The sequence below is a fragment of the Neofelis nebulosa genome, chromosome 13, assembly GCF_028018385.1.
Source record: "Neofelis nebulosa isolate mNeoNeb1 chromosome 13, mNeoNeb1.pri, whole genome shotgun sequence".
Classification (NCBI taxonomy): Eukaryota; Metazoa; Chordata; class Mammalia; order Carnivora; family Felidae; genus Neofelis; species Neofelis nebulosa.
Window position 1 is genome coordinate 15,260,211 of NC_080794.1, and position 72,089 is coordinate 15,332,299.

Genomic DNA, 72,089 nt, shown 5'->3' on the forward strand with positions numbered 1-72,089 from the left:
CTGACTCTTGATTTCGGCCCAGGTAATGATCTCATGGGTTCATGGGATCAAGCCCCAAGGTGGGATCTGTGCTAACAGTGCTGAATTTGCTTGGGATTCTCTGTCTCTCCCTTTCTCTGCCCCTCTCCCCACTCCTGAGTGCATGCTTCCTCCGTCTCTCTCTCAAAATAAATAAATAAACATTAAAAAAAATAAAGATTTTAGGGAATTTCTTCATTCAACGTGGGGCTTGAACCTACGACCCCAAGTCACATGCTCTATGGGCCAAACCAGCCAGGCAGATCTCTGATCAGTGCTACTCTTGAGAACGGGTGTCACCTGAAAGACTTGAACGTCTGGACAAGAACTCCAGGCCTGACACCTGTATAAGCACGATACCGCTGCAGTCACTCAAGTCCGAAGAAATAATACCTCAAAGCTGCAAAGGATCTGAGTTCCTAGGAAGAACACCTCCTATACATTTGGTCTCCTTAAAGTCTGTAATTCTCTCCGCAGCATTTTGGCAAAAGGTCTGATGAAATTGCTTGTTTATCCGTAAAAATAAGTTTGCAGAATCTGCTATGACAACAAGTGAGGATTTGATCAAACCAGCTCTTCTCTGTGTAGAAGCTTTGGAGCTTCTCCAGAGGGTTGACTCAAGCTCGTGCATCAATATGAAATGATTGCATAAATACATGGAAACATTAATAGTGGAAGGGCATGACTCCAGAGAATCTACTTTTTTCCTGGCATGCTGTTGAAGAAAGATGGCTCCAACAGGTGTCTGTGCCACAATGTCATCTTCCAGTAGGTGAAGAGAATGGAATGCAGACTCATTAACAGGGACATTAGAGGTATTTAATGTTAGCATTGAAATCCAAACAAGGAAATCTCCGACTGTCTGAAAGTGAACGTGGTCAGCCTCGCAGTGAGAAGGCATGGTAGCTAATTACACCTGTAGTGAAATGCATCACATGTCCATATTCATCTTTGGCAGTTTGGGGCATTAAAGAAGGAAATTTGAAGTAAAAAACAAAAAAAAAAAACAAATAAAATACAACACTATCACTTGAATTACAACTATTTCTTTTAAAAATCAGTGCTTTTTATACCCGTGGGATGTAGTTAAGCCTGGAAGTAATGGTGTGTGTGTGTGTGTGTGTGTGTGTGTGTGTGTGTGTGTGAAGGGTGCATTTTAAAAAAATTTATTTTTAATTTTTGACAGGGAGAGAACACGAGCAGGGAAGGGGCAGAGAGAGAGGGAGAGAGAGATTTTTCAAGCAGGCTCCAAACTGTCAGCACAGAGCCCGACGTGGGGCTCGAACCCATGAACCATGAGATCATGACCTGAGTTGAAGTCGGACGCTTAACCAGCTGAGCCACCCTGGCTCCCCAGGATGCGTTTGTTAATGGGACTTGTATGGAGGACACTGTGTACCTCTTATTCAAGTATTACACACAATTACAAGACATTCACGTATGCAATTTATATGGTATGAGAGTGCTTGGAATAAGTTTTAAGCTTTGTAGGAGTGTGATGAACAAGTTATTCACTTGATAGCTTATCTCAGTTGTCTGTGTGAAGATGATTTTTTCTGGCCATCTTCACCTGCAAATATTGCGCTAACTGAAGAAAACAGGTTTTCAGTACGACTATTTCCCTAAGTTGTCTCTGGAAACGGTGATGCCAGGAGTTCAAGCTGAAGGTGTTTCAATCCTGTGCCTGATGGGGGGTGACGTGCTGAGTTGGAGCCGTCCTGTCACACTAGGAGGGAACGTGAGGATACACGGAGACCCTGAGGAAAGCCGTCGCGTTTCTGCTACATACGAGCCACTGTGAGCACAAGCGTGGTCTCCCCTTGTCAAGATTGAAGGGCTCGGTGGATGGCACGGATGGGTAATAATGAGCGGAGATGAGGTGTTTTCATAATCAAATATCCTTTTTAAGTTACATAAAAATGTATTTATCTTGAGAGAGAGAGAGCAGGCAGGGGAGGAGCAGAGAGAGAGAGAGAGAGAGGGAGAGGGAAAGGGAGAGAGAGAGAGAGAGAGAGAGAGAGAGAGAGAGAGAGAGAGAGAATCGCAAGTAGGCCCCACGCCCTGACGTGGAACTCTGAGGCCATGACCTGAGCCCGAATCAAGCATCAGACTCTTAACCGACTGAGCCATCCAGGTACCTCACGATTTAGTTTATTCTTCAATACTTTTTTTCCATTCACACCCACACACGTGCTTGTGCATGGATTTATTATTTTTGTTGTAATTACCAAAGGTTTACAAAAATGGATCATAGATACAATGTTTACTTTTTGCTCTGGTCATTTAATGATTTGTGTTGTTGTTAAAACCTTCAGTTTATCTATTCCTATGCAGCCACAGGTCAGTCTTTTAAGGTATATGTATCATTAGGCTCATTACTTTCTGTCATCAGTTGGAGCTGTGTGCAGGGCATTCTTCATTTAAAAATTTTACCTTTCAAATCTGCACATTCTAGTTAGTACTTTACATTTTTTTAATGTTTATTTATTTTTGAGAGAGAGAGAGGGAGAGAGGGACACAGAGAATCTGAAGCAGGTTCCAGGCTCCAAGCTGTCAGCAGAGCCAGACGCAGGGCTCGAACTCACTAACCGTGAGATCATGACCTGCGCGAAAGTCGGACGCTTAACCGACTTGAGCCACCCAGGTGCCTCGATTTATTTGTACTTTAACTAGCATTGTATCCTTTCAAGTGGCCTTGATTTTTTTTTTTTTTTTTGGAACAGGGGTTTAAGTTATAACTCCAAGTATCCTGTGGGTCTGAGTGCAGCCTGGAGTCTTCCTCCTCAGGGAGATGGGTGTTAGCATCTAACCCCCTAACTGTTGCTCAACGCAGAATTCTTTCATGGCTGCAGAAAACCTTGCATTATACTCTAATTCTGGTACTTGAAGATTTTTGTTTGTTTCTTGTACATTCAGCTGTAACTTTTTAAAATAGAAAAAAGCACTGTTAATTTTTTTTCAACATATCCACGTCCCTATGAATTTTTTGAGAGAGCTTTTCAAACCGGCCTCGTTTATCAGATTATTGAGAATGGAGGACCACTTCTCATCCCTGATGACTGCACAAATCTCTGGACGTGTGTGCACAATTTATTGATTTACTCACTTGTTCACTTAGTGATGCGGATGTGTTAATTTTTACAGTTTTCCGGAAGTTCCACCGAGATGCCGTCGGCATTGCTTTGCCTCGGAGCCCAGCCTCCTGCCAGGCGTGGTGCCACAGGGGTCCCGTGTGCCTTGCGGCTGGCGGCTCGTCGAGTCTGCTCCGATGTGGTAAGTCAGCACTGGCTCTGAGCTCCTTTTTCCTCGCCGTCTGTTCCTTTAACGTCAGCTGCTCTTGATTTGCATTTTGGCATCTGGTTGTGTTGTTGGTGCCCGTTCGTCTGGCATTTTTGGTGGAATCGGGCCTTCCTGTGGTATCCCTTTTGCTCTCTTTTGTGTTAGTTTTGCCTTGCACCGTTTAAATGTGCTTGTCCTCCGAAGGATACAAGGGAGGATACAGCCATGGGTCCTATTCGCCTGTTCAGATTGGCCTCCCCGACTGGTGAGTTTTGTGTGTTTTGAACCAGCTCCGTCTGGGCAAACTGCCGAGTCATCGATAAAACCAGACAGGTTCTCCTTCCTTCTCGAGTTTTTGTCCTGAGGTCTTGGCTTTGGTGCAGAGAGCGTTCTGTGGTTTTATGCCTGCTAAGGAAAGCACATGGTCGGGTCTGTGTTCCGAGACGGCCTTCCAGAGCCCGGGGACCCGAGACACAGGCGCACGAGCATTGTCTTCCTGTCTGCGGCTGCCAGCTCTTATGGGGCCTTCGAAGGGCAAGTCCTGTCCTCTTCCGGGAAACCCCCTGCTTCTTGTATGCACAGTACCAGCCCTTGAACTTAGCTTTCTAAATGGCATGACTTCACTAAGGATGATTTGGGCCTTCGGTGGCCACTCTGGGAAACGTGTGACTTGAACACAATTGTTCACCTGACAAGTGCCTTTGAAAAGTAGAGGAGTAAGTTTTCTCAGGACCAATTGGGCAGCGGTTTTCACTGGTTTGCAGGGGCCTCCCAATGAAACCCTGAATCAGAAATTCTTTTAGTAAAAGATTCTTTGCCCAAAGCTAATGAGAAGTTAGCAAACTCGACTCGTTTCCTAATGAGTCCCCCTCTCCCCCCAACCTTGCCCTCCAGCCGCCCCGCTGTACCCAGCTCTCTCTTTCCTCCCAGCCTCTGCTCTCAGGCTTGCCCCTCAGGAGACCTTCCTCTCCCTTCCCCTGTCCAGATCCCGTATCTCTAACCAGCAACTCTCGTAAAACCCCCACATGGCAGTGCCTTTACACAGTCTTCACTCCCAAGAGCCAGCTGTACAGGCAACTGTAGAATCGAGCCCGTGGACTTGAGCTGAATGACAAGATGCATTTAAAGAGTTTTCTAGATGCAGAAAAGTCATAGAATTTAGCCAGACCAGGCAGTCTCACCGCCTTTCTTGCTTCCTCTTGCACAGCATTCTGGCACTTCCAAAACAAATGCACGTTTACTTTCTCATTTTCCCCTCGTACCGCTCGTGTCGTGTAGATGGACACTTGGGTCTACATTTGACGAATGGAGTCAGAGATTCAGATTAATGCCCGACCCCACAAGCAGTTAATATTAAAACTGGCCAACAAATATTACGAATTACAGCACTGTATAATCTCTCCCTGGCCGTGCTGAACACATAATCGTATTTTCAGATCTCTTCTTTCTTTCTCAGTTGTTGACAATGATATTGATTGTGTATCAGAAAACACATAGAAATGTACAAATTGGTTTAGTTTTGTAGCCTTGGGATTGCCGACCTTGGCTTCTCGTCTGCTGCTTTTGGTTTAATAGTAAACAATTATTACTCTTTCATTAATATGTTCAAAATGAAATTCTTCATATGATCAGATTTTTTCAGTTTTTTTCTTCTATTTTAAGTTGTGTGTAATACAATCATTGAGATTCAAAAAACCTTGATTATTTATACTTTGTAATTCTGCATCCTTCTTTATATATTGATTTATGTAACTGTTTCATTGAAATTACCTTCAGATGACCCTGTAAATTATAAAAATGTCAAACGTCTTCAAAAGCTAAGGAGTAACTATGGGCATTCTGTGAAAGGATTTAATAAAACCAACTTGTGCTAGCTAGTTCAATATTCTCCTTTTACAAATTTTCCCCAAATCCAGTCAGTAGTCATGGATGCTTATATAACACAGGTTAATATTTGGCTCCGTTGAATTTATACTCCCCTTAAACACAGGCTAATACCATGATTAATTGTACCAGGGACAAACTGTACATGCGTATTGGGGCTGGTGTGAAGAGGCTGCATGCTTTTGATTAAAATTATGTGATATTTTGGTACATTCATACGATCTGTGCATTTTTAAAAATAAATTTGAAAACTGCTCCAAACCAAAGTTATTACATAAAAAGAGCTGGGGCCTAAAGAATAAAAAGGGTGCAGAATATTCAGGTAAACTTTCGGAGGCAAGTGCCCAAGAAAGGAGTAAGTTTAGCAAATTCAACAACAGACATAAAAATTGATTTTCCTAGAAGGGTAAAGGTAACATCTCTATCCCTGGAAGTGTGAATCAGGTGATTACCAAGGACTCGGAATGTTTGATCACACTGCTCAGTCCTTGCGTGGCATTGCCATTCACCCAGCATGCGTCCTAGGATCCTTTGTCATGGTGCACGGGATTCTAGATTCTCAAGTTGAGTAGACTGTAAGTTACTAGTATTCAAAAGTTTGATGCCTCAATAGCTGTATTTGTCATGCTAGAAGGAACAGAGAGCTAATGCTTCAAAAACAGGATTGTTCACTGGAATGGTATTCCTCGATGGCATAATTCAAATTTTAGTAATTTGACAAGTTAATTGAGGAATAATTCAGACTTAACTCCTTAGCAAATTAATTTGGGATCCAATTTGTTACAGCGAAGTAAATCCTGAAAGAAATGCAGAAGTGTCTGATAAAACCATAAAAATGATGATAAATGGGGCTGTGTAGCAGTTTTGCATTTCCCGGCTATGTGGCGGGGAAAATCCAGTGGTCTGTTTTTATGCCTGGGTCTCACCATAGACATATACAAGAACATTGATTAAAAATAGAGCACTACATAAATGTTTGATTTAATACCCTGTAAACAATTCTCTTCTTTGTCTGAGGAATATTAAATTTCTTGTGTAATTTCCAGCAAGTCTCGGTGGTGCCTTTGGGAAATGTGTCACAAATAGAAATTAGCATTATGTGGAACAACTTATAGTCTCTTTGGAGTGGAGACCAGACACGGGGCTATATTGTGAGTTATAAGTTGAGGGGGATGGAGTCGTGGGGGTGGAATGACCCTGGGTCTCTAATCGGAACCGGTGGAGGAGAAGTGTCCACCAGCCAAGGACACCTGTGTAGGATTTGGAGAATGAGAAATAAATTTGTGTTCTGTTAAATCACTGGCTGTTCCTATTCTGCGTGTTGGGGTGGACAGGGTTGCCTTTAATAATAGAAACTCTTACACCTGACTTCACAGGACATTCCCTTCTGAGTCAGAAACTTGAGATTAGGAATTAATGAGGTCCTCATGAACGCTCGGTGTTGGTGGAAAATCTGGGATTCATAGCTGGGATTTTCTGCATATATATTTTTGGTATCTTTTTTCCTGTGCCAACTTGTCAAATATGTTACTTTTACTTTGTGTTTGGCTTAAAAGCTCCCTAGAGCCAGAGAGGCAGGATTGGAATAATGACAGGAACCCTTACCAACCCTCTACTTCCTTCAGGGTTCCAGTCCTTCCTTTGGAAGTGATAATGGCTCTCAGCATAAATTGTGAGGATTAAGATGAGCACAAGTCACAGCTTTCCTGGAGGACTTTAACACCATGCCCATACGTGGAAACATAACAGCAGTCCCTTCGGCTCTTGATATTGAGCTTCCTAAACTAAAAAATCCGGAACTTAGCCTTATTCCTATCTGGGAATATTTTCTCCTTTCTTTTGTTTTTAGTACCAGCCATTTATATAAATCATTAGTCTTGAAACTGGGCACAAAATTGCCTAGGGAGTTTTCTACTAAACATATGCACACAAAGTAATGTCCAAGTGAAAATAATATGTGGAAATCCAGAGAGTTAAAAATGAAAATTTGTATTTATCATAGCCTTTTCTGCCATGGGAATTCATGTTATCATATTGCTAATTATAGGAATATGTCATTATATATATATATATATACACACACACACACACACAGAATATAAATATATAGTAAACTATAGTAATATATATTATATATATACAATATATATATGTACATATATAATATACATATATATGTACATATATATACGTATACATATATATGTCCATACATATATAATATATGTATATATATTACTATATATGATAAATATATAGTAATATATACGTATAAATATACACACACAGAGAATATAAATATATAGTAATAAATGTACTGATAAATATAGTATATAAATTTATATACTGTGCATATATATAGTGTATATTGAGTTTTATTTGAAATTTTTTACTTGAAATATATATGAAAAATAAATGTATAATTTTGTTATTTGATAAGAAGCCTATAAAATTGTTAAGCACATGATCTTGTGGAAAAATAAAAAACTTCAGGAAGAATTTTCAATTTTATGCTGAAATTGTTTACAGTAAGAAAAGGTGCAGAGTGTTGATATTTTGAGCCGATTTTGTCATCAAGGTTATGGAGCCCACCTCCTGTTACGAATGATTTTGTGTCAGAAATACATCAAGAGAGAAGAAGCAGTGAAAAAAGGAGAGGATGGGTGAAAAGTGTGGCATGAGTTTGAGAAAAGTAAGGTAGCATATTCGGTGTGGTGTGTGTGACCACCGTGGCCACCCCACGGCCAGGGTCCACAGGTGCAGGGGGGAAGGTGTGCCCTTAGCCTTGTCTTCACATAGGCTGCGGACTCACGCGTGGACTCACACATATGGGGATGGAGAGTTGTGTGTTTGGGTTTGGACTGTAGAGGAGTCTTGTAGTAGATGATGCAGAAGCAATTCGTTTTAAGAGTCGGGACAAGAACTAGGTCATGTCTTGCTAAAAGGCGATCATATTATCTGGTGCCAAGTGTTCCTGACTACACTTGATCAACGAAGTGAAAAGCTGAGAAAGCAATTTAGGGTTTGGTTTTGTGTCAAGATGTCTTGTTGCAAGTATAGTTCTGCCACATTGTTCGTGTTGTTTTAATTTTCCTTATGTTGTTATGACCTCTCAATAAGTGTTGCGAGGTTATTCTAGTCATAGAACTTTTCCTTTAAGGACAGTCATAGGACCGGTGCTGGGGGTAGAAACGGGAGACAGAGCAGTGACCTCGCGTGTTGGGGTCCTTCTCCGTGTTGTGCACCTGTTACCTGTGTGCTGTGTGCTCATTACTGCGCCTGCCTGCCTGCACGGGAGGAAACTCAGGGCGAGGACACAGTAGAGGTCATTCTTGAGTGGTCATTTCGTGAATCGTCCCTGCATCTTGCCGCCCCACGGAAAGATAAACCCAAGTCAAAAGATGGAACATAGGTTGAAAATAAAATTAAGATTTCAGCCTTGGCCAGATCTCTGTGCACACGTTGCAAGACGGCTGGCAATCTGAGGTGCTCACCAATGTCTTTGTGTCTCTGTATATGTATCTTACACACAAGTACGTGCACGTATACATGTTCCACAACTATTTTTACAATATGTACAAAATATTGTTATGCCACGTGTATTATTTATTTTATGATATGCTGTAAAGATACCTGTATGCCTGCACTTCTATGCCACTCTATTTTTAAAAAAAAAATTGTAATGTTTATTTTTATTTTTGAGACAGACCGTGTGAGTGTGGGAGGGGCAGAGGGAGAGGGAGACACAGAATCCGAGGCAGACTCCAGGCTCTGAGCTGTCAGCACAGAGCCCGATGCGGGTCTCGAAACCCACGAACTGTGAGATCATGATGTGAGCCGAAGTCAGACGCTTAACTGACTGAGCCACCCAGGGGCCTCTATGCCATTCTGTTTTTACTGCCTCCATGGTATTTCGTATTTTAGATGTCCCTTTTTAGTGAGACTCTCAGTTGATTCTAGTGTTTCTATTTCAAACAATCCTGCAGTAACATTTGTGTGTATTGCTGGTATATACAATATGAGTATTTCTATTATTAAAAGTTTATTTATTTTGAGAGAGAGGGGGGGAGGGAATGAGAGACAGAATGAGAGTAGGAGGGGCAGAGAGAGAGGGAGAGAGAGTCCTAAGCAGGCTCCAAGCTGTGAGTGCAGAGCCCGACGTGAGACTCAGACCCATGAACTGTGAGATCATGACCTGAGCCAAAATCAAGACTCAGACACCTAACTGACTGAGCTACCCAGGTGCCTCACAATATGAATACTTCTACCCGATAAGACCCTACATACAGAATTGCTAGATCAAAGGTCATAAGTATTTTACATTTTGCAAAATCAATTAAGTTGCCTTCCAAACAGCTGAATTTATTTACATGTATAAATGGTTGTGAACGGTTATTTTATCAATCTTTGGAATTTATGCCGATCTGAGAGCTGAAATATATTCCATTCTTATTTTATGTTGTTGTTAATTTGAAGAAGCATAGTGCATATTTTAAAAGTAATCCTTTGAGTTTAACATTTTTAAACATTCTTTGATAATTTTACCAGTGCTCTTGGTTACCAAAGGGGAGGGAGGTTGAAGGGCAGGCAAAATGGGTGAAGAAGATTAAGAGGTACAGACTTGCATATGTAAAGTAAGTAAGTTTTGAGGTGTAATGTACGGCATGGGGAATGTCATCAAGAATACTGTAGCAACGTTGACGGAGACAGATGGTAACCAGGATTATTGCGGGATCGCTTCATAAAGTATAAAAATACCGAGTCACTGTGATATACACCTAAAACTAATAGCATATTGTATGTCCATTACACTTCAATAAAAGAATAATTCGGGGTGCTTGGGTGGCTCAGTCAGCTGAGTGTCCTTTCGGCTCGGGTGACGATCTCAAGGTTTGTGAGATCGAGCCCCACGACCGGCTCGAGGCTGACAGTGCAGAGCCAGCTGGGGATTCTCTCTCTCCCTCTCTCTCTGCCCCTCCCTGCCCACTTGCTCTCTTTCAAAAGAAATAAACAAGCTTAAAAAAAAAGAAAAATTTTACTAGTTTTTCTACCTTTTGAAATTTACTTTTGAGAGTCACCTGCAGCCTGTTTCTAAAGCACCTACGCCACTTACCGTCCTACCAGCCACGTATGATCATTTCCGTGTCATCCTCACCAACGTTTGTATTTGTCTTTTTTTCTCTTTTCATGATTGCTGTCCCAGTAGGTGTGAGGCAGCGTGCTGTGATTTCGACTGGCACTTTCCAGATGACTAATGATACTAGGTATCTTTTCATGTGCTTTTTGGTCACTCATACATCTTCTTTAGAGAAAGGTCTATGCAAATCATTTGCTGTATTTTAAAAACTAAGACTTTCCTTTTTTTTGAACAGTTTTAGGTTCACAGCAAAATTGAAGGGAAGATACAGAGATTTCCCATATGTTTCCTCCTCCTGTACTTTTGTAGTGTCGCCTCATTATCGACATCACCCTCTAGAGTGATACATTTGTCACGGTCAGTGAACCTCCAATGACACATCATAATTGCCCAAAGTCCATATTTTACATTAATGCCTGTCTATTTCTAGGCTCTTGGTGGTGTACATTTTGAGAAAGGTATCAGGACACGCAGCCATCATTATGGTATCGCCTGCGGTGTTTTCACTGTCCTAAAAATCTGCGGTGCTCTGTCAGTTCACCCCTCCCTCCCACCCTCCCTGGCAACCGCCGATCCCTTTTCCCATTTCCATAGTTTTGCCTTTTCCAGAATGTCATATACTTACATGCAGCTTTTTCAGGTTGACTTCTTCTACTTACTAGTACGCACATAAGTTTTCTCCGGGGATTTTAATGGTTTGACAGCTCCTTTTAAGTGCTGAATAATATTCCACTGTGTGGATGTACCACAGTTTATTCATTTGTTCACCTACCTGAGGACGGACATCTTGGTTGCTTCCAAATGTTGGCATTTATACATAAGCTCGTCTAAACATCTGTGTTCAGGTTTGTGTGTGGTCATAACTTTTCAACTCCTTTGTGTATATATCTAGGAATGCAATTGATGGCTTGTATGATAAAGAGTATGTGCGATTTTATACGAACCTGCCAGACTCTCATCCAGACTGGCTGTACCATTTTGCCTTCCCACCAACAATCATGAGAGTTCCTGTTGCTTCACATCCTTGTCAACATCTGGTGTTGTCAGTGTTCCAGAATTTGGTCTTTCTGGTAGGCATGTACTGCTGTTTCATTGTTGCATTTCCCTGATGTCATCCGATGTCAAGCATGTTTTCATATGTTTATTTTGCATGTGTAAATCTTTCTGGTGAGGTGCCTGTTAAGGTATTTGGTCCATATTTAAATCAGTTTGTGTTATTGTTGAGTTTTAAGAGTTCTTTGTGTATTTTAGATGTATCTTTTGCAAATATTTTCTGCTAGTCTGTGGCTTATCTTCTCATTCTCTTGACATTGTCTTTTGCAGATCAGAATTTTTTTTGAGATTATTTATGTTGAGAGAGGCAGAGATAGCTCAAATGGGAGAGGGGCAGAGAGAAAAAGAGAGAGTGAGAGAAAGAGAGAGAATCCCAAGCAGTCTCCACTCTACCTGTGCAGAGCCTGTTGTGGGGCTTGGACTCATGAAACCACAAGATCATGACCTGAGCCAAAAACCAAGAGCCGTATGCCTAACTGACTGAGCCACCCAGATGCCCCAGAGAATTTTAACGTTAGTGAAATCCAGCTTATCGATGATTTCTTTCATGCATTGTACCTTCGTGTATTGTCTAAAAAGTCATTGTCATATCCCAGTATGCCTGTTTTCCAATGTTCGAGGAGTTTTGCAGTTTTGCAACCTACATTTGGGTCTGTGATCCATCTTCAGTTAATTTTTGTGAATTGTATAGATTCTGTGTCTAGATTAAATTTTGCACAACTGGATGTCTAGTTCCTTTTGTTGAAGACTATTTTTGCCCTGTTTTATCAGCTTTATTCATTTGTCAAAGATCACTGCATGTGTGTGGGTCTATTTCTGGGCTCCCTGTTTTCTTCTGTTGATCTGTTCTTCTCTTCTTTTGCCGGGACCACACTGTCTTGATTACCGCCGCAAGTCTTAGAGCCGAGTAGTGTCAGTCCTCCAGTTTTGTTCTTCTCCCTCAATATTGAGTTGGTTCTGGGCTCTCTGCCTCTAGAAACAAACTTTAGAGTCGGTTTGTTGATATCCACGAAATAACTTGTTGAAATTTTGATTGGGATTTTGTTGAAGCTATTGATCAAATCGGGAAAACCTGACATCTTGACAGATTGAGTCTTATCTGTGAACCTGGAATATATCTCCATATATTTATTGCTTTCATTTCATTCATCAGTTTTGTGGTTTTCCTCATATATATCTTGTACATATTTTGTTAAATTTTTACCCTAGTATTTCATTTTTGGGGTGCTGATGTAATGATACTATGTTTTTAATTTTAAATTCTACTTTTTCAATTCTGGTATAGGAAAGTGATTGACTTTTGTGGGTTAAGCTTGTGTTCTCCAACTTGTTTTAATCACTTACTAACATTTGCTCGAGTTTCAATTGGCTACTTTTATTTTTGAGTTATAGTTTTATATATTCTGGATAAATGTCCTTTACAAGATACATGATTTACACATATTTTTCTCCCATTCTGTAGGTTGTCTTTTCACCTTCTTGATGGTGTCCTTGAAAGCACAGTGTGTGTGTGTGTGTGTGTGTGTGTGTGTGTGAACGTTCATATGTATTCCTTAGGATTTTTATATGCAAATTATGTCATCTGTGCAACTGCAAATATAGATAGTTTTACTTGTTTCTTTGCAGTGTGGATGCCTTTTAGTTGAGTCCTGTTATTTTATGTGTTCTGACAATTGCTGACCTTTTTTTGAAGTATTTTATCTTTTTATATTTGTTATGTTACTGATGGGTTGGGATATATGTCATTTTGCTAATTGCTTTATCTCTGTCATGACTTTTTTATTCCTCCACTTCTCAATTTAAGCTTTCTTTTTTCTTGAATAGATATCCTCTACTTTACCATTTTAATTCCTTTGTTTTTTTTTTCTTAAAATTTGCCCTATTTTTGAGTTACTTTCTTAGTGGTTACCTTAGGATTAAAATTAACATCTTAATTTAAAATATCTGGTTTCAGAAGAATACCAGTTGAATTTAAGTAGAATACTAAACCTTTGATCCAGTAATAGCTTGCTCTTGCTGTACTCTTTAGTGCTATTTTTATCATATAAATTACATCTTTATATATCATATGCCTGTCAACACTGTTTTATAATTTCTTTACCCAATTGTCTTTTAAAACTGATGTAAGAAGAATTACAAACAAAAATATATTTCTACTATTTCACTATTTATGTATCTATTTAACTAGATAGATGCTTTTTATTTTTTGTGTGGAACTAAGTTACTGTATGTTGTTTTTTACTAAAGGATTCCTTTTAGTATTTCTCATAGGGCAGGTCTGCTAGTGACAAAATTTTCTCTGTTTTTGTCTACCTGGAAATGTTTTAATTTATCCTTCATTTTTGAAGGATAGTCTTCCTAGGGATAGAATTCTAGATTGATAGTCTTTTTCTAGGAGTAATTTGACTATGTCATCCCACTCTTTTCTGGCTTCCATGGTCTTTAGCAAGAAGTTCATTGTTTTTCTTATTGAGAATTTCTTGTACATGATGAATCACTTTTCTCTTTTTGCTTGAGATTTTCTATTTTTCTTAGCTTTTAACTTTTTAACTAGGTTGTCCTGATGTGGGCATATTTGATGTTGCCTGGTTTAGGGTTCTTTATGATTCTTGCTTGTGTAGATTATCAACTTTGGAAAAGTTTCAATTATTTTTTCAAACGTTCTTTCTGCCCTGTCAGTCCTCTGCTTTTGGGACACCAGTGATGTGTATTTCATTATGTTTGATGGTGTCCATGATCACTGAGGCTCTGTTCATTTTTTCTTTCATTCTCTTTTTTCTCTAATTGGATATTAATTGAACTATCTTGAAGGTCATTATTTCTTCTGTCACTTTAAATCTGGTGTTGAACCTCCTAATGAGTTTTTTATTTTAGATACTATACTTTTTAGAATTTCTACCTTGTTTTCTTTTATAATTTTTATCTCTTTATATTTTCTTTTTAAAAATGTTTATTGGGGCACCTTGGTGAACGGCCAACTTCGTCTCAGTTCATGATCATGCGCTTCGTGGGTTTGAGCCTGCCTAGAGCTCTGTGCTGACAGCTCAGAGCCTGGAGCCTGCTTTGGATTATGTCTCTCTCTCTCTCTACCTGTCCCCCACTCACGCTGTCTCTTTGTCTCTCAAAAATGAATAAATGTTAAAACTTTTTTAACGTTTATTTATTTTGAGAGATAAGAGATGTTTATTTTTATCTCTCTTTGAGAGAGATTGAGAGTGTGTGTGTGTGCACAAGCAAGGGGGTGTATATAGAGAGGGATACAGAAAATCCCAAGCAGGCTCTGCACTGTCAGCGAAGAGCCTGAAGTGGGGTCAGTCTCACAAACCATGAGATCATGACCTGAGCCAAAACCAAGAGTTGGACGCTTAACCAACAGAGCCACCCAGATGCCTCATTTTTATTGATATTTTCTTTTTGGTAAGATGTCCTCATACTTTTCCTTAATAACTTGTACATGGTTTCTGTGTAACTTGAACATATTTATACTTCAAATCCATAGTTTAAATTGAAAGTCATTATCTGATAGGTCTTACATCTGGGCCTTTTCTTAGGAGTATGAATCATGTTTCCTTATTTTGGTTCTCATAATATTTTGTTGAAAACTGGAAAATTCAATATTAATATGTGTCACCTGTGAAAATCAGAAACTGACCCTCGGTTTGTTTTTACTTTCTTTGTTGTTGTTATTGTTGCTATTGTCAGTTTATTTAATTTTCTGAGTTAATTCTGTAAAGTGTATTCTTTGTTGTATGCAGCTACTGAAATATGATTGGTTTACATTGTCATCAAGTAGTGCTTAGACAGAGCTTTTCCAAATTGATTTGAATCAGTAAGTCTCCTGGCCTTTGTCAAGGGGCACATGTGTGTGGTTGGGGCACATGTTCCACGTTCTGGCTGGCAGCTTATGACTCTGTTTGTGCCCTCTCTGTCTACTTGTGCATGCCCTTCAGGTCTAACAGAAGTGAGGGGTAGTAGCCCTTTTAGGTATTTCTTCAGCATTCACATATTTATGCTCGTTGTATAATAGTTTTGATCCTAGGGATATGTCAGAGTTCATAGCACCTCATGAACCACACATTTCTTCTTTTTCTTTGAACTTTCTTGATCAACCATTCGTTCACCCCAACTGATATCACTACCTCAGGCAGTTGCAGTGTTAAACATTTACCACTGATTGTTTATGACCAGTGCTCTTGGATAGACTTATTTGCAGAGAGTGAGCTCTGATTCATTTCACATAAACATAATCCCTGAGAATAAAGCTGTTCAGGGACCTTCCACGTGTAAATTAGTGAGAGTTCCATGCAGAATAGGACATCTGGTGGGCTTTAATCCTTTTCTCCCCCATACATTGTTTGCTGGGATCCTTATTTTCACAGCTTTGACAGTTGTATGTCTGTTTCCTTTCAAAACTACCACAGATGTAGGGAGAGGGAGAAAGGAATAGTCTAGTTGAAATGCCATCATGTTAACTGTTCTTCATGGAATTATTGTTTTTCTTGCACAAATGCCTCTTTCATTGTTGTAAGCCTTTGGTTTCTTTTAAGAGTTATGAAGAAGTTGTTTTGGACACTTTTTTTTTTTTTTATCTTGATGTCTCATTCCTTTAATAGAGGAAGAAGAGATTTTTAAAAATACTCACTGTTCGGGAGGCGCTTCTTCCCTCACATACATTCTAATGTTTGGGTCATCTAGGTTTGAAGAAGTTTTCTGCTGAGACACTGGTTAATAGATGGCTTGAAAGGAATTTAACTTAGATACAGTGAGGTACCAACTGATGTCTTGAAATTTCGTGAATGGGCTGCCTTGGACAAGCTTCTGGTTAGTTTTCAGATCTACAGTACTTGAATTGACAAATGTTCAGTTGTACTAGAAGGTGAGAATGTGATTTTATTTATTTATAAGATGTAAGGAAACTGCTCATTTATTTAGTTCCAAAGTCCTTGATCTCTGGCTCCTAATATGAATAATGAATGAATAAATGCATTTAAAATAAGCAAGTGCATAGTACTCTTTTCATTTTTATTGCACTGACTTATGAATCATTAAATTAAAATGATGGATTTTTAAAAGTATACTGACTTTAGTAATTAGGTTTTACTTCTTGTATTTATTTCATTATTATATTTTCACTTGAAAATGGTAAAAATTCAAATCACTGTGTGAAGTAACCATATTAGAATTACAGCACTTTTGAGTTATTAAAGCTATAAAGCCCTTGGGGACATATGGTGAGATAGGGTAGTCATTACTGTGTGAACCGTTTCTTTATGAAATTCCTCAGTGTATGTTTAGAATGTAAGACCTCATCAGTTCAAAGAGAGTCTTATTTTAAATAATGACTTAGTATGTACTGGTTTTTCGCTCTCCGTTAGAACATTTGTTTATTTGTTATGAAAGTCAAGAAAATGTTTATCTCTGGGGAATGGTAGAACTACTCGAGCCTATATTTTATTCATAACCATGTCAGAACAGTAATCTCCAGGGTATTTGGAAAATTCCATATGATACCAGTAATAACCCATAGCATTTCACCAAATGAACAGATTCTTTCTGCATGCTGATTGAGAAGTGAGTTGTGATCAAACTTTTTCAACATTTGAGCTTCCCAGGAACGGTACCTGAACACCAGATCGTTAAATCACGCTGCGGTCTTTTCCTCTTCCTATAAATGAGGCCCCTTCTTCAGAAGCGACATTTTGCCTCTAACAGCCTCTACCGAGCTGTGTGACCTTGGGCAACTTGCAGAATCGTAGACTGTCAGGGTGAAAAGGAAGCTTAAAGGTTATGTTGCCCAGTTACTCACAGAATTTATAGATCTCTCTCTTCGGCACTCCCGCAGAGTAGTTGTTCGTTCTGCGTCTGTTTAAATATTTTCAGTCCCAGGGCCCTCAGTGTGGCTCACTGAGCTCGAGCTAGTGTCAGATAACTCTGAGCCCGAGGAATTTTGTCTTTGCTCCCCTTGTTCTTTTCAGCCGTCTTCCTTATGTTGGAAGCGGGGTAACAACAGCCGTCTGTTGCACAGAGTTATTGTAAGGATAACATGCGCGTAGAAGGTAGACTACACATAGTGAAGCTGAAATATGCCTGCAAAATACTTTTATTGCATTCAGTATAGCAAACTGTATTACTGTTCAAAATACTTGCTTTTATTCTCCGGGGAACACTCTGCTTTATCTCTGTTAATATTAATCTTGGCCAGGTGACTTACTTTGCCCACTGGGATAAGAATTTGGGCAACATGTCTCACTTTTGGGGAGAAACTTTGAGAGTCCGCACATGCTCTCCTCCCTCTTCTGTCCTGGTGACCAGAAATACTTCAGATGGAGTCTGTTTTGACTGACTGGACCCAAGAATGAAGACAGTAGGGAGCAGAGCTCCAGCCGACCCAAAATGCACCTGGTCTCTAATTCACTGAGAATTTTTTTGGTTGGTACCAAACGTAACCTTACCTGGCTTCTCTGACACCAACCTTTATCTTTCTTTCCGCGAAGTCTCGCTTTTCAGATTATATTCTTACAGACTTCTTACCGGTCTGGGGACAGGCTTCTTCCCTGCTGATCCCATGTGAACTTAAATATGAAGCAGGCGGGAGAGTACACTTTCCCAAGCTGTACGCATAAGATTTCAAAGGCATTCCTGATTCAAGTAGGTATTTATTGCATAAATTGAGAAGCATTTCTCCAAATAATGATCGTCGGTGACATCATTTCATGAAAATTCATTTGGACTTGTAGTCCGTTCACTCTAAGTGAAAGGAACAAATAAAGCAAACCTTCAGGTTTGTGTACGAAGCGGCATAATGTGGGGTCCCAGGCAGAACTTAGTGGGCAGAAGTCAGCACAGTGAAGTTCAATATTTCCTTATAGTCAGTTACAGACAGTTTGAAGTGAACATTCTCCTTAAATGAAGAGAAGGTCATTACAGTTCTCTAAATTCATATGTAAGGGGGTTGAACACAGCATGTCCTTTGGGGAAAAAATGAGGAACGATGCCATTATACCATCGTATGGCGCTTGTTAAACATGTGCTGTGTGACTGACCTTTACATGCTTTGGTTCTTTCCGTTTCAAAAGAAACCCTGAAGTCTATAATATTATTAACTTTATAAATTTTCTGGAATTTTTAAAAAATATTTTTTATGTTTACTTGTTTTTGAGAGCGAGAGAGAGCATGAGTAGGTCAGGGGCAGAGAGAAGGGGAGACACAGAATATGAAGCAGGCTCCAGGCTCTGAGCTATCAGCACAGAGCCCGATGTGGGACTCGAACTCACAAACCGCAAGATCATGACCTGAGCTGAAGTCGGACGATTAACAGACTGAGCCATCCAGGCGTCCCATTAACTGTATACATTTGAAATTTTAGCTTGGGGAGGCTGTGAAATTTGCCCAATGTGACACAGCAGGAGAGTGGTGGACCTGACTATCTGCCCATAGCTGTCTCAGTTCAGACCACAGAACTCAGCATTGAAACGTTCTATGGTTTTCTTTCTAAAATATAGAATTATGTTAGTGCAGTGAGTGGCACCCTGTGCTCAGGGGGCCTTGGTTACCTTCCCAGAGCTCCTCTTCGAGAGTGAAGGGTCAGTCTGACTCTCCTAAGATTTGCGTGTGTGTATTTGTATATAAACAACCCTAGAATTTTTCTTTCCTCCTACAGGCTTCATTAGGAAGAAGCTATCTTAGGTCAAGTCCTCTGTCTCTCTGTCTTCCCCACAAGCTGTGCTTACATGATTCCCCCCCCCCCCCATATCAGGATGGCCTTCATAGTTATGTTAATTTAGTTTTATTGAATAAAAGTATCATACCAAAATTTTTGTTTCTTTTGTCATTGGTCTCTTGCTAACATTATAAACAAGGTCTGTTATATAATAGGTGGTAGCAATATGTATTGAATAAATGTAGGAATAAATAACCTCTGAGGAACAATTCCATTTCTGGAGCTAATTCTATGTGGGACCTCTTGCCTATTTACATGTTCCAATAACAGTGTTAACAAAATGTTAGTTGGGCCATTTTGGCTTGTGCACTTGAATGGTCCCACTGTAACACATAAATATTGGCTATTCACTCAGATGTTATTTGTTTTTTTTTAAATAAATGTTTATTTTTGAGAGAGAGAGAGCACAAAAAGAGAAAGAGAGAGAGGGAGACACAGAGTCCGAAGCAGGCTTCAGGCTCTGAGGTGTCAGTACAGAGCCCGACATGGGGCTTGAACCCACAAATTCATGAGTTCATGACCTCAGCCGAAGTTGGATGTTCAACCGACTGAGCCACCCAGGTGCCCCATTTTGTTTTCTAAAGGGAGTATGGAGTTCATGCATTGAACATAAAATTTTGATAAAGAGAAAAGGAGTTCAGTACTGGAGAATGATGTCAATAAAATTTTTGAAATCAGAAATCACATGATGGCAAGTTTATAGACCGAATCATGGAAAGTATGTGTGAACACGCTGCCTGGGAACCCGTCTTCTCATACATCCCAGAAAGATCTAGGCTTGGTGTAAATTGATTCAAAGAGCAAAAATGAGAAGTGGGATTCCAAACGGTGTTAGTAAGTGGAACTCTGTGTGGAATGGCTGTGCATTCAACCACCTTCTCTCTTTTCTCTTGCTTTCCTTTGTCATGCAGCCTGATCTGTGTGTTACTTCAAAAACAACATAACGAGGACAAACAGAGACAAACTCAAAGTAACCAGGGTGTTTTTCGCTAAATAAATTTAAATAATTTATGGATGAGCTAGGGATGTTAGGGGGGGATGTTGGTACCCCAGAATCAAGAGCTTCTCCTGTGATGCCTGAGGTTGTAGGGGCAGACTTGTCAGCGGGATTTCAGATCCTGAGGCAGGCCTCCAGGTGGGCAAAGCCCTCCCATTGTACTTGGAAATTCCCTTTGGTGTTTGCAGTCAGGGAAGGGGTGCCACGCAGGGCGCCTCCTGCAACCCAGATACCTGCATCGTCTTTTCTGTTTGTGTCAGTTTTCAGCATGAAAACAATTTAAGGTCTTCAGGCAGATGAAAACGGCAGAAGTTAAGCAAAATAACTTACGTATAATGCAAGATAGAGAAGAGAAGAAAAATATTTCCTACCTTCAGAATTATTCAAGAAGATACTGCATTCCTAAAAAAGCATAATATGCTAAGAAAAAGGAGTAATCAAATAACACATAATGTCTGTTGACTGTTAAAAATACAGTTGCTAATGTATTGTGTTAAAAAGAAAACCACAGGTCCAAAGTGACATCGCTGAGTCTGAGTCCCCAAACTGGGGCTCAGCACCTGATCTAACTGTACTTTCCGCCTTTAGAAATGGAGTTTTACTGGCTCAGCCAGGATGGTTCTCATCAGCACCAACTCAGTAATCTGCCCCACGGGACCCCCTCCATCCCCCAAGAGAGGTGAGGTCATCTACAGGAAAGGCCTTGCTCTGCCCCCTAGGGGAAGTGACCTTGCCTGCAACAACCTTTTCTTTTTCTTTTTTTGCTGAGAACTTTCACCCATTCCCCTTCCTATAAAGACCTCCTGGTCCCTACAGCTCCTGGCAGCTCACCTCCACTTGCTACATGGATGTGGCCTGATTCGTGCATGAACCCCTTGATAAAACCAATCACGTCCCCCAAATTCACTTGGTTGAATTTGGTTTTTTAACAGTAACGTATGTTGAAATTTAAAGTTCAGGAAACTTGGCCAAATATGAATGTAAAACACAAAGAGTTGAAGGTCATGAGGAGAAGAGAGAAACTCAAGAGGTCTATCCTGGAAGTCTGACTCTACCAGTAGGAGATCCTGAAAGAGAGAACAAAGAAAATCAAAGGGAAGACGCCTTCAAATAAAAAAACAGAGCATTTCTTAGACCTCAGGAAGGGCATGAAACTGTATATCTAAAAGGGATTTTTTTTAACCCAGTTCTAGACTCAGTATGATAAACTTTTCAAACTCGAAGGAGCAAGAAAATAATTCTGAAAAACTTTGAAAAAAAAAAATCACCCAGGAAGAAAAGATAGGCCCCAGCATAGGATACCAGAATTTAGTGTTGAAAAGTTCTTCAGAGTTCTATCAGAAAATAATTTTAAGCCTCAAATTTTATATTTATAAAAATCTCAATCAAATGTGAAGATATAAATAAGGATTCAGCATGTGTAGCTCACACACATACTCTCTGAGGAAGTATCTGACGGTGAATTCCAGAAATGCACGGTAGAAAGCAATGAAGGGACGGACTGGATTTAGGAGGTAGTGGCCCTGACTCCGCTTTGGAGTAAATGGTAATTATCAGCTTCTAAAGGTTTAGAGTGCATAGCTTGTTAAGAGAGCAGAGCGTTTCATAGTTGATCAAAAGATTGGGAAAAAAGGAGATTTAAGGCAACAGGTACACTGAAAGTTGTAATAATGTCGAGAATTTGATAACAACATATTTTGGTTTTGTCAGCAAGTAAAAAAAAAATGAAAGGTCATTTGAGACACGGGAGGAGGGAATATGTACAGTCAAGTCATGATCCACGTGAAAAGTGAGATAAAACATGACACAATCAGCTGATGTTGTAGAAAATAAGATTCACTTGACTTTTTACCTTGGAACAGTTCCCTTCAAACAGGACAGCTGTCCTGAACATAGACCCTGAGAAAAAATCATGCAATGCTAGCAGACATTTTGACCAATATCTGCATAGATACGTTAATATAACTTGTTTATTGGTTTTAAAGTTTCAAATCAATATTTATTCAAAATGTGCAACATATATTTTTCTTTACAAAGAAATATGTATGTTGTCACCCTTAACACAAATAAAGGTAAAATTGATAGAAACTGGGGATCATATAGTAGCTTTTGAAGAAAGGAATAAAAATATGATCTTATATAATGAACAAGCCTAAGCTAGGTAGCAAAAGAACATTTTAAGCATATTCTTTTAATTTTCCTAGGTTGGCCTATAAAGGAATTAACACTAATTTAAAATCTAGAGGAGATTCAAGGTTGCGTAGTAGGTAGAACTGTATACAAGTATTCATCTTTGAGGGGTTCCTCTGGTGCTTCTCATTCTAAAAACTTGACCTCTTTACTGTTTGATTGTTTGAATTGCCAGTTGAATATATAACTCAGTTTCAAAGTTAGCATTTGTGTTAAGAAAGCATCTTTATGGCACGGACAACCTGGAACATATATATACTTTGGATTTCCCAGTTGACCATGAACAGTGGGCTTATAATGTTAATACTATTATTTTTACTATAAACAGATTCACAGAAATTACCTATCCTTCAAAGGAGAAATTTGGCCTATTCATAAAGTCTTTTCTAAAGAAATTATTTGAGGACAGCTAATGGTTGGCTTAACTATTTCATTTTTCATTTGTGTAGCTCTTTGGGTGTCTTTGGACACAGCCCTTAGTGACACGAATAAAAGAAAAGTTCTATCACGGTTTCTATGTCAGTGGCCTACATACAGACTTACAACAAAACTTCAAATGGTCACGATTCTCAGGTCAGCGTTGTGAAATGTTTAAAACAGAAGCCTGTTCATTTCCAGCTTTAGAGCAGGCCAGTAATCCACTGGCCCAAAAGCTACCTCCTGATTTGAAAGAAAGCAGCTTTTTTAGTAGGACGATTAGTCACCTGTAAGTAGGAGATTTTATTTCATGTATTTGAAAGGCTGCCAAGATTTGACATTTTATATTTGTCTAGCAATTGAGAAGATACTATTTTGTGTTAGAACTTGTAGGATGAAAAAAAGCTATGAAAATTCAATCTCACATGAAATTGTTCGAGATTGCTTTCAGTTGGCTGAATAAATAGATTATTGATTTCACCCTTTTATAAAATGAAAGGTTAATGAGCAAAATCACATAGTGTTTATTTCTAGAAGAAGAAATATATATATTTAGTTTGAGGTATATATCATATATATAAGTAGTTTGATACCCTTCCCTTACAAGAAAAATTAGTATTTATAAACCAGAGTTTTTAGCTGTTACGATGTTATGATGGGGATCGATTTTGCACTGTCTTTAGCTTCACAGTCCTGCCAATTGCTGGTTTGTGTTTTGGGTGAGAACATTTAACACGGAGGACCAATGAAGTATAAGCTAATGAAGAAAAAAATTTTATATCACTTGTTGTGGCCTGGATGAGAAAGTGATGAAGCAGGTTTTTTTTTTTCCTTTCTTATTGAAGATAGAGACCCAAATTGGCAGATTGAAGTCTGTTACTGTCACAGCCCTTGTGACAGTATGAATAATTTTCCAAGAATCTACCAGTTTATGGCAGAGAGTTCCACAAATATACAATTCTGCCATTCCCATTAAATGGGAACAAACAGGGGCGCCTGGGTGGCTCAGTCGGTTGAGCGCCGACTTCGGCTCAGGTCACGATCTCGCGGTCCGTGAGTTCGAGCCCCGCATCGGGCCCCTGTGCTGACAGCTCAGGGCCCGGAGCCTGTTTCGGATTCTGTGTCTCCCTCTCTCTGACCCTCCCCCTTTCATGCTCTGTCTCTCTCTGTCTCAAAAATGAATAAAAACGTAAAAAAAAAAATTAAAATAAATAAATAAATAAATAAATGGGAACAAACATTTGGCTGAGAGATTCTGAATGGAATTTGTTGAAATTACTTTGTGGATTTTTTATGCTAAGTATGGTTTATGCTAAATAAAGCATACCATTATTAAAACAGCCTTTAAGAATATGAGTATTGTTTATAGATAGCCTCTATCAACAGGTTGTGCGTGCTCTATGTGTGAGGTGGGATGTCAAGTCAAAAATTAAAATGAAGAACTTTGGTAAATAAAAACAATTTTATTTCTAAATGTCCAGAAAATTAAGTAAGTTGTGTTTTTTAAATTTCCCTCATTGTAGGTAATTACATCATTTCCTGACTCTAGTTCAAGAAAAGAGAAAAGCTTTTTGTCTGATCTTTTGGTCTGATTTTAGTCACCATTGGATATTTATACGTGAATATGAAAATCATTTATTCTATTGCTTTGTCTTTATAGAACCAAGGGTTTCTTTTTGAGGAAACTAAACTATATATCTATATATATCTATATATTATATAAATTATATTATTTTATTATATTAATAATATAATAAATTAATATATTTTATTATATTATTAATATAATAAATTAATATATTTTATTATATTATTAATATAATAAATTAATATATTTTATTATATTTTATTTATATTATATATTATAATATAATATAAATATATGATACAAATATATATAATATAAATATAATATATACATATATAATATAAATATTTATATAAATATATATATATCTTACTTTATTTCCCCCCCCTCAAGGTTAAGATTTCCAAAACAAGGGGCGTCTGGGTGGCGCAGTCGGTTAAGCGTCCGACTTCAGCCAGGTCACGATCTCACGGTCCGTGAGTTCGAGCCCCGCGTCAGGCTCTGGGCTGATGGCTCGGAGCCTGGAGCCTGCTTCCGATTCTGTGTCTCCCTCTCTCTCTGCCCCTCCCCCGTTCATGCTCTGTCTCTGTCTGTCCCAAAAATAAATAAAAAACGTTGAAAAAAAAAATTTAAGATTTCCAAAACAAGGATAGAAAGTAAAGGGACAGAAGTGTAATGCTAGAGAGTAGGGGGCTAGTCTACACGTAAAAGTAGCATTAATTTTTTAAAAACTCTTATTTATTCATTTAAGAACTGAGTGTCACATGCCATCTTTCTTCCCTTTGACTTTTGTTCCAAAAATAAATGTAATAAACCAAAGCAACCTGTTCAGATTCACCATGACTTGGATTTGAATAACGTGCAGAAATAGAATTTAATACACAATGTCCTCTCAACTCAGAAAACCTCCCCGTGAAGGTAGAAAAGAAAGAAAACGGTTTCATTATTGAATAAGCCCTAAGCCTGAATGTGGGGTACATCACAGGCTACCTGCTTAAAAATTGCAAAGCCCAAAGATGTCTCAGCCTTTTATAAACCAAGCAGATACAACCTGTTACACACATGTTCTCAAGATAAACAAGTAGCAGTCAGTAAGAGGCTTTCCAGTACGATCTGTCACACAAGGCTCATCCTAAATTCACCAGGTGATTGAGGTGGCCATCTGTGTTTGCTACCCGGCTTTATCCAAAGGAGAAACGAACGTGTATCTTCATGACAGGAGGTGGTTTTGAGCAAGGCACTGAAGGAGGGAAGACGGGCTCCCATCCCCCTCCCCCAGAAACTGTGAAGTACCATGGGACGCCTGCATTTCAAGGAGATGGTGGCTGGGTCCTTGATAAAGTCATGTCTGGGGTCATAAAGCTGACAAGAGCCATATTAACTGTAAAAGAGATTTACCTACGTTTCAAAGAGACAAAGAAATTAGAATTAAAACAACAATTAAAACAAAATGCTCTAAGAAAAGGGGCCTTGGGAATGTCTCCCCTATTTTTGACAGGGGATATTAAACTTCTTATTTGCCCTTACAGCTGAAAGGAAGGGTTAAAAACGATTTTATGAGCCAGAATTCCCTTGTGAATCACTACTGTGTGTTTTCACAAAAGGAAGTTGCTGCTACTGATAAGTGAGATTTGTAGCTTAAGGATGCACTTACTGCCTGAAGTCTAAGTTTTGGTGTATCTAAACTTAAATAATGAGATGTTGAGTAAGTATACCTGTGACAGTATGGTGAAATTTTACCCAAATAGGTCTTTAATTGGTACTTGACTGAGGTTGTCTGTGCTTATATAGCAATGGCAGAACTTTGGAAGATGTACTTTAATTGTTTTAGACTTTTTGGTAGAGTTTCCAGATTTGGCAAATCAGAATTCAAGATTCCCACTTAAATTGGAATTTCCAATAAACTGAGATTTAGAGGGTTTTTTTTTAATTTTAGCATTTTTTTTTTTTTGTGTGTGTGTGAGAGAGAGAACGAGAATGAGCGGGGGAGGGGCAGAGAGAGCCTGAACTGGAAGCCTGGCGTGGGGCTCGAACCCACAGACCTGTGAGATCATGACCTGAGCCGAAGTCAGACGCTTAACTGACTGGGCCCCCCAGGCACCCCCTCCCCCACCCCAGCAAACTGAGATTTAGCGACCTGCTGTGGGTTTTGTTTGGCAAGTGCACTGTGGGTGCAGTGGTTGAAGCCATAGGCATTCAGCCTACAAAATTGGCTAAAAATTTAAGGACTGCTAGCGAGATGCACCGATTCCTTTCATTTTTCAGCTAGAAAATGGCCTGTGGACCACGTAAGCTTATCGAGAGACTTTGTGCCTCCTGGGAGGATTACCCCGCAAGTCAGGAAGGTGGCGTTAGGAGCTGGTGGCAATCAGTATGTTAATGTTAGCGTTAGCAACGTGCCAGTCTTTGCTAAGAACACTGCAAGTGTCCCCTCAATTAATTCACACATTTCTAGACACGCAGAGTGACCTCAGCCTGTCTCCAGGTGACAGAAATGATTTAGAGGGTTCAGTACCGTGGAGAAGCAGAGCTGAGATTCAAATCCCGGCTTGTCCACGCTGAGGTTTGCTCACCCAGCTTGCCAGATGTCACGGCCCCTGGGATCTGTGTCTTTTCCATCCAGACTTGTGGCCTGCATGCACGCGCCACCTAACCTCTCTGGCTCTCCAGCTTTGCATGTACAAAGTTAGAACGCAAAGTCAGGTGATTTCTAAAGGTATCTCGTCTCCTAGATGTACGGTTCTGTCCAGAAATCAGAGAGGTAGGCTAGGGAAGTGCAGGCAATAGAAACACGCTTCCTGTAGCCTCTACCTAGACTCTTCAGGTCAGACAGGACACACAGTTCCTTTCCTCCCCCTGTGTGTTTTCGCGGTGTTCGCTAACGCATTCTGCGCACATCCTCAGTGGATGCTGGGTAGAGGTGGGGACCAGCGAGTCATTCAGACGGCCAGTAGAAAAGGCGGATTCCCATGTTCCCTCTGTATTTCTAACGACGTAAGAATGGATGTAGGTCATAGGGGAATGTGGAACGTGCCGGAATGGTAGAGCTGAGCCCCACAGACTGTAAGCCATGCGGGTCAGTAGTGGGAGGTGATGCTGCGGCCGCTGGGAATCAATACGCAGAGGAGGGTCCTGGGTGCCTGTCAAATCATCCCGTTCTTTCAAATTCTGGAACAGTCGTCGTCCTCCGTTCCTCGACCTTTGTTCTTCGTGCTCTGCCCCACTGGCTCCTATGACCTTTCAGAGCTGAGAAGATACACTCATGAAAACGGGCATAGACACCCACTCCCTCTCCTTCCCGCCTCTCTGTCTCCCTGCTTCTGTTTCTCTGTCTCTGTCTCTTTCAGCCTTCATTTCACATAAGAATGATGCGAAGATGAATGCAAACATCCCAGAGTGACTCACTTGAGTAAGAATGCCACATCCCAATGCACAGAAGCGTAGTTTCTGAGTAGCTGCCCTTTAAGGAATGTGAGTCAAGGATCAACAAGGCAGGGGTTCCTGGGGGGCTCAGTCGGTTAAGCGTCCGAGTCTTGGTTTCGGCTCAGGTCATGATCTCGTGGTCCCTGGGTTCAAGCCCCGCATCAGGCTCTGTGCTGACAGTGCGGAGCCTGCTTGGAATCCTGTCTTCTCTCTCTCCCTCCCTTTGTGGCCCTCCCTCACTCAGGCTCTTTCTCTGTCTCTCTCTCTCAAAATAAATAAAAATAAAAAGATATATAAAAAAGGAGGAATTATCAGAACATGGGGTAGCGGTAGAAGTTATCAAAGTTGATCCTACGGAGTTGATATCAAAACACTGGAAAACTCCAAGTAGATTAAAATGACCTTTGGAGACTTCACGGTACACTGTTGCCTACTGTAACTCCTTGAATACTGTGTTTATAGAAAGCTCAGTAGATCCAAGAAAGGAATGTTCTTTCAGCAGAGTCAGAAAATTCACATCACCTGCATTTGCTAAGCATTGGCCAGCGGATCTTCAGGCTCAGAGTAACATGGAGCATTTTCTAAATAAATATAGATTTCAGGACTGTATTTGCAATCTCTTACTGGGTAATGAAATACTCCTAAGTTTAGTGGCTAAAAACAACACGCATACTGTATCTCACAGTATTTGTGGATCAAGAGTCTGGGTGACTCTGGCTTCTTCTCTGGCTGTGGATGTCTCACATGGTTCAATTATATGGTGAATATATTGACAAACTAAGCACAGCTCCGGGCAGTTTCACATTTAAGAAAAAAGGGCAAAACTCAGATTAATTTTTACCTTAGCTGTGTGATAAAAAGGATTAAGTAAACTAGAGCAGGCAGAATGAAATATAGAATAAATAAAGATTCTGGTTAAGTAAACCTGCCATATTACACATCCTGATTGGGGGAATGTAGTTTTTTAAATCCACATATAGATGCATATTTTGTGTATGTATTTTTTATATATTTATGTGTATTTATCTTTGTCATCTATCTGTTCACTTTATATACATTAGGAATGTATGATTTAAAAGCTAAGCCATCTTTTTCATTAAAAAGCAGGTTTTAAAGTATGCTAAACAAGGTAGTATATCATTCAAGTACATTTCCCTTTTGAATTTCCAGCTTTATATTCTTAGCCTCTACTATCTGTTTTTTAAGGACAGAGATTTGGTTTATTAACAAGAGTCCCTGAAATCTAGGGACTGTTTGTTAAGGGCTTACACTCAGAGATAATTTTAGATTCAGCTACAGATAATCAGTCAGCAGTTTCTGAGAGATAGTTCTGCCCAGCTCATTCTTAGATAATGTGAACGCAGGGAGAACAATGTTGAATAAGGAATCATATTGTCTAAGTAGGGAGAGAATTGAATGACTCTTCAATATACCCCCATGCTCTCTTGCCTCAAGTGTACCTTTCAAAACATACTGTAGCCTAAATTCCAGTATCTTCAAAGAGCAGAAACTTAGTTGGGGCTGCTGTTACAGACTACACAGGCTGAGTCTCTTAAGCAACAGAAATGTAGTTCACACCATTCTGGAGGTTGAGATGTCTAAGATCGAGGTGCTGGTGGATCGGGCACCGGGTAAAGGTCCACTTCCTGCCTGGCCGGTGGCCATCTTTTCCTGTCCTCACATGGCAGAGAGAGAGAGAGGGCCCATCTCTCTCCTGTCTCTTCTTATAGGGGCACTAATCTCATTCATGACAACTCCACCCTCATGACCTAATCCCGTCCCAGTGGCCTCACCTCTGAACATTGTCACACTGGGGATTAAGATTTCAACATCTTGGAGAGGGACCCAAACATTCAGTGCATCACAGAAACCACTGCACACTGCCTATTTCTCTGCTAGAGATTTCCAGTTAATTAAGAGATCTTTCTCGTTTATTATCCATATCTACCTTTCTGAAATTTCCACGCATCAACTTTGTTTTGCTCTCGGAGATAGCATAGAGAGCCTAATCTCTTGGCAAATTGTGAGCTTCTTGATGACAAGGGTTATGTGTTTCTTGTAGACATCACGTGTCTGGCAACTAGTACATATTCAACATGCATTTTTGAACGATGGCCTCTGATCTCTGAACCAAGTTATTGGAAAAGCTCTGAAATTAGTTTCCTTTAAATTTACCATAAGTATAAAGGGAGGCAAATGATTTGTGTTCTAGGATCAGGCTCACTTCCTTGTTCCCACAAGTCTATAGCAGAATAGCTGAGCTATTTGTACTTTATGATATGGATCTTGTCTGCTCTGACCCATAAATCAAAATTCTTCTTTGTAACATGTTGTTCGCCCCACCCCCCAACATTCTCAACCTCCCCTTTTCCCTCATCTTCTGGCTTTCAGCCTCTTATGTTTGGCCTCTCTTTCCACTGATTCTATGGTGCCAGCCCTTGAAACCCCTTGCCTAGGGGGTATATATCTGACCTGATATATTCTCCCTTAATGCCTCCACACCTCGGTTTGTGTTGAATTGGGTTTAGATTTGTTCATTTTGTGTGTGTCTGTGATTGTTTCTTGATTAGTAGTGGATGCCTGAAACATAATGAATGTGTCCATGAGCTGGGGCAGGAAGACCCAGAAACTCATGGCTGCTACAGAATAATGGTTCACAAGTCAGATGATTGGTTTGTAGTTAACACTCTCTAAGCAGAAAGGATTACTGCAGGGACACAAACTGAAGAAAAGTAGGTGGGCCAGAGTCATCATGACGGTCAGAGCTATCGTCTGATCAAAAGCCAGAAAAAGAGAATGCCACAAAAACTAGAACAGCATCCATGTCAGACAGCCTCCAAGGTCACGGTCAAAGCCTCTACCCAGGCTGAGGAGTAGGAGCAGAATCAAGCAGGGAGAGGGGATAACAGAAAGAACCATGACCCTGGGGCTACTTTTATCCCTCTGACTTTGGGTTTTTATGCCCTACCTAGTTCAGGGCACGTAGCTAACGGAGTATACCGCACAAAGCTGGAAACTTTGTGGTCTGTGAACTTTCTGGCCGGCAGAAAATTGCTCTGTTCCAGACATCATGAGGGTCTAATGTGACTCTCATCCTTTTCTGTTGCCACCTATATCCACTCTCCCTGTATAATCTATTTCTGGTTTCATGTCAGCATCCAGCAAGATAGTATCTACTGACTGATCACTTAAGATCTATCAGATACTGTGCTGGGGAATACAGCAGGTGCTATGGAACTATAGTTTCCATCTTCATAGAGCTGCAGATGAGCGGAGGAAGACCTACTAAGGAGCAGGTGTAAGACGGAGCAAGAAAAGCCATGATGAGGAAGAAACCATGGCAGAACCCCAGCACGGAGTTCTCTGCCTCGTCTGAAACCTGAGGTCAGACACTGCGGAAGTACGTACTTCCTTTTTGAGAACCTCTGGTTTGTTTGCTTCTGTCCTGTAACAGCCTTCATAGTCCCTATCGGGATAGACTCCAGCCACCTCCCTCTTTTTCCAGTTTGGCTTTCAGACTGCGGTGTTGGGTTCAGTGACAACGCTCCGCTGGCCCGTCTGCTACTGAGCAATCATCTCATCTGTTTCACGTTCCCTCCCTGTCGCACCGTGTGCTTGGCCACTATGAGCCCGTCCCATGCGATCAAGCTCAGATCTTCACACCCTTGGCTTATGAGGCATGCCTTGACTTCTATTTTGCTGAGCAGATTGAGGACATCTGGGGAGAACTCCCTGAACCTTCCGCTCCCTGCACCGAAATATTTCTTTGTGGTTCCTTCTCTGCTTTTTCCCTCCTGTCGTAGAAAAAAAATGAAAAGCAACTTCCTTTTTCAGACCTCATCATGCCACCTGTATTTGTTTGTTTGTTTTTTTAATGTTTATGTGTGTGTGTGTGTGTGTGTGTGTGTGTGTGAGAGAGAGAGAGAGAGAGAGAGAGAGAGAGAGAGAGAGAGAGAGAATCACAAGGAGGTCCCATGCTGTCAGAGCAGAGCCTGACACGGGGCTCGATCCCACGAACAGTGAGATCATGACCTGAGCAGAAACCAAGAGTCAGATGCTTCACCAACTGAGTCTCCCAGGTGCCCCAGCACCCATGACTTTGATTACTGCCTACTGCCTCTGAAAATCCTATTCTCTTTCTCCTTGTGCATCAGTTGTTTGCTCTCATTGGTTCCTTCTGTCTATATGGAAAACATGTAAAAACCCCAAATCTAAAGCACATTTTACCTGATCCTGAGATTTCATTTTAAATAGTACTCTGTCATGATCCTTATTTTCACAAACCTTGTCAGAAGATCTAAGTGCATTTGGCTTCGTTTTCTCACCAATTATACGTAATTCCTTTTTGTTCTTTTGTAATATTAATGATTGCTGTTAGTTGTGGCATCACTGTGGCTTCCTCCTCTTCTGCTCTGATTTGTGAAAAAATATCTCCAGTGAGGTCTGTTCAAAGGATGATACCGAAGCACCTTTGCCATCAGAATAGACCATCTATGCCGGGTCCCAGCTCCACCAAGTGGGTAATACTTGGCCGCTCTCAATCTCAAATTTATTAAGCTGGTGTAAGGTTTACACTAAAAAAAATCTTTTTTTAATGTTTATTTTTGAGAGAGAGAGAGAGACAGAATGCACGTGGGGGCCGCAGAGAGAGAGAGGGAGACACAGAATCCAAAGCAGGCTCCAGGCTCTGAGCTGTCAGCACAGAGCCCGACACGGGGCTCGAACCCACGAACCACAAGATCATGACCTGAGCTGAAGTCGGATGCTTCACCTCGACTGGGCCACACAGGCGCCCAGGTTTATACTTTTTAAATTCTTCTGTATCTTAGAAGCGTTCTTGGAACAAAGGGACCACTTAATAAATATTAGCTGTTACCACAGTTTACTTATCTTCCTCATTCATTCTCTGGATACCGAGGTCCTACCATCAGGGGTTCTCATGGAATCAAGCCATAGCCCTGTGGTCTATGCAGTGTAGGGTATCAGGAGATACTGATGATGTCAGTACTGAAAAGTCACATTTGCTTTCACAGGCATGAATTCAGTCAGAGGTAGAAAGGTGGAATTGTACCATTTCAGATGAGTCTTCATTGCTTTCTAAGTTTGAGAATTTCCAAGGGCGAACGGGGAATTTCCACTGTGCATCTTACTACAACTTTACAATACATACATTTTATTCCATTAAAATACCTACTGTTCTGGAATTTATCATTATATTATTATTATTGCTCCTTCTAAGAAACTGTCAACTGGAATTGGGTCATTGTATTAATTTCCTCTTGATGCTCCTTCTGGAAGCTCCGGGGAAGGATTTGTTTTCTAGGCTCCACAGGTGACCCCAATTCCTTGGCCTGTTGCTCCTTTCTCTAGCAGCATATTGTTGAAAGCCAGCCCGGTATTATCTTCAAATCTCTTTCTAAATATGACTCCACTGCCTTCCTCTTTCACTTATGAGGACTCTTGTGATTCCCTTGGGCCCACCCAGATAATTCATCATATTCTCTCCATCTTAAAATCATTAACTTCTGACACCTGCAGAGGTAGACAAATGGAGGAGGCGGCCTAGCCTCTGTCTAGACACTCCTCGTATGGGCTTCCACTTGTGGTTCCCACCATACGCTGGTGGAGATCAATCTCTATCACCGAGTGAGAATGCCCCCGGGTGAAGTGAAGACTGACAGTCCCAGTAATCAGGTAGCAAACCCACTACGTAAAGCCATGAGTTTCCGACTAGAAGAGACTTGAGTTAGTGTCCTTGTTCCAAATCATCGCCATTAAGCTCATGAAACTTTAAGTTCCTGTGTCTTCATACTCTTGCTAGCATACTAACAACAATGCTACTTTGCAGGATCATCGACTGCATAAAATAAAATAATACCCAGTAGGTACCGGGCATCCAGTAAGTAACAACTACGATGGTTGCTAATAATATCACTAATACTGTGGTAATAGCTTCTATTTTATCTGCCAGCTGTCACCTTGTATATATAGGTGAGCAGGACTTCTGATTCATCAGTAGGTACGAGGGGCCATTTCACGGGATGGGCTCTCGCACGTAAACTCTGAGACCACACGACATTTCCCGGAGGTGCCAGGGGGAAGCGTGCAGCGATGATGTTCTCAGTGATCCGTTTCCACAGCGTCCATCCTGACGATGTCACCACATCCCTATCTTCCCTGTGCACTGGCTGTACAACTCCACAAACTCCCGACCCCCTGTGCAGGAAACACGCCTCAGCGTCGGAGCCCGTGGAGCAGAGGCCCAAACGGTCTCTGCGGTTGGAGCCGAAAAACAGCTCTGAAAGTTGGCGGCACGTGAAAAATCAGTTTATTGCTTGGGGCAAACCAAGTTAAAACATAAAATGTGGTTTGCTGTTAACCTCATGACAGAAGCCCATTTTGAAACTGCACAAAGGATGCCCTAATGTTTCTAGTTTTTAATACCTTCTAGGTTCGTGTGCATGACTAGTGTGGTGTTCAACTTATAAAAGCATGTCTTTGTATATCTAAAGCATATTTTATGCCCCGTCTAATTATTTTCCATGCCTGTTTGCTTCATATTATCTCAGAAGAGAAATATTAATATTTTTCCAGGGCGTGGAGACTAGAACCAACCTGTAGACAACTGATCCACTCATGTCCTAGAGACATAACCCACCAGAAATCAATTTCCCTTATGTTAACACCAGTCGTCTCAGTGGACGATATAAAGTGCTGGCAGTAATGGCAGGAAGAAGTGAGGGTTTTTTTATCAAATTGTTTGGCTGGTATTCATCGGCTGTTGTGAGGTAGAGTCTCTGGATGTAAGGCTTTCGAAATAGCAATCATTTATTTGAAGTCGGATTCAGCAAAACCTAGGATATGGGTGGAGCTTAGAAACACGGGAGTGTCTGGAGTAAATTCAACATGTATTTAGTGAAACATTCACTAAATAACGTCTGCATATAATTTGAATGTTTCAGCTTTAATTAGGTACTTAGTTACCTAATCATTGAGCAGTAAGCTAAATTCTATCTGTAAAACACGAGGATTAAAAACAAATACACATACAAGCAAACATGAACTCTGCCCTCAAGGAGCTTTTAATGGGGTTGACAGGTCTGACATAATTAGTGACAAATTTACTACAAGAGTGAACAATAATGATTAGTGACCAAGAAATGATAATATGCATTACTTATTCGGGAACCTAAGGAAAATGAGCTTGAAAAAATAGCTGCCACAAAATCAGAGAAGGGCTTGCATTGTCTCCTTGGCAACAGGTTCATGTGGGAAAGTACTGAAACAAAATTGGAAAAAAAATGGGTAGAAGTCAGATTATAGACGTGACGTTCTCTATACATTGACCTACAAATAAGACATTTGTAATTTTAACTACACACAACCTTTCATGATCTAACATTTTCATATCAGATTTAACATTGAGAATTTTTTCTTCTAAATTAGAGCCACCAGCTACTGAGAAAATGTGTCTGTGGTGCTTTATTAAATAGTATGGACGGTAATTCATTTGAAGAATTAGTTTCAGGCAGTACGTACTCCGTGACAAGCATCATCTTATTTTAGGCACGGGGGACACAGAAACCAGGAGGGTTAACAGGAGATTGCCTTCGTAAAGCTGAGACAGTAGGCCTGAAATCAAGTTGACGGACATTTACAAAACAATGTGTCCTGACAGAGACATCAAATTTCTTATTTAAATGCCTGTCTAACAAAGGGTCAGGTCCTCTCCCTAAAAGACCCAGGAGCCATGTAGTCGGCGGGTGAAGAAGATACAGGGCAGGTGGGGAGGGGGCGTCATAAGCAAGAGCCTCCAGATTAGCCTGACCAAGAGATTTGCAAAGAACTGAAGATTTTGGAAAGAATCAATATTTCGTGTAAAAAGTTTGTGGCTGTGATGAAGAGAAAAATATATATGAATGAATTTGTTGCAGGATTTACTGGTCCAACAGTGTTGGTTCAGGACACAGCTGGAAAAGACCATAATTTATTGCTGAGTAAATGAATAAAGGGTTACAGTTCTCTGTACTTCATTTTTGTTCAGTTCGACAGCTCACCAAGAATGGATTCAACAGCACGAGGCAGACATGGGGCCTGGTGTTGGGGTGCTGAAATGGAAAACACACAGTTCTTGTGCTCAGGGGGACTCACCAGTTGGGGGGGGAGGGGGCGGCCTGTCACAGGCAGTCCAGTGACACGGGCTGTCAGACTGTGATCTGAATTCTGAGCACGTCCGGAGGTTGGAACAGCAACAAAGGGCACTTTTTTTTTTTTTTTTTTTGTCTTCAGAGGACAGAGATCACTTGCCAGAAATGCTGGTGCATGAGCTATTTTATGAGTATGCTTCATTTGGGAATTTTTAAGTTAACTACTTGGATGAGGAGCTCAAAATCCACAAATGGGAAGCCCCATGAGGTCACAGGAAGCATTTCATCTCACTGTTAGCTGCTTCAAACACTTCGAGGAAGATAGGTAGATAAGTAGGTAGGTAGATAGATAAGTTGGACAGAATTTTTATTTTGGGTGTGAAGGCAACCAAGCTCAGATAAATTTGATAAATAACAAATTAAAATTTAAAAATATATTTACAAGCTGGAATAATTGTGGTCCTTAACCCACGGAAGTGCAGTAAGGACAAATACAAAGACTTACATGGATTCTGTGTAATCAGATACCCAAGTGGAGGAGTGGAGGGGGCCCCCTGCCGAGACGGGTGTCCTGTGTGGGTCCGCACTGGGATGTGCCTGTCCCTGAAAGCTGGGACGGTCGGACTGCGGCCGAGGGCTGAAGGGAAGAGTGTTTACATGTCACCAGTGTTGGTCCCTTTGGCAGGTTCTCTGCAGATAACCATGACTGGTTCTTAGAGCAACAGGTTTAGCAGTGACATAACGGAGCTAAGCATGTTTGCAAAAAGGCAGTCGAGGCAGCCGTGAGTCTCAATTATTTCATGTGAAAGATGCAGCAGCCTACCCCAGTTCTCGGATTAGGTGATTCTATAGAATTAGAGAATAGGTTTTCGCTGCAGATGGAGATTACCAAGGTAAATAACTTCTCTGGGTCACGGTTTCTGGCCTCGGGGAGTCTGGAGGCAGAGTCATTCTGTTTCTATAATTTTCAACTTCAGAAGACAAAGGCAGAAGAATTCTGAAGAAATTGTGAATACAGCATATTTTTTTGTAAATATACTTTCTGGCTTCTATTTGGATTCAAACCTTTATTTTTCATGGAATCTTATTTATTCATACACGGAGTGTAATTTGTAAACCTTTTTTTTTTTTTTTTTTTTTTATTTATTTTTGGGACAGAGAGAGACAGAGCATGAACGGGGAAGGGGCAGAGAGAGAGGGAGACACACAGAATTGGAAACAGGCTCCAGGCTCCGAGCCATCAGCCCAGAGACTGACGCGGGGCTCGAACTCACAGACCGCGAGATCGTGACCTGGCTGAAGTCGGACGCTTAACCAACTGCGCCACCCAGGCGCCCCTGTAAACCTTTTAAGTTCAACCATTTAAAGTAGATTTGACACTTCTAAGCAAAGCCTAGGGTTACAAAGAAACTTGGTTTCCATATTTTTATGACTTGACATTCAAAATGAAGCTGAAAAATGATCTCAAGAATCAAGGATACAGAGCACTTTGATTTTTAATACATCCTGGGTAGGAGAGAAAGACTTCTGAATCAGAAGTGCTCTTAGTAATGGAAGTGATGACACCCAATAATGCCTGGGGTCTTCCTGAATCTTAGTAGACGTTCCCCGTGATACTCCTGATGACGAGGTAAGTAACCCCTGCCGCCTGTTAGGCCATTGCCATCGAGCAGGGAAGGGAGTGCAAAGCAATCTGGTTGTCCTGATGAATACATGAAAGTTAATATGCTTCACTGGGGTTAAGAATTGTATCCTCCTGAAAACAAAATTTTATTAGCTTTATAAGGTGCCCATCATGTGTTTTAGGTTATGTTAAAACAATCAAGAAAGGAAAGAATATTCAAGAATATTTCCATGAGCTTGTTTAATTATTTTTTTTTGGAGTGGGGGGCGGGGAGGGGCCTTAGAAACAAACAAGACCAAGTTGAGAAACTAAAATATGACAATAATGCAAGTATTTAAAACATCAAGAATGAAAGGAGAAATCTCAGCACGCTTTAAGATTCAATGTATGGCCACAAAGTATGACCAAGTACCCCTGCCAGGACGCCTTGTGACTTATTAACCATGTGGTATGCTTCACCTTGAAAATATGTCTTGTATTTGGAGGCACTATGAACGTGCGTCCTGAGGGGATAAATAGATGAATGAGGCAGAAAAAGAATGAGTCTCAGCCACCGTGGTGAAACACCAACCATGGTTAAGTACAAACATTTGTCTCCCTTGTGTCTGCATCCGTGCCCCTGGGCATGATCAAGGAAAGGCACAGAAAGGCTCATTGCATCTCACTGTAACTGTCACTAAGCTCACAGGGGTTCTGTGTGCTCACCTGCCGTCCTCCTATGTTTCTTGGTTGGCTCACTCTTCCCCTCTGTTAGATGATTCTAGCATGCTTTCTTCTGTCTTCACACATCTTCCATACCTTCTCTCCATCCTTGCCTGGAGCTGATGATTTGCTACTTTGGAGGTAGTGTCCATCATCTCACCTACAGTCAATCCCACCCACCCCTGCCTTGTACGTACTTGTACATAACGTTCCATTCCATCCCTTCTGGACTCCTGGAGATCGGCTCCAGCTACCCCCGCTCTCTCCTGTATGTATGAACGTGTTGATGTTTTTCTCCCCGTCTTATAAAAATGCTCTTGATTCCACTTACTCCAATCACTGCCCCATTTCTCCACCTCTCTCTACAAGACACTTTCTCAAGAGTTGGCTTTACTCACTGTGCCCAATTCCTTTTGTCTCAGTGTTTCTTAAACTTGCTCTAGTTGACTTTCGGCACAAGGGAAACTCCAGGGAGGCTGCTCACTGTAGCCCGCAGTCAGTCCTCAGCCTCTTCTTGATGTCTTAGCCGGATCTGATGCTGATGACTCCCCTTTCCTCCCTGACGGCTTTCATCACCACACTCCTGGTTCGCTGCGCTTTCTGTTTTCTCTCTGTACCTTCTGGTGGCTCCTTCTCAGTGTCATTTCCCTTGGTGGCCCCTCATCTTCCCACCTTCCCGATGGCGTGATGATCTCAGTCCTTGGGTCTCTCGTCTTCTCGTCCACTTTAGTCGCCCTGGAACCTTATCCAGTCTCATGATGTAAATATCACTGCTGACTTTCCAATGCTGTGTCTGTACACAGCCTTCTAGAAACCCTGACCATAGATGCTTAAAGGTCATTGCAAGCCTCACACGCCCTCAGTAAAACTGCGTTCCTCCACCTCGGCTTGGCCCCTTAATTAGTAGCAGTTCTGTTGTTCCAATTGGTTAGAAAGAGTGGAGGCAGCCTTGAATCCTCTGATCACATCTCACATCCAACCTGCAGGATTTCTCTTTGCTCTCTCATCGTCCTGAACTCGGCATCTGACCACACTCACTCACTGCCTCCACTGCCCCCTGGTCGCACACTGTTATCTCCCTGTGTTAGTAGCAGCAGCCTGGGAGAGGGAATGTTTGCTCCCACCCCAGCCTCTCCATAGGCTCTATCCATAATGGAATAGCCAATGCAGTCTTTAAAAAATTAAAGACACTGTTCTGTTTTTATGCCTAAAACCCATGAGGGCAGTTTAAGAGCCAGTGAAACTAATGGTTGTTTCTGCTGTGGGCAAGATGTTTCTTAAAATGTTCTTTTAAAGTTAACATGGCGATGCATTATCTGTCCTCTGTAATTTTGCCTTAAGCATGCGTTCGCACAAAATCAGTGGCGGTGAAGATTAGGTTAAATGCCTTTGGCTCGTTTACAAGAAAACAGAGGAAAACCAAAAAAAAAAAAAAAGCTATTTAATCAATACTGTTATACTTTTTTCCCCCATGTTTACTGGATGCTCTATTTCTTGTGAAGCAGGAACATTATTTTCAGATCCTATCTTGATCTGGAGCTTAGCGGTCTTTGTCAGTATTTGCTTCAAGGAATATCTGTTAGTAGTAATGACTCTGGGTTTTGCCAAAAAAAAACCCTCAAATGTGCGAACAGTTGCAGATAATAAGGGTCACAGTTGTGTTAGATTTATTTCAGAAACTGTAGGTTTTTGTCTTAAGACTTACAGGAACATAGCCATAAAAGCTGACTTTGATTTGAAATGCATTCTTGAGTCTTAGTAAGATGGGGTAAAGAGAAGTATTTTGCCCTTCCTGTATTGTTCCGACTTGTCTCCAACATTTGTTTACAGATTCAAGAGAATCTCATTTCAACAGTTGTGTTCTAAAAATGAAGGCAATCTTTTAGTCTATTAGCTGTCAATAAATTTTCATTAGAAACTGTTAACTGTAAATAAATTCTCATTAGAAACTTTATAATTTTCTAACCAAAGGCATTAAAAACATATGAAAAGATGATTTTATCTTTCATAGTCTAGTAAGATTTCTTTCCTTCATTTTAGGGAAAAGAATGAGGTTTCTAGATTTCCCATTTTACATTATAGCTGAAATTGCTAGAAAATGATTTTTGTAACTTTTCATTTCCCAGTGATTATTTCAATAGATACATTTACCCTTTCTTGTACACACTGCATTATGTCAAGAAAGTTCCTATACCAAAGACCAATTTAAAAACTAATGCTAGGAGGTACTCGGTACATTAAGTATCTTTTAATCAAAAACATTTAAAGAAATCAGTGTGCTAGAAAAACACAAAAAAGATACTGTTAAAAGTTAAAGGAGAATGGTTAAGTTGGCAAGGATGAGCTCTTATGCACTCCTGGTGGGAGTGTAAATTTGTACAGCCACTTTGGAGAAGTGTTTGCCTGTAGGCACACCCAATGACTCAGAAACTCCACTGATGGAAATGTATACATATGCTCCAGGAAACCATTACAAGAATATTCATTGAAGGATTGTTCTTGATACGTGAAAGTTGAAAACGACACAAGTCACAGATGTCTATCAACAGAAGAATAAACTGTAGTATACTCATACAATGTTGTATTATATATATGGCTTGAGTAATTTTAATAGACAAGCCTGCCTATGACAATATGGATGACTAGAGCAATATAATTTTTGTTTTAAATTTTTTAATGTTTTACTTACTTTTGAGAGAGAAAGAGAGAGAGTCAGAATGCAGGTGGGGGAGGGTCAGAGAGAGAGGGAGACAACAGAATCCAAAGCAGGCTCCAGGCTCTGAGCTGTCAGCACGGAGCCTGATGCAGGGCTCGAACCCACAAACTGCAAGATCGTGACCTTAGCCGAAGTCAGGTGCTTAACTGACTGAGCCACCCAGGAGCCCCTAGAGTAATATAATTGAAAGTGAAATAATTGAGAATAATCTATACACAAAAGAGCATATACTTTATGATTCTATTTTTATAAAGTTAAAAAACAGACAAAATTAAGCAATGGTAGTTAAGTCAAAATCCTGGTTACCCTTTGGGAGTGTAGCCTGAAATGAGATTTGGTGTTGAGGGGACTTTTATAAGATCATAGTTTTCTCTTTCTGGTTTCTGGTTACAGAGGTGCATGCATTAAATTTGTGAAATTTTATCAAACTGTATATTTAAGATTTGTGCATATTTTATATATATGTATTACACTTCAGTAGAGCATTTCAGAAGTTGATGATAATGAGTGTGGTTTATCAGGAGAGGAGAATTGAATGACAGGCCGCTAAGTGATCTCATTGCATACCAGTAATTTGGTATAATTTATCTCTAGTCCAGCATTTGGTCTCTGTTAGGGCTTTCTGTGTTGACTATGGTAAGAGATGCCAAGTCACATTAACTAACCTCACAAGATCCTGATGAATAAGCAAGAAGGTCAATATATTAATCAACAATGAGGAATATTCTTTTCCATGAACTTCAGTGTTCAGATTCCCCACTTAGGTTAGACCTTTCCTTATCATCAGCTTTACAGAGTGGAAAATGAAAGCGGCTAAGGTGAAGTGTCACGGAGCCCTTGTCATTTAGACGATGGTGACGCTCAGTCACGTGTTCTTTGGCAAACAGTTTTTGTTTCCAGTGGCTATGTACGGGTCCCTCACGTTTTGTGTCTGTCGGTCTGGAGGATACCAGATAAGCCATACCACCTGGGACCCGTTCCTTCCTCAGACTCTGAGGCTCGGTGCTTTCTTCACTTTGATGCAAGTTTCTGTAGGTACAATGCAATGTAGATGACGTGGTTCCAGATTATTAAGAACACACAGCACTCCTGCGAACTTAGATGAGGCCCAGGACGCCTTGATACTTGGGTGGGGGCCTCACATGTTTTCCCCTCGTACATATGTTCACGGTCCCTTTGTGGACTCACACATGTTTACTTGTGTTCACAGGGCCATTTAATCTTCATGTTCTTTGTGGGAACTTCACCGTCTCTGTGCTACCTCCTCCATTAGTCAGGCTTCCTATTGACTTGCATTCGTTTCTTTAAAAGCCATTCTTTTAAACTAGACTTAAAAGCTCAGGAGACGACCTGTGTGATCGTTACTCTTTTTTTTTTTCCCCAGCACCCGGTTCTAGGAACGTACTTGATTAGTTCACAAATATGAGAACACTCATATTTCCAAAACCTCTCCCACTTTTTGGCGGGTCCTAGATAGAACACAGTGGCATCAGAGCGATGAGGACAAAGTCAGCACAAAACGAATTGGTATCGTCACTGAGAGAATCTCAGAGTTTGCAATTAATTAGTTTGGAGAGAATCGCGATGTGACGAGCCCCTTCCTGCCATTCATCATCTCCTCCTGGTAGACGTTTAGAGTCAAGCAGCTGTGGGTGTCACGCCGAACAAAGTGAGGGTGGATTGGAAGTTCACATGCTGGTGCCTTCACGTTTTTCTGCATATCCCCCGGGAGCCCCACGCCTTCGGCCCCCTCGTCGGCCGGAGCACACGCACACAGGTGTACTCGATCAATTCCAGAAAGGAGGGGTAGGTGTGCAAGTGAGTGGTCTGGGTCAGGAGCGTGATAGGATCATTTTCTACGGGCTGACCTCCCAGCTGGTTACAACGGCATCAGGGACGAAGCCAGACCGTATGCGAGGCGGGAGGAACACACGCCATTTAACACGTGTTAACCATCATTGGGAATGACCTCACCCCATCAGTGTCTGTCCTCTCCCAGCAGTGGACGTTTGTCTCCAGCAGTGATTCTGAAACTTGGCTATTTACGGTGTCCTTCATTAATGGCCATTTCTCTTTCGGTTTTCTTATTTTTCTGAGAGTTGTGTCAGAACACTGAGAGCAGAGATTACTGTTCGCCCTGCATTTTCATCTTCTGTGACTCTCGACAGTAGTGGCACATAAATTAGTCAATTAATAGATACTTGTTTAGATTTTAGTCTTTTGAATTAGCAAGTTTTCCTAGCAGGAACAAGGGACAGAGGGTTTCATGCTAGAACAAAATACTAATGCTCTGACTGGCGTGCCTGGGTAGCTCAGTAGCGTGAGCATCCGACTTCAGCTCAGGTCATGATCTGACAGTTCGTGAGTTCGAGCCCCGCACCGGGCTCTGTGCTGACAGCTCAGAGCCTGGAGCCTGTTTAGGATTCTGTGTCTCCCTCTCTCTGCCCCTCCTCTGCTTGCACTCTGTCTCTCTAATCTCTCTAAAATATAAATAAACGTTAAAAGAATTTTAAAAAATAATGCTGTGACTGAAGACCTGGTAGGAATGAGATAATAATGTGAGATTTCTAGAAATTTTCCTTGCTTTCTCTTTTCAGAGCTATTCAGAAATTTAACAATTGTCCCCACCACCGTGTTCTGTTTGCTTCCCGTGGAACTGAGACTTAATTATGTAAAACGGCTTCCCGGGGTCAGCGGTTGATTATTTCAAACTTGGATCTGGAACCACTGTAGTTTCTAAACATGGATTATTGACATCTAGGTCATTCTTGTTTTGCATAGACATCTTGATGAAATTTTGGTTTTGTCTTCTTCTTCAACGCTAATGCAATAAGTAAAAACCCAAACTATTTTCAGGAATCCGGCTTATTTCCATCTCCCTGTTTTCCCTGTTTCCTTAGAATAATGGGCTATTGTTTATAGTTCAGAGCTTGAGTTGAGTTAAAAACAAAAACAAAAACAAAATCTTGTTCTGGTAATTACTTTTTTTTCTTTTGAAAGAAACTTCAGTGTTCTATGAGAAAAATACTGGATTCTTTTATTTAATACTCTTTGTTCCTCCCTTTATCCCTTCCTCCTTCCTTTACAACAAAATATTTAAATTGCAAGTATTTCATCTCTTGTAATTTTACCAGATTAAAATTTGTAAGGTACCATGGTTCATTACAATAATTGTTCTTATAATTGAAAACAGATTTTATTAAATAAATTCATATATCACGTAAGGGGTATGTCTTTTGAAAAGAGTGAAAAGAAAATAATCCTTTGCCACTACAGGTACTTTTTTTCTTTTCTAATTTTCAATTCTTATCACTGTTAAAGAAATCTAACCTCTTTTTTTTTTTTTTTTTTGTTCCTGGAAGGTATTTCTTTCTGTTGGCACCTTTTCAATTTTGAAAATAAGCTGCATGAATGTTTTAAGTGTGCTAAGTTATAGCTGCATTCTGAATGCAAAGACCACTCGTAAGTTGATACAAGTAATAGTCGTCATTTCTCAAAAGCCCAATGATGATATTGAATTCTGCCTTATTCTTACAATCCAATAGTAACCTTGCTTTGCAAGGATAAGATATTGTACTTGTGCTCAAATACTTTTCCTTTTCTATCCATCTGGCAGAGTTTTAAATCAAAGTGAAAATTGTCATATTTGCTGATAGTTGAATATTTAGCTTCCTTTTCTCAGTCACAATGCACATACAAGTGTATCAGTATCGTAGGGAATCATTATATTTGTGTGGAATTTATGAGAGATGGGGTAAAACGATGCGGTTTAGAAAGCAGTGTAAAAGAGAAGGCAGAGTGAAAAAGAGAGTAAACTCAGTGGAAGGGCAACTAAACATCAACACGGTAATTGTTATTTCTACTTACTTTGTGACGATGTCATTGTCATCCCAGGCTGACCAACAGCTTGGTATTTAATTGCTGTGAGAGTTAAAAGCTAAGCCAACCACAGTGGTTAAGGGTGTGAATGTGAAATCCTCCAGTCCCTGTTTAAATTGGACTCAACACTAATTAGAAACACAGCCTTGTGCAAGGAACTGAGACCTTCTAAATAGAATTTTCCTGGCTTGTAAAGCAGCAACCCTAATATTAACCTACGTAATTGGTGGTTGTCAGAATTTAATAAGGATGAAAAGTAAAAACAGTTTGGTGTTTGGAACGTGGTGACCACAGGATACCATCATTATCCTAATCTATGCACATAGAAACTGTGCCATAAATTATAAACCGGGATTGATATTGGGTGTCACTCTCATAATAACTTAGATGGGCAACTAAGCATTCATTTTTCACTTGGGTATTGAACCCCTACTATGTGCCAGGGGTTATGCTGAGCACCCCAGCAGACAACACACATCCACTCCCTTGTGGGGCTTATCTTCTAGCAGTTTACATTCTTAGTTAAATAAACATTCTCCCACACTCTGCCTTCCTTGTAGAAGAAAAACAAGATGCATTTGAGGTTTTCGTGACACCGGATTACTTGCAAACGGCTTTATGTCTCAAGTAGTCAAATTTACGGTGAGATGTAGGTGTTTTGGTTTGTCTGTGTTTTAATAACGTTAAAGTGGAATGTAGATGGTGGACAAAAGAAACAGCGGAGCTTTGTGCGGAATCATAAACGTAGATGCACTAAGTTTCAGAATTCTGTATGTGTTTTCCAGTGATTCCATGATTCAAGGCATTGCACTGCTCTGGGGACTGGGATGGCGGTCGATATAGGTGGAGAAGGTGCACTGAGAACACCCTGCACGGCAGATAGGGCCCAAACCTCAGGGGCTCACCTGAGGCGGGGCCGAGAGGGGGGTTCGTGGGGGGGGCTCACCTGAGGTGGGGCCGAGAGGGGGGTTCGTGGGGGGGGCTCACCTGAGGCGGGCCGAGAGGGGGGTTCGTGGGGGGGGCTCACCTGAGGTGGGGCCGAGAGGGGGGCTCTGGGGGGGGGGGCTCACCTGAGGGGGGCCGAGAGGGGGGCTCCTGGGGGGGGGGGGGCTCACCTGAGGCGGGGCCGAGAGGGGGGTTCGTGGGGGGGGCTCACCTGAGGCGGGCCGAGAGGGGGGTTCGTGGGGGGGGCTCACCTGAGGTGGGGCCGAGAGGGGGGCTCTGGGGGGGGGGGCTCACCTGAGGGGGGCCGAGAGGGGGGCTCCTGGGGGGGGGGGGCTCACCTGAGGCGGGGCCGAGAGGGGGGTTCGTGGGGGGGGCTCACCTGAGGCGGGCCGAGAGGGGGGTTCGTGGGGGGGGCTCACCTGAGGCGGGGCTGAGAGGGGGGCTCCTGGGGGGGGGCTCACCTGAGGCGGGGCCGAGAGGGGGGTTCGTGGGGGGGGCTCACCTGAGGCGGGGCCGAGAGGGGGGCTCCTGGGGGGGGGGGGCTCACCTGAGGCGGGCCGAGAGGGGGGTTCATGGGGGGGGGCTCACCTGAGGCGGGGCCGAGAGGAGGGTTCGTGGGGGGGGCTCACCTGAGGTGGGGCCGAGAGGGGGGCTCCTGGGGGGGGGGGGCTCACCTGAGGCGGGCCGAGAGGGGGGTTCGTGGGGGGGGCTCACCTGAGGCGGGGCTGAGAGGGGGGCTCCTGGGGGGGGGCTCACCTGAGGCGGGCCGAGAGGGGGGTTCGTGGGGGGGGCTCACCTGAGGCGGGGCCGAGAGGGGGGCTCCTGGGGGGGGGCTCACCTGAGGCGGGCCGAGAGGGGGGTTCGTGGGGGGGGCTCACCTGAGGCAGGGCCGAGAGGGGGGTTCGTGGGGGGGGCTCACCTGAGGCGGGGCCGAGACGGGGGCTCCTGGGGGGGGGGCTCACCTGAGGCGGGCCGAGAGGGGGGTTCATGGGGGGGGGCTCACCTGAGGCGGGGCCGAGAGGAGGGTTCGTGGGGGGGGCTCACCTGAGGCGGGCCGAGAGGGGTGTTTGTGGGGGGGGCTCACCTGAGGCGGGCCGAGAGGGGGGTTCGTGGGGGGGGGCTCACCTGAGGCGGGCCCAGAGAGGGGCTCACAGGGGGGGTGTGCTCTCCTGAGGTGGGCCGAGAGGGGGGTTCAGGGGCTCACCTGAGGCGGTCCCAGAGCGGGGCTTAGAAGGCAGTGAGCTGATGGACTCTCGAGGCTTTGTTTTCTGCTTCGTTGCCAGTAACAGAGCATTTCTTGCCATAGGCCCGCTGCTGCATCACAGGATGATCTGGATCTCTGTTAACTTTTTATGCTATTTCTCCGGGCTTTAAGCACTCATAGAGTTGTAGAGTTGAGCCGTTCTCCCTACAGAGTTGACATTTATTACATAAACCCTGAGCTGGATCTTGTCCTCACCGTGTTCAAGCTGCAACGTGGATGAGACGCTGACTGTCTTAGTTCTCAGTTTTGTCATCTGTGGACAAGGACAAACCAAGAATATTCCTGAGATCAAATGGCCCGGTGCACCGAGTGTTTGTGAAATCATTTTGAGCAGAACTTTGAGGTGAAATTTTCAGTTATTCTGATTTATTTTCCAACTTTTTTCCCCTTTAGTAAATCAGATGATGCTTTATGTTAGAACATAAAGGTGGAGAGATTTTTGTCCTCATGACTTGTATTTTCTTGGTGAGCGAGGACACACAGACATTATTTCAGTGTCCTGACTTGGAGCAGAGACTGTGGAACTAATGGGTTTGAATAGCAGTTCTGTATTGTCTTGCTCTGTGACCTTTTCCTACCTCAGCCGCATTTATAATACGGAGACAGTGACCGTGCCTGTCTCCCCGGGGGGTGGTGAAGTTGGCACAGGCACATACTTGACGTTGCGTATGTCTCGTCTTCGAACAAGTTACCTACCCTGCCTGCCCAGTGCAGAGCCAGCCTACTAAACCGTGAGGATTCACTGTTAAAATGTCAGGAATGTTATAAGCCAATTAAGTGGACTCTACTACAAATTAAACTGTATACATTTACAGCTTATAAGTCATGTTAAAAACAAAATTTTTAAATACGCAAAACTTCGCTTACTGATTATTGTGCCGTATTGTACTGTCACCCGTGCCCCTCAGATACAAGTGGATGTTCATATCCATTAAAATCTGATAGAAATACCAGACGGCCGTGGTCCACTCCGCCCCTTGCCCCAGGTCCACGTGGAGTCCAAGGGTGTCATGTGGGTAGCTTGAGATCGATGTGATCGTGATGAGTGTTTACACCGTGGAAATTGGCAACCATGACAACCCAGGTGTCATGCCTCCCTCAGGAGCTTGTTGAACACCAGCACACGGCTGCACCCTTGCTCTACTATCCTTAAACGGAAAATGGTAGCGGTGCCTGCTTACTGCACTGTTGGAATGTTCCAGTGATTTACTATAGGAAAAGTGCATAGAAGGGTCTGATGCAGCATAAGCTCTCTTCAAGAGTTAGCAGTTATCGTTCTTATTTTCCCAGCGGTGTTCTGGGTGGAGGGAGAGGGAGACACAGAATCTGAAGCAGGCTCCGGGCTCTGAGCTGTCAGCACAGGGCCCAATGCGGGGCTCGAACTCACGGACCATAAGATCATGACCTGAGCTGAAGTCAGATGCCCAACCGACTGAGCCAGCCAGGCGCCCCATAGTGTTTTTTAAAATAGCATGGTTATTGTTATGAAATATATCACTGCCTCTCACAACTGTTTTAATGGTTCCTCTCACATTCTGTGGGGGTCCTTAAAGAGTGGTGAATGGGTTCAAGGTAAAAGCATTTAGTACATGTTTATGATATACATTTGACTGTGTTATCTGCTGTATGGATTTTTTTTTTTTTACTCTAAGAATATTGGCTGGGGGTGCCTGGGTGGCTCAATCAATTAAGTGTCCAACTCTTGATTTCTGTTTAGATCATGATCTCACTGTTCATGAGTTCAAGCCCTTTGTCAGGCTCTGCGCTGGGAGCATGGAGCCTTCTTGGGATTCTCTCTCTCCCTCTCTCTCTTCCCTGCCCCCACTCATGCTCTCTGTCACTCTCAAAATAAATAAATTTAATTTTTTTTTAAAGAAACAAAAGAATATTGGCTGGCGATTGAGCCAAAGAATCAAAACTAGTTTAATGATCTGTCTTTGCGTCATTAAGCCTTATGAAGAGAAGCAGTTGGAGAGCATAGACATATTGGCTAAATGCAGAGAAGACGAACGCGATGATTTTCTGAGACGCCTTTATGATTGCCAACAGGCCTTACCGTGACCACCGTGAAAGTTACAATATCTGTGCCTAGAACCTTACTATTGTTGGCGGTGTTGCTGTGCGTGTGCACGTGTGTGTGTAGTCGTTCCCATACAGCTGGTTGAAATGACTGCTCTTTCCCCATTGGTTTGCTTTGCTCCTTTGTCTAAGAGGAGTTGGCTGTATTTGTGTGGTTGCCCTTCTGGGCTCTCTATTCTGTTGTGTTGGCCCGCCTGCCTCTCCTTTTCTGCATGCTACACTGCCTTGGTTTCTGATGCTTCATAGTAAGTCTGTGAATTGGGTAGTATCAGCCCTCTCTTTTGTTCTGTTGTATTGGCTATGTGAGGTCCTATAATATTTTATTTTTAACTAGTGTATCCTGGGCACTTTGCTAAGAGTACTGGGTGCAGTGGTGAAAAAGAGAAAGCCCCTGTTCTCATGTGGGCTCCGGACTGTTCTGTTTTTTGTATTTTTTGTTTGTTTGTTTTTACGAGAGAGAGAGAAAGAGAACGCGAACAGGGGAGAGAGGGGCAAAGGGAGAGGGAGAGACAATCTTAAGAGGCTCCACACTCAGCACAGAGCCCGACAGGGGCTCAATCCCATGACTCTGGGATCATGACCTGTGCCGAGGTCAAGAGTCGGACACTCAACCAACTGAGCCCCCCAGGCACCCCCTCTGGACCGGTTTGACCTGTACGTTCCAGAAAGATTCCTGATATCTTTGAGATGTCCATTCTGTGCTAACTGTTCTTACCTGCGTGACTGGCCTTCCTTGGTCAAATCTTCTGCTGTAGGACTTACATTTATTTCCCTTTGTCCTGTCGCTTGCTAATAGTCGCTGAGCACTGCTCTATGCCAAGTGATTTTCTCATCGAACCCTTATAACAGATACTCTTGTTATCATCGTTTTACAGATACAAAAGATCAGTCTCAGAAGTTTAAGTCACTTGTCCCAGGTCATACAGGTGTAAGTGGCAGATTCAGAACTGGAGCCTAGATCAGTGAATCTAGAAGCCGGCTCTGAGCCACTGTGGTATCGCACCTCTGTCTCTTTATTCTTTCTGTGCTCTTTCTTTACTGTCACACTTTAATGCTACATCAGAGAAGTATGTGTTTGGGAGAAAGTATATGTCTTGGGAAGGATCGTGTTTACCCTTTTTAAACAACAGAACTTTTCATATTTTAAAATACACCCACAGGGCTTTCTTCCCATGACATTCACACAAGTCTGTGATGGTAGGAGAGACCCAACATTGTAACTGAATGGGGATTCTGATCTTTCCTCTTGGAGAACCACTGCCACATCCTCTGAGATCACCTATACCTTTGGTGGGGAAGACTTACTGTCTTTGTAAAGTGCAGATTTTGATAAAGTTCAGGAGGCGTCTGCTTAACAGAGGCTGCATCACAAACCTCCTTGCACTCACTCGATCCTTCCAAGTTTCCAACCTGTCATCATCTCTGACCTTCTCGAATCAGATTTTCTTCCTTCTTGCAGTATCTGGCCCTCTTCTCACATGGGGGTCGGGGCACTGATGCCCTGTGCGACCCCAGCCTTTCCTCAGCTGCTTTCGAAGAGACTAAGGACCTCTCAGTGTCTTGTGGCCTCCCCCAACACGTACACAGAGTCTCTTTCTCCCGTTTCATTACGTTTTCTCCACGGAGTTTGGAAGGAGATCAATAACTTGTGCACCAGAGAGACTTAGGGTCAGTTGCGTGCAGACAAACAGGCACCGGGAGGAGCATGGGAGGAGCACGGCCAGAAGTCCATTCTGGGGCTGGGACTGTTACAGGACCACTTGATCACCTCCTAACGTCTTCTCACATCACCTACACTTTTGGTGGCAGACACTGTGTCTTTGTGTCCCCGGCATCATAAAATAAAATTCAGTGGACGTGTGCTCAGTACTGCGGTGAGATGTCCTTTGGTGAGGACCACAGATGACGCAGAACTCTCAGTGCTCTCAAGAAGCTTCTGTGGAAGAAGAGAAACACGACCAATTTTAACACCAAAAAGAAAACAGCAATAAATTAAGAACTAGAGTAGAGGCACCAGAAGTGCCCAAGGAGGCTGTTTGAGTCACCTAAGGCGCAGACTTCGTGTCCTGGGACTTGTAGGTTCTTGCAGGTGGTGGATGTGGGGTGGAGAGACTGTGAGTCTCTACTCTGCTCATACAAGGTGCTGCTCTCGCCCGGCCCTCACGGGGGTGTGGATCAGGGACATCAGATTCTACCGTTTCAGTGTTTTAGGACAGGGTGGGTTAGGAACGCCGAATCTGGCAATGTTGTAGGTGCAGGAGACCCCTTTCCTGCACCAGCTCAATGATCTTTGTGTTACAGTGAAGTGTTCGTTATTTCTAAATTTTCAAAAAATGTTTTTATTTATTTTTGACAGAGAGACAGAGCACGAGCGGGGGAGGGGCAGAGAGAGAGGGAGGCACAGAACCCGAAGCAGGCTCCAGGTTCCGAGCTGTCAGCACAGAGCTAAACATGGGGCTCGAACCCATGACCACAAGATCATGACCTGAGCCGCAGTCAGACGCTCAACCGACTGAGCCACCCGGGAGCCCCTACAGCAGAGTGTTTCTAAGGGCCCTGGGCACCTGGTGTTAGAGGTGGGGGTGCACTGACTCTGGGGAAGGGGGTTTGATGTGCTTGTGGCGTTTGGTTAAGTTGCTCTTCAGAGAAGAGGGTTGTGATTCATATTAAGGGCTGTGATTTCTTGGGCCCCTTCAGAGTTTAGGAAAGTCAAAGCCAAAGTGTTCCCCCCTGGCAGCACGGAAGCTCTGTGAGGGCAGGGACCGTTTCTGTCCTGTTCACGGTGCATCTGAGAACCCAGGGCCCGGAAACCAGGGCGTCCCGCACCAGCGTATGCCGCCTCGCACCTGCCTGCTGCACGGGTCATCTGAACGTCAGACACGACCAAGCGCTGGGGGCAAGGGGCAGGAGGGACCCAACGAGGCGTACGAATCCAGCTTGGGAGACGCAGAATCAGTAGCTACCTACATCATCCCGTCAATCCCCATCTTTGATCCCCACACGGTTTCCTTCTTCATGGCGTCTGTGGGGTGAGCGTGCTTCAGTCCGTACCTGCGATTCCTCACCTATGAGATCACATGACTCCTCGGCCTCATATTCAAAGCGCCCTACAATTTGGCAGCTCAATTCCTTTCGCGAGTTTTCTTCTCTTTCTTCTGAAGAGAGCCCGTCTACTCTAGAGAGAACTAGTGGTCAGCAGCCGACCCAAGCGCACCCCTCCTTCATCTCAGCCTCCGCTGCGGCCGCGCCAGACCACGGGGCTCCTGCCGTCTACTCCACGTTGCGGAGCCTCACACGAAGGAAGGCGGCATGGCCCGCAGAGGAGTCGATACGAGCGGCAAATAACGCTTGTTGTGTTGTCTTTGAAAGTTCCAGCTCCTCCGCTGCATGGCTCTTTGCTCTGACCTGGAGAACAGCCCGTCATCAGGCTGTGCTGTCCCCCCCGGGGACGCCTGTTTCTCCCCGTCTCCCTTTATCAGACCCTTTCCTCTGCTCTAAGGCCCAAATCCAATCTTAGCTTTTCCCAGAGGCTCTCCTGATCGCTTCATGTCAAGGGAGAGGGTCGATCTGCCTGCCATCATGGACTCTTGCCACCGATTTCACATTTACTGTCTGTGGCCTGGATTCTGGCCGAGATGACTGTTTACTCTTTGAGTGTTTATGTTGTTTTCCCGCCAGCTGCATTACAGGCTTTTGCATTTTTGTGCTACGGTGTGACTCATGGTACAGAGGGCATGATAGTTACTGTCTAAAGACAGTGATTGATCCCTGCAAATTAGAAAAAAAAATGTTTTTTTTTTTTATCTGAAACATCTACTATATCAAGGCCAGATGAAAGTCAGAAGTTTTTCTTATACAGTTTTTTGAAAGGACGAGCTTCCTACTAAAGCTATTTGTATTATAATTTTAATGTTTTCCCATTCAAGTAAGTTCAAAATGATGGAAGGAAATTTGCAAAATGGTTAAGAATAGCATTAGCCATTGTTTTCTCGTCTGTGATTCAGTAGGTAATTTGAATGATAATCTAGTGGTCAGCTCTAGAGAAAACTGAATCTCTGAGGGATACTGGAAATTGGAAAAAGAAATCCTACCTCTCAGCCATAATATTTAAGCATGTGGAAGTGAACCCCACATTCACCACTGTGGGTATAAACCTCTGCCAGGCTGTCTGTGTAGGGGTGCGGTGGCAGAGAAATCATTTCCAGAGTTTTCCCTTCCCATCTTCGTGTCCCATGCACTCCAGCAGTAAACCCACACACATCTCCAAGGGCATCGGAGGAGACAGGATTATCTTGAATCCTCGAGCAAGCTCATCTCATAAACTACCAGACAAAAAGCTTGAAAATTACTAACATTAAAGTGAACTATTCTCCCCAGATTAAAATTTGAGGATGCTAAACCCTTTTGAATTTATCAGTTTCTATTTATGAGATCAGTGAATTTTGCTCTCAGTGTAGCCTTTCATGCAAATTAAGCTGATGTGATTTCTTTTTTAAAATTTTCTTTTCTGTGTGGCTCAGAAGCCTTATAGCTGACCTATCAGGGAGGCTCTATCTGGTCCAGCATATAGGTGCGGCCAGTTGAAAGGGAGGAGGGGTGTCCCTGTGTGGATCCATGGGTCCAACCCTCTCATTTAAGCCTTTGAGAATTAGGCCGCAGTTCACTTCCCAACCATTATACCTTGCATTTTGTGTAAGGAGCCTGCCAGAACAGTGATGCAATTCTGTTGATGGCCATGCCAGACTCTATTTGCTGCTGGCCAGTAAAGGGGCTCTTCTTCAGTAGATTTGAGAACAGGAATGCTTTTCCAAATAAATGGTAGGAACTATGTTAACTGGAAATTTACTCCATTATAAACCTTTGCTCTAAAAAGTCAGATGGAAGTCAAACTTTATTTTCAATGCACAAAGATACTATCTATGTCAAGAGGCTCTAGGCTAATGCTTTTATAGCATTAGCATTTTGTAAATGGGTTTTTTGGAAAGCAAGTATTTCCTGAAATGAATATCTGAGAAGCCTATGTCAATTGCAGTTATATATATGTCTGTACATATGTTTGTTATTTATATGTATTCATATATACTCATTATATTTATTTGTTGTCTATATTCATTATGTATTTTTTCTTTATCTTCCCCTCCAACCCCGTACACCTCACTAAGAAGATTCTTTTTTTTTTTTTTTAATTTATTTCCATTTCCAAAAGTCACTGTTACAACTTATCGAAAAGAAGTGCTGAAGTGGTTTAGTAATCATGTTAATTTTCAGGAGGTGTTTTGCTCCTGTGAAATCAAATTCCAAAGAGAGCTCGGGCATGCTTGCCAGGAATGTTCCTTGGGCAAAGCAGCATTATCAGTGACTGTTTCTTTAAGCTTTCAGTGTCCTTAAGGCTAGAAGTGGGGAGGGGGATTTTTTTCACCATTTGTATCAATGATGGTGCCCTTTGGAGTTAAAATCTTTCTCATTTTCATTTTGGAGTTAATTGCATCAGAGGGGTAATGGAAAACATTTATGAGTAGCAGTCCTGTAAATTACTTCTAAGGGAAGGAATTGGGGTGCCCTATAAGAAAGAAGATTAACATACTGACTGTGGACATTTCCTACAAAATTATGTAATCTACAGTTTTTTTAAGTAAATGCAAACTACTGAAAAGTAAACAGGGTTCCTCTGCTGGGCTGTAATGATCACTGTTTACACAAATTCTGTAGTTGAGTGCACTGACAAAAGGTTGTCCAAACTTGGACATCAGTTGGACCATTTGCTAGGTGTGTAATCTGGAACTAGGTTAACTAAACGTCACTTAACCATTTTGGATTCTTCGAGTCCTGTTGACAAATCTTGTGCCCTTCATAAGTTTGACCAAATTTCCTAGCAGATGGCAGTGGCGTGAGTCTGATGTAATCAGTATAATCTAACTGTTCTAAATTATGAATCTAATTAATTACCTAAAGACAGGGTGTAGTGGGGTCTGGCAGGAAAGACATGTATATTAGGGGTGTTGTGAGTGGACAAAAAGGAAAAAGTCACAAAGAAGGAGCCTGTACATATTGCAAGGATAGGAGACAAAGGAGCATTGATACAGGAATCAGATGGTGTTGCGACAGGAGAGCCATTTCAGGAAGCAGAGCTGGGGTAAAATGGTAGAATTGGAGGCTCTGTCCTCTCGGATAGACAGTTCCAGGCTTCCCAGCCAACACATTTGGCCAGAATGCAAATACCCTAAAATATACACTTTTGTCACGGGGAAGACAAGCTGTGCAGAAGAGGTCTGGACCCAAGACCAATTCGAAGCAAGCGCTGGGGCCAGCGTGTCCGGAAGGAAGCACAGTGGACAGCTGGTGTGTGCCCAGCGCTGGGATGACTGTCATAATTGCTGCTGCTCAGACGGGGGAGGGGGGGTGAGGGGGGTGGGGCGCGGGGGGAATGGTCTCTCCCAATTTCCCGATTTCCCAGCCAGGGTCTAGACTACTTTGTAGTCACTGGTTCCTTGTCTGAGGCTTTTTAAATAGAAGCCAGTCCTTCTGACTTTGCCAGACTGCCCTTGGTGTTCCTGTGTCCCATCCAGGTGACAAGCTGCCTGAGTCAGGGTGAATGGGGTCTTTCCTAGCAAGAGGACAGAACCCAGCATGGGGCTTCGCATGTGTGGGATTAAAGGCAGAAAACAGAAAAAAGAAACAGATGAATGGAGAAAGTGAGGAAAAGTAATATTTTATAGACAGTGGCTTCTGTGTATTGAATTGAGTGTTTGATATATATTAAGTGCTTTCTAACCAATATCTTAATGAATCCTACCCATAACTTCATGATGTAGGCATTGAATGGGGTAAATCAATATGTGAGAATGTGAGAGAATTTTTCCACATATTTGTTTTCTGCAGTGTGTCTTAAGTAAAAAAGACAGCAGAAAACCCCCTCTATCATGTAATCTGAAGTTCACAAAATAAATATCTGCACATGTAAGAAAAAGTGTAAATTCTTTTAAGATTTCATACTCTTAAAAATGCATGTAAAAATTAAAATAGAACCTTAAAAATGCATTTAAAAATGTTTTCCACTCAATAGTACGATCATTTCTGTCAAAAACAAAAACCACTGATAGTGAATGAGAAGAAAGAAATAATAGGCAAAACATAAAGGCAGAGGAAAAGAGAAAGAATACAAATAAATAATTACAAATTTCGAAAATGGCCTTCTGGAGACATTTTTACCAATATGGGAATAGGGGTCTTTCAAGACCCTTAAAGAATGCACTTAATGCTCGTTCTCTTTCCAGCTCACCAGAACCATTGGTTTTGGAAGAGGGAGAAAGAGAGAGACGGAGACAGAGAGAGAAAAAAGGAAAGAGGATAGAAAAAGTTCACAACTTGTTTACATCTATTTCTTTCGTGCATATTTTTGGAACTCCTAGAATATACCAGAGAATAAATCTCAAGTCCCGGTCATTTCTTTTGACTCTCACGGTCCTCTGATGTCACTCACTTTTACATGAAGAGTGACACGGAGAAGTGTGGGCCTTTTGCGAGAAGAGTGCTGGGACACAATTGAAGATGTCCTTGTGATGTTCACTTCTCTGATATCCACAGTTAATATATCTTTACACCTAGAAGATTCTCAGTGGCTGTTTGCGGGTTTGAGAGGGCACGAGGTGCTTACGCTGTGTTCGGTGTTGGGGGAGTCCGAGGCTGGCCGAGGAGGCGGCGGGATTGAATCTGTTCGGCTGTGCTGTCTTTGGGCCCTGGGTTCTCATGGGCCTGCAGAGCCCTGCGGTGCTGTGGGAGCTGTAAGCCCGCGGGGGAACACGATCACAGGCTTCCTGGTGCCCTGGAGGGGCAGGTCAAGGGCGTGAGCAGTGAGGGAAGCAGGACGAAGAACCGCAAATGCAGCGACACAACAGTAGAGGAACCCCGCGATGCCAGCCACGGCCAGGCTCCGGGAATGGCGCACGGGGAGAGGGAGGAAGGCCAGGGGTAGTGGAGGAACAGCTCATGCATGGCTACCCAACACTTGCTGAGGTAGGAGAATACCCGAGCACGGGCTGCACGAGGCAGGGGCCTCCTGGGAAGTCCCAGCCACTGACACGTCTTAGTGGAGCATTCCGGGCGCCCGGTGGCTCGGGCGGTTGAGCGTCTGACTCCTGATTTCCACTCAGGTCACGACCTCGCGGTCATAGGCTCGAGTCCCCCGGTTAAATACGGCACGTTTGCGTTGTTCCACTTGCGTCTAAAGACAGTGTCACGTGCGAGACGCAGCTTTTGCCCATCGACGCTGAGTAGGTAGACCTTGCCTGTGTCAGGAAATGAAGCCAAACACAGGTGAGTTTCAGGAAGGACATTCCCTGACATCTCTGGGCCTCACTTTCCTCATCTCTAAGTAAGCGAAGGTGAGGAAAGTGCCACCCACCTGCCGTAGTCCTGAAGACTAAGGGCGTTACTATGCGCAAAGCACACCTGAACTCTTGGCACATGCCAAATGCAGTGAATAATTGCTATTATTATTATTATTATTGTCATTTTTATTATTATCTGAGAGCAGGTATTAATAGTAGATGCCCACTGCGTGGTCACTGAACAAGAGTCAGCTAAACAGGGAATCGAAATCCAGGACTAGGAGGCATGCTTACACTCAGCTCATTTGTCACAGATGTGCTCACTAAAAATCACATAAATCCTTTTTTTTAATGTTTATTTTTGAGAGAGAGACAGAGCATGAGCGGGAGAGGGGCAGAGAGAGGGAGACACAGAATCAGAACAGGTTCCAGGCTCTGATCGGTCAGCACAGAGCCCGCCACTGGACTCAAACCCACAAACCATGAGAACACGATCTGAGCTGAAGTCGGACACTCAACTGACTGAGCCACCCAGGTGCCCCTAAAATCACATAAATCCTAAGAGGACAATAAAGAGACATAAAAAAAATTAGGAAATAAAAATGAATTTATATGATCGTGTTATTTTTCCTAAATGGAGAACTATTTGAAGTTACTCTCAAAGCTTTGAAAAAATGGAACTATATATTTTCACAACTAATAAATGTGGCTATGATTCTGGACAGGCCAAGGCCATGAGAGAGGGCCTCAGGCCCCTTGCCGAGACGGTTCCTGGCTTTCCACTGAAACAATTCAAGAGCCAGCCATTTAGCGAAAGGGTCAAAGACTTATCAAGCGTAGAATGAGAAAGGAGCCACTGAACAAAGTAGCGTCTCTCCTCCCAGATGTGGAGGAACAGCCCCTCCTTTGCCTCTACTAGTTTTTTTTTTTAATTAAGTGTTTAATTTTAATTCCAGTGTAGTTAACTTACAGTGTTATGTAAGTTTCAGGTGCACAATGTAGTGATTCAGCAATTCCGTACCTCACTCTGTGCTCATCGTAAGTGTACTCTATAATCCCCATTACCTATTTTACCCATCCGTCCACCCATCTCCCTTCTGGTAACCATCTCTATAGTTGAGAGTCTGTTTCTTGGTTTATCCCTTTTTTTTTGTCTTTGTTCATTCATTTTGTTTCTTAAATTACACGAGTGAAAGCCTACAGTATCTGTTTTTCTCTGTCTTATGTCACTTGGCATAATATACTCTAGTTGCATCCATGGCTAGTTGCAAATGGCAACATGTTTTTCTTTTTTATGGCTGAATAATATTTCATTGTGTATATATACACTGTATCTTCTTTATCCATTCGTTTATGGATAGACACCCCGGCTACTGAAATATCTTGGCTATTGTAAATAATGCTGCAGTAAACGTTGGGGCACATGTATCCCTTTAAATTAGTGTTTTCATATTCTTTGGGTAAATACTCAGTAGTGTGATTACTGGATAATATTTCTATTTTGAATTTTTTGGGAACCTCCACATTGTTTTCCACAGTAGCTGTACCAGTTTGCATTCCCACCAACAGTGCACAAGCGTTCCTTTTTCTCCACATCCTCTCCAACATCTCTTACTTCTTGTGTTGTTGATTTAGCCATTCTGACAGGCGTGAGGTAGTATCTCACTGTGCTTTCAATTCTCATTTCGTTGATGGTGACTGATGTGGTGCATGTTTTCCTGTACCTGGCGGCCATCTGGATGTCTTCTTTGGAAGAATGTCTATTCATGTCTTCTGCCCGTTTTTTAATTGGATTATTCATTGTTTGGGTGTTGAGTTTTATAAGTTCTTTACATATTTTGGATAATAACCCTTTGTCAGATATGTCATTTGCAAATATCTTCTCCTCTTCAATACATTGTCTTCTCATTCAGAAAAAAAAATAAATGTTTATTTTTGAGAGAGTTAGAAAGACAGAGTGCTAGCGGGGAGGGGCAGAGAGAGAGGGAGACACAGAATCCAAAGGAGGCTCCAGGCTCCACACTGTCAGCACAGAGTCCGACGCAGGGCCCAAACTCACAAACCACAAGATCATGACCAGAGCTGAAGTCAGATGTGTAACCGACTGAGCCACCCAGGTGCCCCTGTCTTTTCATTTTATTGATTGCTTCTTTCACTGGGAAGAAGTTTTTTATTTTGATGAAGTTCCAATAATTTACTTTTGCTTTTATATCCCTTGGCTCAGGAGACATATCTACACAAATGCTGCTGTGACCTATGTCAGAGACATTACTGCCTACACTCTCTTGTAGGATTTTTATGGTTTCAAGTCTCTCACTTGGGTCTTTAGTCCATTTTGAGTTTATTTGGGTGAATGCTGTTCTAACGAAGTTTTTCACCATTAGCCCACCTTATAAGGAGGAGCTTATTCTTTAACTTTGGGTTCAGCATTCACATTGGGCAGTGAGCTTGTCCATTGTCTGAGGGTTGTGGAACCACCTACAGAGAGCAGTTTTAAGAATGTCTGGCTTTTGTGGCTTTTACTGCCAGAGGGATTGGTGTCTGGGTGTCTTTTATGAGTTGGATCTTGTGACTGTTTTTATGAACTGCCGACATTTAGGTTTAGGGTCAGCCTAAAACCAAAATGGCTTTGCTTTGGTCAACTTGTCTCCCAAGCTTCCCTTCCCTCCTGTCTCAGTTGGAGGTTATTCCGTATTAATTTGACAAAATGTCTCACTTTTGAATCAAGGTGGTTGTTTCCATTTTATTATTCTGTTTTTACTATTTGCTACTGAACCCTATTAAAAATGGAAATCTTCACCAAAAGAATATTTTTCAGGTTTGCTTTAAATCACTCAAAAGGATAATTTCCTCTTCCTTGATTAAAGCCATGAAGAAAAAGGGTGCCTGGGTGGCTCAGTCGGTTAAGTGTCCGATTTTGGCTCAGGTCATAATCTCACGGTATGTGAGTTTAAGCCCGGCATTGGGCTCTGTGCTGATGGCTCAGAGCCTGGATACTGTTTGGATTCTGTGTCTCCCGCTGTCTCTGCTCCTCCCACGCTCATACTCTGTCTCTCTCTCAAAAAGAAATAAATATTAGGGGCCCCTAGGTGGCTCAGTTGGTTAAGCGTCCGACTTTGGCTTGGGCCATGATCTCACGGTTCGTGAGTCTGAGCCCAGCGTGGGACTCTGTGCTGACAGCTCGGAGCCTGGAGCTGCTTTGGATTCTGTGTCTCCCCCTGTCTCTGCCCCTACCCACTTGTGCTCTGTCTGTGTCTCTCTCTCAAAAATAAAATTAAATATTTTTAAGTAAATAAATAAACAAACAACAACAACAACAACAACATGAGGAACAGATTGTTGGCAATAAGATGCTGAGGACTGTGTAGGATGGAAGGAGGGAAGACTGAAGGGAGTAGACTTTGGAAGGAGTGATGGACCCAGTGTGATGGAACCAGTTTCCTTAACCCCTTAGGGCCCTGATGTCAAGAAAATCTAGAAGAGAAGGAGATAAAACAACTTCAAAAATTAATCAGGTAAAATGAATTCTCAATATATACATTAAAACAGCAGTGGAAATAATCAGGTGTAAACCAAATGAAATTTTGACCTGAATAGAAGGCCCTGAAGCTAATTAAGATAAAATTAAAACTGACTAAACAAGAGCAGTGACCTCTCCCATGCTGTAAAATTATAGGCAGAGAGGTTAAATGAGCAGCTTCCTGTGAGGTGTCATCTCAGTGTTAGCAGGCTGCTGGAAGGAGGGTGGTGAAGCTGTACCCTTCCCACCAGCAGGAGCGCCGCAGGCAGGGGCAGTGGTGCAGGGGGATGGAGGGTTCCCTCTGGGATGACCAGGTTTTTCCCAACCTGCTGAGGGTTAACAGTTCTACAACACCATGTTTCCTCTGAGATATTTGACCACTAAGTCCTGCTGCCTTCCTCAGGCACCTTCTTGCAAACTTGGTGGAAAGTTTTAACGATTGGAAGGAAACTAATTAATTGAGTGATCCCTCACAATTTTTGAATTTCAACTGTCAGTTTCAATTGGAATGGAAATCAGTGAAATACTGGTTTTGTAAAAGAATGGTAATTCTATTTTTTTACCCTTTTGCTAAAGTCAATATAATACTTTGTCTCCCCCTCATGCCAATTGGCCCCTTTTTTTCAACTCGACCTGATTTCTTTCCAACGCTGAGTTTCTTTATACAAGCTTACACATGCACCTGAAGTGCTACTGGCCCTTTAAAGGGGGCACAGACCGTGCTCATATCCAGATGGCTTATCTACACACCTTTGAACGTCACCGTGAGCCCCTCTTGCTCAGGTAAAAATTCTAAGTGATAGAGTAGCCCATGAGTTCAACAATACCAACAATGACATCACCTCAAAAATGTGAATGTTAAGGTATATGAACAATATAGTGGAGAAGAACAAGAAACTTGAGTTTTCCACTAGATTTCTTCCGTTATGCAGCAAGTTCTGTTTACATATTGAGTTAACCGTCACCTTTTTTTCATTGAAGTAAAATTGGTATATAACATTGTGTTAGTTTTAGATGAACAAGATAGATTTTTTAATACACTGCAAAGTAATCATCACAATTAATCTAGTTACCACCCAGCACCACACAGTGGACCCCTTCACTCATTCCCCCACCCCCCTAGTTCCCTTCCACTCTGATAATCACATTCCATTTTCTCTATGGGTTTTTAATGTTTTCTTTTTTGATTCCACATATAAGTGAAATCATGTGGTATTTATCTTTGGCTTATTTTACTCAGCATAATACTATTAAAGTCCATCCACATCATCACAAATGGCAAGATTCTATTCTTTCTTATGGCTCTAAAGTATTCCTCTGTGTGTGTGTGTGTGTGTGTGTGTGTGTGTGTGTGTGTGTGTGTGTGTTTCACATCTTTTTTATCTGTTAATCCATCAGTGTGCACTTAGGTTGTTTCCATATGTTGGCTATGGTAAATATTGCTGCAGGGAGTGTAGGGGTGCATACATCTTTTGAGATGAAAATTTGTGGATAAATACCCAGAAGTGGCAGAGCTAGACCATATGGTAGTTCCAGCTTGAATTTTTTGAGGAACAGCTATACTGTTTTTCATAGTGGCTGCACTATGTTTACATTCCCAGAACAAGGGTTCTTTTTTCTTCACATCCTTTCCAACACTAATTATCTCTCGTCTTTCTGGTAAGAGCCATTTTAACAGGTGCAAGGTGATATCTCATTGTGGTGTGATTTGCATCTCCCTGACGGGTGATACTGAATATCATCTCCTGTGCTTGTCTGCCATCTCTTTGTCTTTGGAAAGATGTCCATTTAGACCCTCTGCCATTTTGTTTAATATTTATTTATTTTTGAGAGGGGGGGAGGGGCAGAGAGAGAGAGGGACATACAGAATCTAAAGCAGGCTCCAGGCTCTGAGCTGTTAGCACAGAGCCCTATGTAGGGCTGAACTCATGAACAGTGAGACCGTGACCTGAGCCAAAGTCGGATGCTTAACTGACTGAGCCACCCAGGTGCCCCTCTCTGCCATTTTTAAATTGCATTGGGATTGTTCTGCTATTGAGTTGAGTACTTTATGTGTATATTTTAAATATTAAGCCCTTATTGGTCATATGATTTACAAATGTCTTCTCATTCAGTAGGTTGCCTTTTCATTCTGTTGATTTCCTTTGCTGTTCAGAAACTTTTTACTTTCCTTTAGTCCCTCTTGTTAATTTTTCTTTTCATTGCCTTTGCCTGTGGAGTCTGATCTAAAAATTCAGTGCTAAGACCAATGTCAAGTCGTGTACCACCTATGTTTTCTTCTAGGAGTTTTATGGTTTCTGGTCTTACATTCAGGTCTTTAATCCATTTTGAGTTATTTTTCTTGTGTGGTATAAAATAGGGGTCCAGTTTCATTCCTTTACATGTGGCTGTCCAGTTTTCCAAGCACCATTTATTTGAAGAGACTGTCCTTTCCCTATTGTATACTCTTGGCTTCTTTGTCATAACATCTATTGACCTTATATGTATGGGATTCTTTATGGGCTCTCTATTCTGTTCCTTTGATCTCTGTGACTTTTTATGTCAATACCGTACTATTTTCATTGTTATAGCTTTGTATTACAGTTTGAAATCAGAGAACTAATCGTCATCTTAAAAGGCAATAGAAAAGTTAAGTCTAAGAACATGAGAATGTTTTACTCATGTAAAAAAAGCTGGGACTTTAGTGGGACGTGAATGGGAAGAGAGGAAAATATGAAGTGAATTGAATAGAATGAGCCCAGGGAAGAATCTGCAGAGATTTTTTTGGTGAAAGTTTCTTGAAGTGCTGGATTCACATCTCTCATTATGTGTTTTTTTTTTTTAATATTTATTTATTTTGAGAAAGGGAGAGCTTGAGCAGGGGAGGGCAAGAGAGAGAGGGAGACTGAGAATCCCAAGCGGGGCTCAAACCCAGAACTGCAAGATCATGACCTGAGCTAAAATCCGATGTTTAACCGACTGAGCCACCCAGGCGCCCCCTCATTACATGTTTTTAATACCGTACGTCAAGCATGAAATTGGTGGAGGAAGAAGTATAGATAAAAGTAGTTTCAGGGGCGCCTGTATAGCTCAGTCGGTTAAGTGCCCAACTTCGGCTCGGGTCATGGTCTCACAATTTGTGGGTTCGAGCCCCGCATCGGGCTCTGTGCTGACAACTCAGTGCCTGGAGCCTGCTTCTGATTCTGTGTCTCCCACCCTCTGCCCTCCCCCTCCCTCTCCCTCTCTTCCCCAACCCCCCCACCCCCACCCCTCTCTCTCTCCCTTTCTCGGAAAAGAAAAAAAACTAAACATTTTTAAAAAGTAGTTTTAAAAATATTTAGTGAGAGACTACTAGGTCACATACTCATTGTGGCATATTACAGTCAAATATGAGTAATACATACTTTTTGATCAAGGAGGCCCCAATATAGTATTGGGAGTATTAGGACATTTTACGAAATAACCAACAGCAGCATGTGAAAGTACCCTGCATCAGTTCAGATTGCAGTATTAGGGAGCTTGGGGGCAAAGGTCAGGAAATCTTCACAGAGAGTCGTCGTATTTCTGGTGAATGGTATCGGGTTCACCAGTAAGGTCCCAGACAAGGGATGCGGTGGGTTCAGGAGAAGGCACGGCCAGCGGGGGATGAGGGGTGCGGAGGGTACAAAAGCAGAACGGGCTCTGGGAAGGATGGGTCACTCCATGTGGTGGAGAGCAGGGTTTATGGATAAGAACAGTGGTGAGGAATGAGGTTGGGTCAAGTGGAACCAGTTTATGTAGAGTCCCAACATTCCTCACAGGATTTGGGATAAGTTATTTTTTCAAGTAAGGAAGTGACAGCGTTGGTATTTTTTCTGCAGAAAAACAAGTTAAGGGAACGCGAAGTCACCTTTGAAGGGATGAGTAAGTAAGTAAATACAAACGACCAAACTCCTAATTTACACAGTTGCCTACATCTGCCTCAGAATGTGTCCTTCAGTTACTCTTTGTTTCAGGTCTTAACTATTTATTCCTTAAATCATAATCTCTTATTGGTATAGTATATAAAAAGGTAACGCTTAAATATGCCATGTCTAATTTTATACCTGTTTGGGTCCTCATATGTTTTGGCTGATATAATGTGTTTCCATTGTAGTTGTTCCTAGTTGTTTTTAAAATTCTATATAAAACATTAAAAATATTAGTAATATTGGGGCACCTGGCTGCCTCAGTCAGGTAGGCGTCTGACTCTTGATTTCAGCCCAGGTCATGATCTCACACTTTATGGGCTGAAGCCCCATGTCGGGCTCTGTACTAACAGCATGGGGCCTGTTTGGGATACTCTCTCTCCCTCTCTCTCCCTCTCTCTCCCTCTCCCTCCCTCTCCCTCTGCCCCTCCCCTGCTCGTGCTCTCTCTCTCACACACTTTCTCAAAATAAATGAACCTTGAAAATATATTAGCAATATTAAAAGTTAAAGGTGGAACTTCATTTTCATATACTACAAAGTATATGTGACTATATTTTGTAATTCAAGGTGCAAAAACAACACAAAGAGTGCCTTTCCCTAGACACTTGAATTTCTGGCCTGCCTGCTCATGAGGTACAATAGCCTATTTAAAAAGTAAAACAAACAGTATAGAGGTGGAAACAGAAGGTCAGTACTAGAGGCCATACTATTTCAAAGTGTAATTGTGGTATAAAGTCCCGATAAGTATCTTTCATTTTGTATTTGTACAGAATGAAAATTGAGTAGTATGTTAGTGAAAATACCCAAAGACTACTGGAGACAAAATTTAGATAGCAAGTGATCAGTGATTTATGAATATGGCCCCAGATAAGTAAAACAGGAGACAGAAATAACACTGTTTTAAATAACATCTCGGTATAAATGGGGTTAAGGAGGACACTTGTGAGGAGCACCGGGTGATGTATGAAGTGTTGAATCACTAGATTGTACACCTGAAATTAATATTGCACTGTGTGTTAACTAACTGGAATTTAAATGAAAACTTAAAAAAAAATGATATTGCCTGAGAAATGGCCACAGAGAAACAGAGAAATTTTTATCTGGATGAGCTAGGAGCTTACCATTTGATGTAATATGGTGCTTCAGAATTCTCAGAGATGAGTTTTAACTGAATTGTTTTATAATCACTTGGGCCATTAGTTTTCTATTGCTTCTGTAACAAGATCACAGACTTACTAGCTGAAAACCACACAGATTGACTTAGGCTCTGTGGCAGATGGGGTCGAGAGAATGAGAAGACATACCACAGAATGGGAGAAAATATTTGCAACACAATATCTGATCAAGTACTGTTATCCAAAATCTATAAAGAACTATTAAAATTCAACAATAAGAAAATGAACACTCCAGTTAAAAGTGGGAAAAAATACGATAGACCCCTGACCAGTGAAGATATACAGATGGAAAGTAGCATATGAAAAGATGTTCAAAATCATACGTCAGAGGGAAATGCTAATTAAAACCACAAGCAGATACCACACTACACACTTATTAGAATGGGCAAAGTCTAAAACACTGACAGCACCAAATGGGGGCAGGGGTGTGGAGCGACAAGAACTCATTCATTGGTGGTTGTGTGCACAGTGATACAGCCACTTTGGAAGACTGTTGGGCAGCTGTTTTTTTACCAAGCCAAGGACACTTTTACTATATGATTCAGCAATCCCTCTCCATGGTATTTGCCCATATGAGTTGAAAACTTTCTTTTTTTTTTTTTTTTTTAGTTTTGGAGGGTACGTAAGGAATAAGTCGATTTGTGACCCACTTTGAGTCTGAATGAAAAGGACACTGCAAAGACTCACCTCCATTTTGGGTGTAGACAGTCCTAAGAGACTCTGATTCTCATGCTGATAACCCAACAAGTGACATAATCACGGATTATTTTTAAATCAACAGACAGATGAGGACCAAAAGAAGTTTATATAAACTGGATATAAGTGACCAGGCCTTCAGAAGAGAGAAGACGCCCACTGCTGTGCTCAGCCCCGACTGCAACGGGGAGACAGGCCTCCTCCATAGTCCAGGCCAGGGAGAAACCAGCATACGGATGAGTGTCACAGAATACACTCCAGAGGGGCGCCAGGCATAAAGCAACGCTCTGTCATCCCCAGCACTTTCCTTCACGTTTCAGTGCGTCCTGGGGGTACTGTCTCCAAAATGGGGTCAGGACACGAGACCCCAGAGAATCTCCCCAAGATACTCTGGGCTTTCTGTTGATGAACACAACAGGTAGTTCTTCCCTGAGAGGAGTCTCTCAGAGGAAATCTCTGCCTTTGTAAAGTGGGTTCTGCGTTACAGTCCCAACAGGACTTCTCAAGGCCAAGCATGGGGCTGCAGGGCCAAAAGGGTAGGTCGCGACAAGCTCCCAGTGATCTAGAAAAGCTGTCAGCCAGGATCTAAAGCAGAGACTGCCCACCATTCATAAAGCAGGCGACATGCCTGTGAAACGTTGTGGGCTGTTTCCTGCACATCGTGGAGCCTCCCCAGTGCTCTGATCCCAGACCCTGCAAAAGGAGAAGTCAGCATCCCAACCTCAATCAGGTGAACAGAATTGACCAAAGCTGCTACAAATTCCAGAGATAGTCCACTACAGAGAATGCTGGCTCAGTTTCCACTCTCTTGATCTGATGGGAGAAGGGACATGTATCTCCATGGAGACAGAAGGGAAGAAGGAGATCAGGAAAGGAGAGAAGAGAAAAGGGAGAGAAAGAGAAAGAGGGAAGGAAGGAAGGAAGGAAGGAAGGAAGGAAGGAAGGAAGGAAGGAAGGAAGGAAACAAGGAAACAAGGAAACAAGGAAACAAAGGTCAGAGACATGGATTCATAGATTGGATGATCAGGTTAATGCCTGATGTTGCATCATATCCATCCATACTCAGGAATGATGTATGATCTTGTTTGGCTTTGAATTTTATACCTCTTCTAAAGGTATATTTTTCGCATCTTTTGTTTATTTTGCATCATTGATAGTGGCTGTTGGCCCAAAGTATTATTTTAGTGTGTGGTGTGTGTGTGTGTGTGTGTGTGTGTGTGTGTGTTTGTGTGTGTGTGTGAGTGATTTGGCGGGTTTGACTGGGATGTGTTCTGAAAGATGTCTTATGCAGTCACCCTCTGCATGGTCCTGCCCCAGGGTCAGAAATTCAACCATTAAAGTGTCCCTTCTCTGTGGAAGATAATATAATTTTCAAAGACTTTGATCCATTGCAAATCCCTTTGGGAAATTTGTATTAGTAAGTCACTAAAAACCATCACATTTTAGTGTGAGGCAGGCAGTTTTTATAGAGTGAAAGTAATGTAAAGTTGAAAGCAAAATTCTACAAATGTGACCCATAGAATGGTATTTCTTCAGGATATGAATAGTTATTATGTATACAAAAGTTTCCAGAGTCAATTAGGTTTGTAAACCCCTGATGTAAATAAAATGTTCACAGCAGAAGGTTATCTGGAGGATCTCCAAGGTACGAAACTGTTTGGAGTGTTTCCTAAGTGTTCTCCTGCTTGAACAGTGCACATCTCACACCTCTGGGAATGCTGGCCATTAGTACAGAACATCACTGTGCAGAACAACGAGAAGCAAAGGTTCCTGGGTCTGAACACTGGAAAAAACTCGGAATGTGAATTATGTCAGAGCAAAGTTGTTTTTCTTAAGACCAACAATTTTTTGAGCATTTAGTAAAGATAAAAGTTATAGAAAGATTTAAATGTGGCCGTTGAATAGGAACTGATTTGTAAATCAAGTACACATTTAATCAGAAAAGTTTGTAATCTAGCATAAATGAGACTGTTGGCTCCTTAAAAAAAGAGTATTTCTAGAATGTGCCATGAAATATGAACTCACATAGTTGTACTTTAATAATGAAGTGTCACCAGTATCTGGCTCTGTTATGAAAAATACATTGTAGTGATTTTTGGGGGGGAAAAGAATGAAATCACAATTTAATGAAAGGGATATGCTTTTTGATAATGGAATACAACATACCGTATTTTCTCTCTGCATGTTTTTCATTATAGAGGAATCCTGCAGGATAATTGATACATTATAAAGACATAAATACTGAGTTATAGGAAGTGTACATGGAAGCTATCTAGAAGCTAATCTTGTTATCTCAAAGCAGAAGAAAGAAAATTGTGAAAATAATATTGCTATGAGTAGGAAACCATCATTGTTTATTAAATGTGATTAAAATTTTTGCAGATAGTTTTCCATTCTTGAAAGTTCTATGTGTTTATTTGGTCTTCAAATAAAAAGAAGACCCCTTGAGTGAAAGGCAGGAGAGCCCAAACGAATGTCACATGGCGAAGCAGCCAGGTGCACGGACGGTAGGTGTCTTGTATCTGCCACAACAACTGTCCTCTGTAGGGCTTAGTGAAGCCAAGGGAGCTGTGCTTGCAGTACTGAGAAGTCCATAAGAAAAAGAGATTAAAAAGTAGGATTTGTTTTCATCCTGTTTCTTCTTCATACCCTCCTTGCCTTCCTCTCTTCCCTCGTTCCTTCCTTCCTTTTTTCTTTCCTTTTCTTCTTTTTCCTTCCTGTGCACCTTCCTTCCTGACTGCCTTCTTTTCCTGGTTTCAGTAAGTATAAATGGGATACATGTTCTTGGGGATAAGTTTGAAGACACAGAATTATGAATAGAGGGCTCTGAAAAGCACACATAGTCCCACGAGCTAGAGACAACCATTAACATTAGTTTTCCCTCTATTCTTACTCCCCAAATTTAAGTTATTTGCACCTCTTGACCACAGGCTATGGTGTTTGATTGCCTCACAGTAAAGGACAAGATGAAAGAGAGGAGCAGAGAGCAGAAATGCAAAGAAACGGGGTCCTTAGTGTTGATGACCCAATAATTCAGCCAGCTTTCAGATGTTATACAGTTTCATTAGTCCGTGTACCCCTTCTGTTCTTGTTTTTCTGAGTTGGGTTTCTGTTGCTTGTACCACACTGTCTTAACACGTATGTCTTTCCCTACCCACAACATCCCCTCAAGTTTGATTGTCAGACTCGTTCTATGGCAAGGGTTCTCAACATTACCTTGTGCCAGAATCCCCTGGAGAGCTTAGCTTGCTGAGCCCATCCTGGTGGTTTCTGACGCATGGGGTCTGGGGTGAGAATTTCCACTTCTAACAAGTCTCCAGGTGACCCTGTTGGGCCAGGAACTACCTGCTGAGAATCACTAATCCATGCCTGCAAGCCCAGGGCAGAAGTGGTACCATTTTAGTTCCAAGGCTCTGGAAGAGACAACTTTTGTAGTAATGGACCATCTGGATTTGTAAGGCTTTAACTGATTTTTTATCCCCAGGGAGAAGAGAGGGAATATTCCTTGTTGGTTGTGAATTAAAAGCAAGACAAAAAAACCTCATGAATCAACACCGTGCTACTTGATATAAATGTAAAGATCAGCGTAAAGGGCTCCTGGGTCGAGACAGTCCTGGTCTGGTGGTAGAACACACTGGAGGTGTGGTGGGTCATGGCTGCAAGCTGTCTTCCTCAGTGCTCTGGAGGGTGTGTGGGGCACCCAGTAGGGTCTTGCATTGCTTCAGGAACCCAGGGGACAAGCGAAAGAACAGTCCTCCTTTTGAGGTATGAGTATTTGCCCATCTAGTCCCCCTTCTCTGCTCATTCCCCATCCAGCTCCCAAACATCAGTGCACCTACCTACTCACCTGACTTGCAGAAAACAAATGTGATTTAATTTTTCTGTGTTTCTGTCACTCGGCTGTTTTCAATAGCAATGTCTTATTCAGAGCCCTACAACTGTGTTTCTCTGTAAAAATTATGGGTTGTGTAGGAAATTTCCATTAAGTGAGGAGGAAAAAAATCCACATATCAGTGTGTATATATGTCTTTCTGTGAATACTAAAAGATAAGACGAAGCCAGGCCAAATTCATCTCTCAGGATGTGGTGATAACTCTGTTGGTTCTTCATTCCTGTACTTCTCCAATGGTATTCAGTTCTGTCCTTTTCCTCTTTGCCAACAACTTCAAAACACACTCTTCGTAAAAAGGAACTGAATTACTGCTAAAAATACTCATGTCACATCACAGTAGGACACATGGCTGGGGACCTGGCTTCTTCTGTCTGTGGAAAGAAAGTTGTTATTGGTTTTGACAGATTAACTAACCCCATGCAAATGCAGACTCTGTGTTTAAAATCCAAGTGACTTGTCCACACATTAATCACTGAGGTTAGATGAAGCCTTGTCTCATCAGTATTCAGCACTCTGTCTTCAGATGAAAGCAGGAAAGAAGCTTCCTTGGATGAGGAAGAAATAGAAGGACTCTTATCTGAGACCAAAGACTGACATCATTCACTCATATCCAACTCCCATTAACTTAAATCAACTTGAGCTTCCTGTGGAAAGAATTTTGCTGCAGGCTGGAATTTTGAACTTCACTGGTAGTATTACAAGTGGATCAAGGCTTATAATAATGAGCTTAAAATAACTCGGATGCGCAAGGAATAATGGGAGTCTGGCAAGTCTTTTAAAAAATTATTGGCTTACTGAATTTTATTTTTTAATGTAAATTTTAAAGCAGATATATATACTACATATAGCTATATAGATGCAATGACTCCAAAGTCTACAATATTATTGCGGTGTTGCATAAACAGTTTCAGACTATGGGCTGAAGGAGTGGGGGCACCTGTCAGAATAAGGAATGTGCATTATGATGAATTTCGTTGCGAGAATAGCGCCAAGCTTTTAAATTTAACTCTTTTACCACGTGTGCGTCTTTTCTGTTTCCTCTTTGTCAGTCTCCAAATGAATAATAATAACGAAACAATAGTAACAGCAATGATTGTAACAGCATCCTTCAATATGCTTATCATTATTTGGGTTTGTACTGTGGGCAAAGCTGAGTTTTATACACATCATCTCTTGTTCTTCCCGTACATAACATTACTATTACCCTCCTCATACCAGTGAGGAAACAGGAATCTGGAGAAGTTAAATTTTCCAGACCACGTACTCAGAAGAAGCAAGAACAGAAAATCAAACCCAAGTTTGCTTCAAATAAAAGTTCACATCAGTCTGTATTAGTTTGCACAGAGACCGTGGAATCTCTCTGTTGTTTTTTTCTTTCTATTCACAGCAGCTTAAAGCAGACTCCTCTTGCTCGATGTACAGATCACACAGCATCATCAGCAAAGGCACAGTTGTTATCAGCCACGCAGAAGTATGTTCCGTGACTGGTA